Source organism: Salvelinus namaycush, unplaced genomic scaffold, assembly GCF_016432855.1.
Source record: "Salvelinus namaycush isolate Seneca unplaced genomic scaffold, SaNama_1.0 Scaffold8, whole genome shotgun sequence".
NCBI lineage: Eukaryota > Metazoa > Chordata > Actinopteri > Salmoniformes > Salmonidae > Salvelinus > Salvelinus namaycush.
In genome coordinates, this window is record NW_024061530.1 from 387,982 (window position 1) to 460,070 (window position 72,089).

At 40.6% G+C, this 72,089-nt stretch overlaps 1 protein-coding gene and 1 long non-coding RNA gene across 2 annotated transcripts; one reads left to right on the plus strand and one right to left on the minus strand.

The window, feature by feature from the left end:
• Positions 1-8,119: 8,119 nt before the first annotated feature.
• LOC120042907 (stonustoxin subunit beta-like) lies at positions 8,120-9,319 on the minus strand. The gene is made up of 2 exons (XM_038987673.1): positions 9,289-9,319; positions 8,120-8,837 (listed from the first exon to the last, which is right to left on the minus strand). The coding sequence occupies exons 1-2, from the start codon at positions 9,308-9,310 to the stop codon at positions 8,281-8,283; spliced, it is 579 nt and encodes a 192-aa protein (XP_038843601.1). The 5' UTR covers positions 9,311-9,319; the 3' UTR covers positions 8,120-8,280.
• A 21,810-nt stretch (positions 9,320-31,129) lies between these two features.
• LOC120042901 lies at positions 31,130-43,527 on the plus strand. The gene is made up of 3 exons (XR_005476256.1): positions 31,130-31,174; positions 40,443-40,559; positions 43,487-43,527. It is a non-coding gene; the product is annotated as an uncharacterized LOC120042901 (long non-coding RNA).
• The last annotated feature ends 28,562 nt before the right edge of the window (positions 43,528-72,089 follow it).

Genomic DNA, 72,089 nt, shown 5'->3' on the forward strand with positions numbered 1-72,089 from the left:
TGCTGATCAGTGAGATGAACTACTGGACTAAGGAGAGGAGGGGGAATGGCAGTGCAGGGTGCCGCCAAAAATCCACTCGCAGAACCTCATCATCATGCTGGTCGCCTAAGAGGTATGTTCACAGCAATATTTGAACTTAATAATTTCAAGACCTGACCCATACTTATCATAAATTATTAACTTGGAATTCATACCTTGTAGTTTTAAGTTCTGGTCAGAAATGTTGCCCCTGGGGGGGTGGGTCCAGGTGAAAGTAATTTTTAACTGGGTAAGCCATAAAGTAATCTATGAATAAATAGATCAGGTACATGCCTTTCAGAATTAGTCAAATTTGATGTCGTATAAACATAAAAATCTGACAAAAAATTGTGTCAGTTGGCTTTAGGCTTCTAGAACTACGATGGTATGAGAAGTAAACCATCATTGCTCTAATTTGGTTTTCAGGCTCACTAATGACTCAGATAAGATACCAGTTGGTCACATTTGCATGGCATAAGTGGTGATTGTGTGTTTATCTTCAAGGTCCCAGACCTCATTGCAGAGCTTGCCTGCAACTAGAGAGGCTCCCCTCATGGAGGAGCCTCTGAAGGCTCTTTTTGGGGTAACGGAAGAGAGCCTCCTGATATCCCTGGTTGAGGGTCACTCCAACCCCACCTCCTCCAGCTCCTCCGAGTTGAGAGAGGAGAGACAGGAGAGGAGAGACAGGTTAAAAAGGTCAGAGATGAGATCCTCCCCAGAGAGGAGAGACAGGTTAAAAAGGTCAGAGATGAGATCCTCCCCAGAAAGGAGAGACAGGTTAAAAAGGTCAGAGATGAGATCCTCCCCAGAAAGGAGAGACAGGTTAAAAAGGTCAGAGATGAGATCCTCCCCAGAAAGGAGAGACAGGTTAAAAAGGTCAGAGATGAGAACCTCCCCAGAAAGGAGAGACAGGTTAAAAAGGTCAGAGATGAGAACCTCCCCAGAGAGGAGAGACAGGTTCATCACCCCGGACATCAGCAGTGCCACTGCATTCCTACTGCAGTACTTGATGGACTCCAGCAAAGATGATGTCATGTGTTTGGTCACCATACTGGTGATACGGTTGCTATCGAAGATCAGACCCTCAGCCCTAGATGGACCCTCCCAACAGGCAGCAGACATGACAGAAACATCTCAGCAACTCATCAGACAAGTCCTGTCTGAGTTCTGTGCTGCATCCAGATTCTCCAGGACACAGGCATATTCCCAGAACCTGCACATCCACAGGGTGTTCAGAGGTGTACATAAAAACCTCCTGGAGGAGTTTGGCTCTTATAACACCCTGCAAGCAGCTATTTCCTCCCAGGACCCTGCATTTGACAGAGTCCTGGTAAAGTCCTTGACCCAGCAGCTGGTACAGGGATGCAAGGAGGCGTCAAGACCAGCTTCTACTGCAACAAACCCATCAGACCAGGCTGAGACAGAGAGGGGGGCTGAGCAGAAAGCAAGAAGGAGCTTCCTTTGCTTTTCAATGACCAAACTCAGGATCAACTTCAAGGTATAGCAGGGAGTTAGCATGTTGTTGTTGTTCCAGTTAGGTGCTGATGTTATTGATGTGGCTATGATAAGACAAATACATGCCATAAATATGTTTTATTCATCACTAAATTGTTGCCTTGGATTCAGAAGTGTTCCATTTATTTATTTATTCTCTGGACCATTTTCTTTCCCTTTCTCTGTTAGCGTTCCAAGAGAGGAAACAAAAAGGACTGCCATTCAGTCCAGGAACAGACTGAGATTCCGTACAGACTCAGTGAGCATAGCCTTGCTATTGAGAAAGGCCGCCGTAGGCAGACATGGCTCTCAAGAGAAGACAGGCTATGTGCTCACTGCCCACAAAATGAGGTGGAAACTGAGCTGCACTTCCTAACCTCCTGCCCAATGTATGACCATATTAGAGAGACATATTTCCCTCAGATTACACAGATCCACAAAGAATTCGAAAACAAATCCAATTTTGATAAACTCCCATATCTACTGGGTGAAATTCCACAGTGTGCCATCACAGCAGCAAGATTTGTGACCTGTTGCCACAAGAAAAGGGCAACCAGTGAAGAACAAACACCATTGTAAATACAACCCATATTTATGTTTATTTATTTTAACTTGTGTGCTTTAACCATTTGTACATTGTTACAACACTGCATATATATAATATGACATTTGTAATGTCTTTATTGTTTTGAAACTTCTGTATGTGTAATGTTTACTGTTCATTTTTATTGTTTATTTGACTTTTGTATATTATCTACCTCACTTGCTTTGGCAATGTTAACACATGTTTCCCATGCCAATAAAGCCCCTTGAATTGAATTGAATTGAATTGATTCCCTCTACTGATGGACATTGCATAGGTAAGGATGTTTTACAGCTCTGCTATAGCTTGTAGTTTTGTTTAGGTGTGTGTTAGAAACATAGAGTATGCCTACCAAACTCATAGCACTGTTATTTTTCGACGTTATTATACTGTATTTCTCTCTCTCTCTCTTTCTCTCTCTCTCTCTCTCGCTCTCGCTCAATTTCTCTTTCTCTCTTACCCCATCCATTTCTCTTGTGTTTCTAGCTCCAGTTGGAGAGGTTTCTCCCTCCATATCTCAGCCTATCAAAAAACGATCCTTGATTGTCAGGGTCTTTTCAGCAATGATGAAGCCATTCAGGTGCTTCACCCAGAAGAACCTGTAACTTGTTACGCTGCATGAACAACTACTTTTGGAACAGCAAGACTTTTGACAAGAGGAATTTCTGCATGTTTACCCTTTCAAAGTCTATTTGATCAAATAAATGCAAATTATTTTACAAGTGTTTTGGATGATTGGTAGCACTCAAAGCAGCTTTTCTCAGAGAAATGTGCTAGTTCCCCCTTGGTTACACATTTATTGTGCAGTTTTTGAGTTGGCAGGACTTGGGGTGGCAAGTAGCCTTGTGGTTAGAGCGTTGGGCCAGTAACCGAAAGGTTGCTAGATCAAATCCCTGAGCTGACAAGGTAAAAATCTGTCATTCTGCCCCTGAACAAGGCAGTTAACCTGCTGTCATTGTAAAGAAGAATTTGTTCTTAACTGACTTGTCTAGTAAAATATAATAACCAGAGCTTGTCTCTAATACAATAGTTGCTGCATAGACCGTCAGATAACCAGATGTTCTCTATTCATTTAGTTAGATTGATAAGAGCTTATTAGCAGCAAGGGGAAAACACATAGAGGAGAATTAGCTATCTGCAGCTAGATCAACCCTCTGAGATGTTATCTGTATGTTGAATATATAAGGTCCAGCAGTTGACAGTGTATGTCAGAGAAAAAATCAAGCCATGAGGTCGAAGGAATTGTCCGTAGAAACATGGTTGTGTCAAGGCACAGATCTGGTGAAGGGTACCAAAACATTTCTGCAATATTGAAGGTCCCCAAGAACACAGTAGCCTCCATCATTCTTAAACAGAAGAAGTTTGGAACCACCAAGACTCTTCCTAGAGCTGAACTGAGCAATCGTGGGAGAAGGGCTTTGGTCAATTCAAAAATGCTCTATTCTGAGAACTACTTTTAATCACAGAGTGGAAAACATAGAACCATACTGTGTGAATCACAATTATGGGTGTATTCTGGAATAAGACAAACCTATAAATAGAGTTGGAGTCTGAGTGTTTGTGCACACAGCCACCTCTTTAACCACTCTTCAAAATATTTGTCAGCCTTTGAGATGGAGAGGCAGGAGAATGAGTGACAGAACAAGAGTCTAATAAAAGCATGGCTTCTCTCCCACTCCTGCTCACAGCAGCAGTGCAGTGGAGTAGCTTCAACAGCCATAGGCCCAGGGATTTCACATCACATTCCATGATGCAATGCAGAATACGGCTTCACACAGAACAATCACCAAACCCATAAGATAACACTTCACACAGCACAGCCAAACATCATGTATCACATGAAGGGGCATGTGTGTTCTCCGGACGTGATACCTTGTCACGGACCTGCTGTTTCGATCTTCGCTCTCTCTCCCTCTCCCCCACCTCTTTCTCTCTCTCCCTCTCTCTCTCTAGAACACCTGCTGTCTCGACCTCTGAATGTTCGGCTATGAAAAGCCAACTGACATTTACTCCCGAGGTGCTGACCTGTTGCACCCTCTATAACCACATTATTTTTGACCCTGCTGGTCATCTATGAAGAACTTTGAACTACAGTACTTGAAGAACAATCTGGCCTTAATGGCCATGTACGCTTATAATCTCCACCGGCACAGCCAGAAGAGGACTAGCCACCCCTCAGAGCCTGGTTCCTCTCTAGGTTTTGTTAGGGTTGCGTCAATTCAATCCGGTATAAGGATAAGTATGACAATGAGTCACCGATTGTTTGCTATGTATTTTTTATTAACTAAGCAATAAATGGTAAATGCAATTTTCGTATATACGGGTTCAATGTATCATCACGCAGAATAAGACAGAGAACTGACTTGTTCCTGACAAAGACATTATAATATACTCTGACAGAGTTAGTTCCTGCTTCCGAGCCGGCCTGTCACAGAGTAGAGACTGGGCGTGGTTTAGACTCACCCAGTCTATCGCCGGCGCTCAGGCTAGTCCTAGCCTCTTGGCGCTCTTTGGTGTCCCAGCGCTGTTGCTGTGTAGATTACGCTCCCTCACTCCAGAGGCTGAGGTCAGACAGCTCTGCAACATTGTCTGAGCTATTTGGACCTTCATACAAAGCACACTGTTCTCGCTTAAGGCTAACCACAGCTTCCCAGCACACTTATCTGGGGCTAACTGTTACTTCCAGCACACACACACACAGACACCCAGGCGCCCAGGCCAACAGTTGCTAATATTCAATCACATGTGATATAGTATTGGGTTATAGTGCATAACTCAGAACCTCACAGCACACACATCCAAAAATGCTTGTCTATCACTCCAAAAATGTGAACAATAAACTTGGTATATTATGTAATCTGCTTTTAAATTTTATACAGGCTGAATCAAAATTCTATCTTAGATTCCACACAAAGGGGGCATCATTATGTCGTGTCTTTGGCTATGCCAGATTAATTGCTATGACATGCTATTCTATAAAATAATTTCTCCGTAATTAATATTACCTGATTGAACTAAACATGTAAATGTAATTAACTAGAGAGTCGGGCACCACGAAATAATATTTATAGAGCTGTTATCTTCCGAATAAACTCTTAAAGATTTAGTAATATTTTACATCAATAGCAGTCAATATTAATCGTCAGCTTATTCAGTCTCATCTGAAAGTTGTAAATCCTTGGTTACCTGCAAGAATCCTGGCTATCAAGTTGAATCAGCAATACAAAATTGGGTTTAATTATTTATTTACTAAATACCTAACTAATCACACAGAATCACACATACACAATTAAATCATAACTTGATTACAAATTGCAGTCATAAAGGAAAACGTCCCTAGCGGGCGGAACAGATATGACAGCTTGTTACACAAAGGAAAGGGCTGGATTTTAGTGAAAGAACGGGAGACTGGAACAGAGGCGAAGCTGTGCTATCGTAAATACAGTATCTTATGCATTCTAAATTACCGCCCATTTGGAAAAGGAAAATGCAATAAATATTTACTCTGAGCTGCGCTTCAGTAGGTTGGTGGTAGATGGAAGACCGTGTTGCCAAACCGAGTCCTCTGTCCTTTGAAGAATGTCTCTGGTGGTCACTGTCATAGTAACGTCGTTGTGTAGTAGACGGGATACTCTGACTGTCCTTCCTAACCTGCGCTTGTAGCAGCTGTTGCTAACTCAACGGCTAGGAGGTATCACTTCTGTAGTGAATACGAGTTCAAAGTTCATACCATTCACAACCAAAGTCCATGCTGATGTTGGCTTAGTTCTGTAGTTATTATCTGAACTATTCTGACATCGGATCGTCATCCTAATGTACCCGGAACAGAAGGTTATATTTTTGTCAATGGCTTTATATAGTGGAGGGAGAGGGGTGTGTCTGAAAAGTTTATTACCCATGTCTCTTCACATGGGCGGGCCACTGGTTGAGCAGAGGCCCAAACTTATGAAAACCCAAATCTCTCATTTGGAAGCTAAAATTACATTTAATCTCTTTACAAATAATTTAATATTCAAACATTTGAATTAAACAACAATTCCATGTGAATCCGATACCTCTGATGTTTAGACTTTCCACAGTAGAGTTTATGTCATTGTATCATTGATGAGAATGTGTCAGAGGGCAACCGAACTGACATAATATACCTTAAGTACCACCGCATATGTTCAGTTGGTCGGATTACCAGAATATAGTTCATTTCCCCCCAACTTCTGATGTTCCCAGAATCTCTATGTTAACCAAGGGGTTTTCTTATGTCACATCAGTAGGGAAGAGGAACGGGGGAGGGGGGAAAGAGGTATTTATGACTGTCATAAACCTACCCCCAGGCCAACGTCATGACACTGTACTGTCATATTGTGATCAGTAATAAAACATTTCCACCTCTCTTCTTCCATCTATTATTGTACTGTCATATTGTGATCAGTATTAAAACATTTCCACCTCTCTTCTTCCATCTATTACTGTACTGTCATATTCTGATCAATATTAAAACATTTCCACCTCTCTTCTTCCATCTATTACTGTACTGTCATATTGTGATCAATATTAAAACAATTCTACCTCTCTTCTTCCATCTATTACTGTACTGTCATATTGTGATCAATATTAAAACAATTCTACCTCTCTTCTTCCATCTATTACTGTACTGTCATATTGTGATCAATATTAAAACATTTCCACCTCTCTTCTTCCATCTATTACTGTACTGTCATATTGTGATCAATATTAAAACATTTCCACCTCTCTTCTTCATCTATTACTGTACTGCCATATTGTGATCAATATTAAAACATTTCCACCTCTCTTCTTCCATCTATTACTGTACTGCCATATTGTGATCAATATTAAAACATTTCCACCTCTCTTCTTCCATCTATTACTGTACTGTCATATTGTGATCAATATTAAAACATTTCCACCTCTCTTCTTCCATCTATTACTGTACTGTCATATTGTGATCAATATTAAAACATTTCCACCTCTCTTCTTCCATCTATTACTGTACTGTCATATTGTGATCAGTATTAAAACATTTCCACCTCTCTTCTTCCATCTATTACTGTACTGTCATATTGTGATCAATATTAAAACATTTCCACCTCTATTCTTCCATCTATTACTGTACTGTCATATTGTGATCAGTATTAAAACATTTCCACCTCTCTTCTTCCATCTGGTTGATGATCCTTTATTAGTCACATGTACATTTCATTCAGCTGAATTGAGTTTACACAGAAACAAGATTGTTGTGTCAAGAATTTGACAAATAAACATTCTACAATATTTACAAACACCAAGTAGCCCAATAACAACAAGATCAATGATTTCTAAATGAAACCAGTTTCTACAACACAGTGAGGTGATTCATTATATTAATGAAACCAGTTTCTACAACACAGTGTGGTGATTCATTATATTAATGAAACCAGTTTCTACAACACAGTGTGGTGATTCATTATATTAATGAAACCAGTTTCTACAACACAGTGAGGTGATTCATTATATTAATGAAACCAGTTTTAACAACACAGTGAGGTGATTCATTATATTAATGAAACCAGTTTCTACAACACAGTGTGGTGATTCATTATATTAATGAAACCAGTTTTAACAACACAGTGTGGTGATTCATTATATTAATGAAACCAGTTTCTACAACACAGTGAGGTGATTCATTATATTAATGAAACCAGTTTCTACAACACAGTGAGGTGATTCATTATATTAATGAAACCAGTTTCTACAACACAGTGTGGTGATTCATTATATTAATGAAACCAGTTTTAACAACACAGTGAGGTGATTCATTATATTAATGAAACCAGTTTCTACAACACAGTGTGGTGATTCATTATATTAATGAAACCAGTTTTAACAACACAGTGAGGTGATTCATTATATTAATGAAACCAGTTTCTACAACACAGTGAGGTGATTCATTATATTAATGAAACCAGTTTCTACAACACAGTGAGGTGATTCATTATATTAATGAAACCAGTTTTAACAACACAGTGTGGTGATTCATTATATTAATGACTATTAACTTAGGTGGTGTATAACCGTGAATATTTAGATATAATAATCACATAATAATCACATTTTAACTCATAACTAGAGAGATATTCTACATTGTTGCTCCAGTGTGTCTCACTGAACATGACCCTGATTAGAGTGAAACATCATGTTGTGTTTGACACAGGAACCACCTGACACAGGGACACTGAGACGCCAGAACCCCAAAGATGAAACCCTGGATAGAGGGGCTCAGTGAATGTGGAGGTGAATGTGATCAGGTGGGTCAGTGTGTCAGAGGAGGCTCTATAGAAGGACAGAGTGCCGGCTGGCCAGTCCAGAAACACTCCTACTCTGTGGGAGCTGGAGGGGCGGACGTCTATGGTAGTGGGAATCTTATTGTGCCAGGCTCTGTAGCGGTTGTCAGAGCAGCGCAGACTCCAGGATTTGTCATTCCATCCAAGCCAACAGTCATCACCCCCTTCTCTCCTGCTGATTCCTTTATATGTCACTCCTATATCAGCCTCTCCCCCACTCCACTCTGCCTCCCAGTAACAGCGCCCAGTCAGACTCTCTCTACACAGCACCTCCCCACAGTGCTCAAATCTCTCTGGGTGATCAGGATACGGATGGTACTTTCCCATATGTGTCACCGTTTTGTTACCATCAGACAGAAAGCTGTATCTGAATACTGTGTTTGGGTCCAGTGTGAGATCACAGGCATCTGATGGATGAAACCAGACACAATATTAGAAATCATCATCATTCACATTAGAATGTTAACTCACTTTTCACTAATTCATTTAATGTAGATGTTTCTAGGTATCAAAAGGAGAAGTTAAGGTAACTTGAGACTTGTTGAATGATCATATGTTAAACTGTATGGTAATATAAAACACACTTATTCCCATTAATCACACACACACACACACACACACACACACACACACACACACACACACACACACACACACACACACACACACACACACACACACACACACACACAGTCAAAGCAACTCTTTGAAAACTTTGGTGTCCCTGATTTCTGCTTCTGTAGAACTACAGCTGATATTTAATATGACCAAGTCAGTAATGATGGTGGTCTTTGACTTTGACTTAACTTGAATTAAGACTTATTCTTAGTCATATTCTTCACAGCAGTCAACACTCACATTTTCTAAGCCCAGGTTTCATTGTGTACTCTCCACCATGTTCCACACTGTAGCGGTAAGCAGAAGAACAGACAGTCATTGAGTGATACACCTGAACTAACACACACACACACAAACACACACCTTTGTCCAAGTGGTGGTCAGAATGTTTGTCTTAACTAGCCTGATAAGTCCAACATGTCTGATATGAACATGGACATAAACCCTCTACATACTTGAGTTTCTCCAGTCTGCATGTTTCATATTAGACGACAGAATGTCACCTTTGAGGGTATTCATACATATCATATCTGTTTAACCATTTAGAAATGAAAGCACTTTAAGTAGTTCTCCCATTTGAACGAGTCATAATTATTTGGACAAATTCACTTATATTGTATTAAAGTAGTCATAAGTTTAGTATTTGGTCCCATATTCCATTCCTGCAGTGATTACATCATGTTTCTGATACTACTAACTTGTTGAATGTATTTGCAGTTTTGTCTTGGTTGTGTTTTGGATGATGTTTTTCCTCATAGAAACTGAATGGTGAATAATGTCCTGTCATTTTGGAGTCACTTCACTTGTATTGTCAGTAAGAATAGAAGATGTTTCTGAACACTTCTACATTCATGTGGATGCTACCATGATTATGAATAATCATGAATGAATAGGGAATAATGATGAATGAGAAAGTTACAGAGGCACAAAGATCAGACCCCCTCTGTTATTGGTAATGGTGAGAGGTTAGCATGTTTTGTTGTAGCCTCTGTAACTTCCTCATTCATAACTCAGGGCTAGAGACTATAAGGAGTACCAGTACTGAGTCAATGTGCAGGGGTACCAGGTAGTTGAGGTAATTGAGGTAATATGTACATGTAGGTAGGGGTAAAAGTGACTAGACAATCAGGATAGAGATTACATCTCCTCATCCAGGGAGTGCACATACACAATGTTGGTAAATTAGCTTTTAATTCTGAAAGACATTATGAAAGAGATTGGTGTGTTTTTTCACTATCTAATCATGGGGTTCAATGAGAGACACTTGATGGTTTCATTTCAGAGAGACACAATCATGTTTTTTTTCTCCAAAATGCTGTATATCTGCCTCACTCTCAGAGAAATCAGTAGTACTGCTAGGTTTTACACAGTAATAATATATATCTGCCTCACTCTCAGAGAAATCAGTAGTACTGATAGGTTTTACACAGTAATAATATATATCTGCCTCACTCTCAGAGAAATCAGTAGTACTGCTAGGTTTTACACAGTAATAATATATATCTGCCTCACTCTCAGAGAAATCAGTAGTACTGCTAGGTTTTACACAGTAATAATATATATCTGCCTCACTCTCAGAGAAATCAGTAGTACTGATAGGTTTTACACAGTAATAATATATATCTGCCTCACTCTCAGAGAAATCAGTAGTACTGCTAGGTTTTACACAGTAATAATATATATCTGCCTCACTCTCAGAGAAATCAGTAGTACTGCTAGGTTTTACACAGTAATAATATATATCTGCCTCACTCTCAGAGAAATCAGTAGTACTGCTAGGTTTTACACAGTAATAATATATATCTGCCTCACTCTCAGAGAAATCAGTAGTACTGCTAGGTTTTATACAGTAATAATATATATCTGCCTCACTCTCAGAGAAATCAGTAGTACTGCTAGGTTTTACACAGTAATAATATATATCTGCCTCACTCTCAGAGAAATCAGTAGTACTGCTAGGTTTTACACAGTAATAATATATATCTGCCTCACTCTCAGAGAAATCAGTAGTACTGCTAGGTTTTATACAGTAATAATATATATCTGCCTCACTCTCAGAGAAATCAGTAGTACTGCTAGGTTTTATACAGTAATAATATATATCTGCCTCACTCTCAGAGAAATCAGTAGTATTGCTAGGTTTTACACAGTAATAATATATATCTGCCTCACTCTCAGAGAAATCAGTAGTACTGCTAGGTTTTACACAGTAATAATATATATCTGCCTCACTCTCAGAGAAATCAGTAGTACTGCTAGGTTTTATACAGTAATAATATATATCTGCCTCACTCTCAGAGAAATCAGTAGTACTGCTAGGTTTTATACAGTCAAATGTGACCGATGGGCTCGATTCGGTCTTATGTCGCAAAATATGTCGTAAAACGTCTGGTGAAGATGGTGGAGGAGCTTTTCAAATACAGTTGATGTCGGAAGTTTCATACACCTTGGCCAAATACACTTAAACTCAGTTTTTCAGAATTACGGACATTTAATCCTAGTAACAATTCCCTGTCTAAGGTCAGTAAGGATCACCACTTTATTTTAATAAAGTGAAATGTCAGAATAATAGTAGAGATAATGATTTATTTCAGATTTTCTTTCTTTCATCAAATTCCCAGTGGGTCATAAGTTTACATACACTCAATTAGTATTTGGTAGCATTGACTTTAAATTGTTTAACTTGGGTCAAACGTTTCGGGTAGCCTTCCACAAGCTTCCCACAATAAGTTGGGTGAATTTTGCCCATTCCTCCTGACAGAGCTGGTGTAACTGAGTCAGGTTCGTAGGCCTCCTTGCTAGCACACACTGTTTCAGTTCTGCTTGGATACGGCTGCGCTCAGCGTATCCTGCCTTGGCTAATCGCGCTGTTAAGACACTGATGCCCTTTGCAATCGCGTACCTATGACAGAGTGGATTCTTGGCCCTCACTAGCATGAAAACGAAATACAGGCAGAGACTATGTGTGGAAAATGATTTAAGACTGAGACTCTCTCCAATACAACACAACATTGCAGAGTTATGTGCATCATTTCAAGCACACCCTTCTCATTAACCTGTTGTGAGTTATTCAACATTTTTGATGAACAAATAAGGTTATATATGTAAGATGGGTAAATAAAGAGCACACTCATTGATTATTATTATATTATTATTTGTGCCCTGGTCCTATTTTTTTATTTTTTTATTTATTTATTTTTTACCTTTATTTTACTAGGCAAGTCAGTTAAGAACAAATTCTTATTTTCAATGACGGCCTAGGAACAGTGGGTTAACTGCCTGTTCAGGGGCAGAACGGGGCAGAACTATAAGAGCTCTTTGTCACTTCCCATGAGTCAGGTTGAGATAAAAACTCACACTCATTCTTATGTTTAATAAATGTATAGAATAGTGTGTTGTGGCAGGCTTACAATGATGGCAAAACACAACATTTGAGAGTGCGCTGACCCTGGTGCTAGAGGGGGTACAGCTGGAGTGTGCTGACCCTGGTGCTAGAGGGGGTACGCAGCTGGAGGTTGAATGTTTGAAGGGGTACGGGACTATAAAACATTTGGGAACCACTGCCATAGACAAAAACATTCATTTGGACTATTAAAAGGGCCAGGATGAACCATGTCCTAAGTAGTTAAGAGTTAACAGCAGGTGTCTTGATAATACTATAGAATAATGCAGGGAGTCAGTGGTTCCTGCGCCATGTAATTGCTTTGTAGTAGTTAAAATAATGTTTTACATTTCTATATGATCAATCCATAAATAATATAGACCTACATGCAACAGTATGTCTATTTTGACAATGATTTATGTATAATAATTATCTATAATAAGTATTGGTGATGCAATAGCCTAGTTCTATAGCCTAGTCTGGCAGTTACCCAGATCTCTCTTGTGATGCTGCTGCTGATGACAACGGCATGCAACATGTTATTCTACAACATAATAATGATGTCTACATGGCAAATTAACTCATGCTTATTTCTGAAGATTAACTGTGGCCGAAAGGTGGCTGGTTTGAATTCCTTGCCAGGCACAGGAAAAAATGGGCAGAATTGATATGACCACTGGAGGGCTGCTGGGTTCACATCTTCAAAACATTCACCTTTCGTTGGTCCCTTGAGCAAGGCCCTTAAACAACATTCTCTCCGTCCATGGGAGCTGCACTGCAGCTTGAATGACTCCATTTTGTTGCTCCCAGCCTACAGACAGAAACTAAAACAGGAAGCTCCCGCGCTCAGGTCTGTTCAACGCTGGTCCGACCAATCGGATTCCACCCTTCAAGATTGCTTCGATCACGTGGACTGGGATATGTTCCACATTGCGGCGAACAACAACATTGATGAATACGCTGATTCGTCTCAACTGTATGTGTGAGGTAGGCTGTTTGGGGGATTGAGAACGGAGCTGAAGACACATTGCTGTTGTTCGTTGTAACTAATTGTATTATACTGTAAAAAAGTCAGAGTTGACGTGTTCCATCATTCAAACAAAGAGATGCCTCCCTGGCCACCAGTGTGTTTGCATATAATGAAGATCAATTGTACCCCCCATTACATTTTGAATAGATAGTACTCAGACATCTGTTTACAGTAAAGACTATTACCCTGTGGGTAGATAGTACTCAGACATCTGTTTACAGTAAAGACTATTACCCTGTGGATAAATAGTACTCAGACATCTGTTTACAGTAAAGACTATTACCATGTGGATAGATAGTACTCAGACATCTGTTTACAGTAAAGACTATTACCCTGTGGGTACATAGTACTCAGACATCTATAGTGTTTACAGTAAAGACTATTACCCTGTGGATAGATAGTACTCAGACATCTGTTTACAGTAAAGACTATTACCCTGTGGGTAGATAGTACTCAGACATCTGTTTACAGTAAAGACTGTTACCCTGTGGATAAATAGTACTCAGACATCTGTTTACAGTAAAGACTATTACCCTGTGGATAGATAGTACTCAGACATCTGTTTACAGTAAAGACTATTACCCTGTGGATAGATAGTACTCAGACATCTATAGTGTTTACAGTAAAGACTATTACCCTGTGGGTACATAGTACTCAGACATCTGTTTACAGTAAAGACTATTACCCTGTGGGTAGATAGTACTCAGACATCTGTTTACAGTAAAGACTATTACCCTGTGGATAGATAGTACTCAGACATCTGTTTACAGTAAAGACTATTACCCTGTGGGTAGATAGTACTCAGACATCAATAGTGTTTACAGTAAAGACTATTACCCTGTGGGTACATAGTACTCAGACATCTACAGTGTTTACAGTAAAGACTATTACCCTGTGAATAGATAGTACTCAGACATCAATAGTGTTTACAGTAAAGACTATTACCCTGTGGGTACATAGTACTCAGACATCTACAGTGTTTACAGTAAAGACTATTACCCTGTGGGTAGATAGTACTCAGACATCAATAGTGTTTACAGTAAAGACTATTACCCTGTGGGTACATAGTACTCAGACATCTACAGTGTTTACAGTAAAGACTATTACCCTGTGGGTAGATAGTACTCAGACATCAATAGGGTTTACAGTAAAGACTATTACCCTGTGAATAGATAGTACTCAGACATCTACAGTGTTTACAGTAAAGACTATTACCATGTGGATAAATAGTACTCAGACATCTGTTTACAGTAAAGACTATTACCCTGTGGGTAGATAGTACTCAGACATCTGTTTACAGTAAAGACTATTACCCTGTGGGTAGATAGTACTCAGACATCTGTTTACAGTAAAGACTATTACCCTGTGGGTAGATAGTACTCAGACATCTGTTTACAGTAAAGACTATTACCCTGTGGGTAGATAGTACTCAGACATCTGTTTACAGTAAAGACTATTACCCTGTGGGTAGATAGTACTCAGACATCTGTTTACAGTAAAGACTATTACCCTGTGGGTAGATAGTACTCAGACATCTGTTTACAGTAAAGACTATTACCCTGTGGGTAGATAGTACTCAGACATCTGTTTACAGTAAAGACTATTACCCTGTGGGTAGATAGTACTCAGACATCTGTTTACAGTAAAGACTATTACCCTGTGGGTAGATAGTACTCAGACATCTGTTTACAGTAAAGACTATTACCCTGTGGGTAGATAGTACTCAGACATCTGTTTACAGTAAAGACTATTACCCTGTGGGTAGATAGTACTCAGACATCTGTTTACAGTAAAGACTATTACCCTGTGGATAAATAGTACTCAGACATCTGTTTACAGTAAAGACTATTACCCTGTGGATAGATAGTACTCAGACATCTGTTTACAGTAAAGACTATTACCATGTGGATAGATAGTACTCAGACATCTGTTTACAGTAAAGACTATTACCGATCATGACCTGTTTTAATCCCACCCCTCTGCTATTCTCAGCCCACCTATCTCCATAGACCATGATCTGTTTTAATCCCACCCCTCTGCTATTCTCAGCCCAGCCCACCTATCTCCGTAGACCATGATCTGTTTTAATCCCACCCCTCTGCTATTCCCAGCCCACCTATCTCCATAGACCATGATCTGTTTTAATCCCACCCCTCTGCTATTATCAGCCCAGCCCACCTATCTCCGTAGACCATGATCTGTTTTAATCCCACCCCTCTGCTATTCCCAGCCCACCTATCTCCATAGACCATGATCTGTTTTAATCCCACCCCTCTGCTATTCCCAGCCCACCTATCTCCATAGACCATGATCTGTTTTAATCCCACCCCTCTGCTATTCCCAGCCCACCTATCTCCGTAGACCATGATCTGTTTTAATCCCACCCCTCTGCTATTCTCAGCCCACCTATCTCCGTAGACCATCCTCTTTTTGTTTCCACATATATTTTTTAACTGTGATGTCTTACATTATTTTTTAAGCTTTCTAGTCTCATAGGATTGACTGACTATGGCTTTCCAAATCCCCCAGCAGTGCTATTTCTAAGAATAATTGTAAATTAATATTGTACATTTTCAACCATTCCTACTTTCCTATATATTATATTCTTAGCTAAAAATATTACTATTTAAAAGTAGTAGCCATAATTCTTAAATGGCACCATGCATGGTTCTATATGGAACCATTTTGGTTGGGGCAGCAGGTTGGTTAGAGCATTGGGCCAGTAACTGAAAGGTTGCTAGATCAAATCCCTGAGCTGACAATGGAAAAACCTGTTGTTCTGCCCCTGAGCAAGGCAGTTAACCCACTGTTCTCCGGTAGGCTGTCATTGAAAATAAGAATTTGTTCTTAACTGACTCGAAAAAATATGTGAAGAAGAACCTCTAGAGATCTGATCAACAGGGTTCTATATATATACAACTTTTAGTGGTTCCGTATATTAAGCAAAATAGAACCCGTTTTGGTTTAAACAGGAGTGAAGAATGTGTTGATATAACGCCAATATCAAAATTCAGCTTATAACAACGATTAGAATTAGTCAAAACAACAAGGTAATGCCAATATATTAGGCAATAATTAAGAGGAGGCAAAATGATTGTGTCATTCAAAACTTCTATAGATGTGTGTGTGTGTGTGTGTGTGTGTGTGTGTGTGTGTGTGTGTGTGTGTGTGTGTGTGTGTGTGTGTGTACAGTAAAGGTGTGTGTGTGTGTGTGTGTGTGTGTGTGTGTGTGTGTGTGTGTGTGTGTGTGTGTGTGTGTGTGTGTGTGTGTGTGTGTGTGTGTGTGTGTGTGTGTGTGTGTAATTCAAAAATGTATGAATTTAAATCTTAGAACAACAATATTTTACAGACACATGAAGGTTCCCATCAGCAATCATTTCTGATGAAAAATAACTAATGTGAAAAATGGTGGATATAACATTTTAGAAACAAACTTTATAAATTCTTAAACAATATTGTCAGCTCACCTCTTAGTTTTGGTGTCAAGTTCCCCAGAGAGACTCATTTTAGAGGCAGGGCCCCCCTCCTCTCTCTCCCCAGAGAGACTCATTTTAGAGGCAGGGCCCCCCTCCTCTCTCTCCCCAGAGAGATTCATTTTAGAGGCAGGGCCCCCCTCCTCTCTCTTCCCAGAGAGACTCATTTTCGAGCACTGACCCCTAAACAGAGATCCAACATGTTGGTTGTGGTTAATACAGTGACAACTAATTATTGAAGGTCAAATGTTCTATTAATTATCTCTTAGAAATAAAACATTTACTAACAGACTCATCCAAACAGTCAGGTGATTTAATGCATCACATCAACATGTAGTTGTGATTGATATTTTTCACCTTTTATCCATCGAGTGGAACTAATAATAATAATAATAACAATAATAATAATAATATAATATTAATAATACAACTATAATATATAGAATATAATATTCATAATAATAATGTCTCACTTTCTCTTTTAATAATGTCTCTCATTCTAGTGTGTTGCTTTGTTCAACAGGTCTGATATTATTCTGCTGTTACTGAATTCAGTTCATAATAACAATGTTAAGTATGTTCAGTGGTTTCATACCAAACTACACAGGAAGCAGGAGATCATTGTAATTTAGAAAACAACAAATGTTCTGATATTCTGAAAGATGATTTACAACTATGATACATTAACATTTTTAAAAATGGTAAAATAACCACGATATACAAATCGTATAATACGATATAGGAACAACATGTTATTGAAATTGACTTGCCTACGCCCAGTTAGCGCCATTTTGTATGATTGAACTGTCACGTAGCTGTCCCAGGTGAAATGGACTGTTAGATCCGAGTGTTTTCCTGTCATTCACTATACTAAAATAAAACCATACATTTAATGTCTCTACACACTTTACAATAATCCCTGGGAAGATTCTTACCTTGTAGCCTGAATTCACAACCAGAACATGTTAAGTCATTGAGATATTTTCCGTTGTGCTGAGAGAGCAGCTTCCTGATGACAAGTGTCTCTGTATCTGTGTTCTAGGTACAGTTGATCTTTGGATGCAATAATATCTGGTCAAAGTCTAGTGACACAACACCATAGTATATCATAAACATAACAGCAGTTTAACCTTTGGCCAGTAAAGGACATGGAATACTATAAAACAGGGTTCGTCAACTAGGTTGGGCTTCAGGACAATTTATTTTCTGAGTTAAAGTAGGCGGGCCAGAACATAATTAGCATATCATATTAGCACAAGTAATAGGCTACACTACAAAATGAACAACATGTTTCACACATTTGATTAGTACATAATACATTCAGTTACAATAAAATAATTTTGATCTTATTAAGTTCATGTTTGCATTGAAAATGTCACTGTTTGTAAATAATTCAATCTCAGACGGCATTATGAATCTAAGCATGGTACTTTCAAAGTGGCCTTCCCGCCCCAGACAGAGGCCTTCCCGCCCCAGACAGAGGCCTTCCCGCCCCAGACAGAGGCCTTCCCGCCCCAGACAGAGGCCAGATACAGAAAAATTGAAGCATTAACTACAAGCTACAAACACGGCAGTAGAATCCTCCTTCGTGGCCTGACCCAACAACAGAAGGTCACACGGCAGTAGAATCCTCCTTCGTGGCCTGACCCAACAACAGAAGGTCACACGGCAGTAGAATCCTCCTTCGTGGCCTGACCCAACAACAGAAGGTCACACGGCAGTAGAATCCTCCTTCGTGGCCTGACCCAACAACAGAAGGTCACACGGCAGTAGAATCCTCCTTCGTGGCCTGACCCAACAACAGAAGGTCACACGGCAGTAGAATCCTCCTTCGAGGCCTGACCCAACAACAGAAGGTCACACGGCAGTAGAATCCTCATTCGTGGCCTGACCCAACAACAGAAGGTCTAACGGCAGTAGAATCCTCCCTCGTGGCCTGACCCAACAACAGAAGGTCACACGGCAGCAGAATCCTCCTTCGTGGTCTGACCCAACAACAGAAGGTCACATGGCAGTAGAATCCTCCTTCGTGGCCTGACCCAACAACAGAAGGTCACACGGCAGTAGAATCCTCCTTCGTGGCCTGACCCAACAACAGAAGGTCACACGGCAGTAGAATCCTCCTTCGTGGCCTGACCCAACAACAGAAGGTCACACGGCAGTAGAATCCTCCTTCGTGGCCTGACCCAACAACAGAAGGTCACATGGCAGTAGAATCCTACTTCGTGGCCTGACCCAACAACAGAAGGTCACACGGCAGTAGAATCCTCCTTCGTGGCCTGACCCAACAACAGAAGGTCACACGGCAGTAGAATCCTCCTTCGTGGCCTGACCCAACAACAGAAGGTCACACGTCAGTAGAATCCTCCTTCGTGGCCTGACCCAACAACAGAAGGTCACACGGCAGTAGAATCCTCCTTCGTGGCCTGACCCAACAACAGAAGGTCACACGGCAGTAGAATCCTCCTTCGTGGCCTGACCCAACAACAGAAGGTCACACGGCAGTAGAATCCTCCTTCGTGGCCTGACCCAACAACAGAAGGTCACACGGCAGTAGAATCCTCCTTCGTGGCCTGACCCAACAACAGAAGGTCACACGGCAGTAGGATCCTCCTTCGTGGCCTGACCCAACAACAGAAGGTCACACGGCAGTAGAATCCTCCTTCGTGGCCTGACCCAACAACAGAAGGTCACAGGGCAGTAGAATCCTCCTTCGTGGCCTGACCCAACAACAGAAGGTCACACGGCAGTAGAATCCTCCTTCGTGGCCTGACCCAACAACAGAAGGTCACACGGCAGTAGAATCCTCCTTCGTGGCCTGACCCAACAACAGAAGGTCACAAGTGCCTTCCTAAAAGCATCCTGGGTTCTAACCAAACACAACATGCCCTTCACAGACGCAGAGCTGTTTAAAAAGTACATGGTGACAGTTTTGGAGGGATTGGCTACAGACAAGTCAATGGATAGCATCATTGTGTCTGTCAAACAGGTGCCCCTGTCTGCATCAACAGCCGGACACCGTGTCCGTGCTCTGGTGGATGACGTGCATAGGATTGTTCTGGAGGGGCTCAGTCAGGCTGAGCATTTTCCCTTGCTATTGATGAGAGAACTGTTGTTCCCCTGGCTATTGATGAGAGAACTGTTGTTCCCCTGGCTATTGATGAGAGAACTGTTGTTCCCCTGGCTATTGATGAGAGAACTGTTGTTCCCCTGGCTATTGATGAGATAACTGTTGTTCCCCTGGCTATTGATGAGAGAACTGTTGTTCCCCTGGCTATTGATGAGAGAACTGTTGTTCCCCTGGCTATTGATGAGAGAACTGTTGTTCCCCTGGCTATTGATGAGAGAACTGTTGTTCCCCTGGCTATTGATGAGAGAACTGACAACACCGATGTAGCACAGTTGTGTGTAGATGTCTGTTATTTTCATGGAAATGACTTTAAAGAAGAGCTTCTGGCACTGATTCCCCTGGAAGGACATACCACCGGGGACGTTCCCCTGGAAGGACACACCACCGGGGACGTTCCCCTGGAAGGACACACCACCGGGGACGTTCCCCTGGAAGGACACACCACCGGGGACGTTCCCCTGGAAGGACACACCACCGGGGACGTTCCCCTGGAAGGGCACACCACCGGGGACGTTCCCCTGGAAGGACACACCACCGGGGACGTTCCCCTGGAAGGACACACCACCGGGGACGTTCCCCTGGAAGGACACACCACCGGGGACGTTCCCCTGGAAGGACACACCACCGGGGACGTTCCCCTGGAAGGACACACCACCGGGGACGTTCCCCTGGAAGGACACACCACCGGGGACGTTCCCCTGGAAGGACACACCACCGGGGACGTTCCCCTGGAAGGACACACCACCGGGGACATCCTATTCACAAAGTTGGAAGAATTGTTTACGCAGCATGGCTTGTCATTCGAAAAGTCAACTCTGTGGTCTCCAACGGGGCTCCTGCTATGATAGGCAGACACAGGGGCCTGGTCAGCAGGTTGAAGGAGATCACCCCACAAATGAATGGCTGGCATCGTCTCATGCATCAGAGTGTGCTGTGTGCCAGACTAAACGCTACTGTGACAGATGTGATGGATAAAGTCATGCGCATAATAAGCTTTGTCAGGGAGACATCAAGCAACACAACACCGTCTTTTACGCAAGCTGGTGACAGAATCAGAGGAGGCCATCCAGGATGATCTCCTGCTTCACAACAACGTGCACTGGCTGAGTAAAGGAAAAGCAAGCTGGTGACAGAATCAGAGGAGACCATCCAGGATGATCTCCTGCTTCACAACAACGTGCGCTGGCTGAGTAAAGGAAAAGCTCCAGAGCCATTCTGTCAGCTGCATGACCAGGTTGTGGGTTTTGTCAGAAAAAGCTAAATGAGGGCAGCAGCTGACCACCTTCGTATTCTGGAAATGTAGGAATTCCTCTCTAATGTAGCTTTTTTGGCGACATTCTGTAACTTAAACAGGTTAAATCTGCAGTTACAAGGAAGAGTGAAAACAGTTGTTGACTTGAGGCTTTTACTAGGAAGCTTGAGTTGTTCAATATGGACTCTGGAAGGCTACTGCTCTTCAGCACACTGAAGAATGACAGGCAGAGGGACCAGACAACTTCTCCTCCAGATCTGAAGACTACAGCAGCCCAACGATATCATTTCATTGTAATGTGATATTCTCACAGTCCGCCCTGGTGGATAATTCTCCTCCCTCGCTAAGAAAACGGTACCCTCGCTGGATAAGGCCGCAACTGTTCTGTCGTTAAAGGATCAGGATATCAAGATCAGGTTATCAGGATCAGGTTATCAGGATCAGGTTATCAGGATCAGGTTATCAGGACCAGGTTATCAGGACCAGGTTATCAGGACCAGTTTATCAGGACCAGTCTATCAGGACCAGTCTATCGGGACCAGTCTATCGGGACCAGTCTATCGGGACCAGGTTATCGGGAGCAGGTTATCGGGAGCAGGCTATCGGGAGCAGGCTATCGGGAGCAGGCTATCGGGAGCAGGCTATCGGGAGCAGGCTATCGGGAGCAGGCTATCAGGATCAGGCTATCAGGATCAGGCTATCAGGCTATCAGGATCAGGTTATCAGGTTAAGGTTATCAGGATCAGGTTATCAGGATCAGGTTAAGGCTATCAGGATCAGGCTATCAGGATCAGGTTATCAGGATCAGGTTAAGGCTATCAGAATCAGGCTATCAGGATCAGGCTATCAGGACCAGGTTATCAGGACCAGGTTATCAGGATCAGGTTATCAGGACCAGGTTATTCCGATACAGACATCTCCTTTTATTCTTTCCATTATTGTTTAATGTAGGACGCTATGTACTGTACGTGCCTTCACCCCCACATAGCCTAGCTCATATTATTGTTTCATGTAGGACGCTACATTTCTGGCCAATTGTAAATAGGCCTAGAAAAAAAAATCCCTCTTCAATTCGGCCATTTTGCTTTCTTGTGGAAGATGCTGTTCAGCCACATAGCCTAGCTCAGCCAGTTAAGTTATTTTATACGGGCCTTCACTCTGAAGAAATAGACTCCAATTAAGCCCTCTTGTTATTTTAAAAATCACATTAAAATGAAGATTATTGTTGAAATGAATTACTCGACTGGTGTAGGTTTTCTCCATCTGTTGCCTAACAAGTTATCTATATTTTCAGCACCAGGCGCTGTTCACCTCCTATTGATTGTGCTGCAGTTGTCGCTTTATGTTTCAGCACCACAAAATGGTCCTCTACCTGCTTTATTAGTCTCCTGCATTCTCTCTCCTCATGAATGAAGTTAACATGTAACTTGTGCATTATTTAGGGAGGGTAACATTGTAGATACACTACACCACCATTTAGAATACAGTAGGAACTCTTTCCATTTGTCCTACTGAAACACACAGAAAACAATAGTATTTAGCCTAAAGCAGCATCTGATTTTACAGTAGACTATAGATGTAGGCTACTGTATAGTCACATGGCTCAGTGTTAAAATGTTAGAGCAGCACATTGGTCTGAACAACTTATATCCTCTTAGTGAATGTCTCTTAATGAGAAAGAATCATCAAAATGGATGAGAATATTGCATTTTGAAATGTAAATACTATTGAATCTGTAGACAAATTGAAATAGTGATTCCGACGTCAGTGGATCTGCGTGAGGGGTGAGTCAGAACTACAACTCCCTGTTTCACGTTGCATCACGTCCAGTGTTGAGGAACTGTAAGGGGGGAGTCAGAACTACAACTCCCTGTTTCACGTTGCATCACGTCCAGTGTTGAGGAACTGTAAGGGGGGAGTCAGAACTACAACTCCCTGTTTCACGTTGCATCACGTCCAGTGTTGAGGAACTGTAATGGTTTGAAAACACCTGCTCTTTAAGAAGAACTACAACTCCCTGTTTCACGTTGCATCACGTCCAGTGTTGAGGAACTGTAATGGTTTGAAAACACCTGCTCTTTAAGAAGAACTACAACTCCCTGTTTCACGTTGCATCACGTCCTGTGTTGAGGAACTGTAATGGTTTGACTACACCTGCTCTTTAAGAAGGACTACAACTCCCTGTTTCACGTTGCATCACGTCCAGTGTTGAGGAACTGTAATGGTTTGAAAACACCTGCTCTTTAAGAAGAACTACAACTCCCTGTTTCACGTTGCATCACGTCCAGTGTTGAGGAAGAACTACAATTCCGGCGGCGCCTCTAAGGAGACAGAGCTCTAAGGAGCTCTCTAAGGTCAGGGCGTGACAGATAGGACCACAGCTCTCTAAGGTCAGGGCGTGACAGATACGACCACAGCTCTCTAAGGTCAGGGCGTGACAGATAGGACCACAGGTCTCTAAGGTCAGGGCGTGACAGATAGGACCACAGCTCTCTAAGGTCAGGGCGTGACAGATAGGACCACAGCTCTCTAAGGTCAGGGCGTGACAGATACGACCACAGCCTCTCCATCTGCTCCCCATCTGCCAGTCCAGCACCTTCCACATATCGGGTGTTGAATTTCATCGAGAAATATAAAATCATGTCATACCATGGTAAAAGGGTTATTTGGTTAAACCTTATAAAATATGAAAAAATACCTACTGACAATATTAATGATCCTGTTCAAGTACCTGACATGGCAAGTCATGTCCATCAGCATGGAAAACTGGAACAACCAATTTGGTCCCATGCTTCAATTCAGGAAGGTTTCTCTAAAAAGTTATGGACAAAATGTTCATGTTAAAACTATTTTTGGAGAAAACTGCTTTTCAAATGTTAAAGTCAATAATATCGAATAAAAAAGGTTCATTACTTTCACATGTGGCTGCATCTGGCATCAATGTCCTCCATGAAGATGAGATTTATGTTCTGGCCTCTCATCCCCTCCTCCATCTCTCAGCAGGTTCACTGCATCTGGCATCAATGTCCTCCATGAAGATGAGATTGATGTTCTGGCCTCTCATCCCCTCCTCCATCTCCCAGCAGGTTCACTGCATCTGGCATCAATGTCCTCCATGACGATGAGATTGATGTTCTGGCCTCTCATCCCCTCCTCCATCTCACAGCAGGTTCACTGCATCTGGCATCAATGTCCTCCGTGACGATGAGATTGATGTTCTGGCCTCTCATCCCCTCCTCCATCTCTCAGCAGGTTCACTGCATTTGACAAACTAAAGAAGAGATACATCATTATTTACAAACTAAATTAATCAAACACTGAAAAAAAATATTCAAAATAAACTGAAAATACCTCCATATTACTGCATCCCACCTGTTACCCTTTTTCATGTTCAGGAAGTGAAGCTGGTGGTCACGCTGGCAGGAAACCCCCAACACACCTGTCACCCTTTTTCATGTTCAGGAAGTGAAGCTGGTGGTCACGCTGGCAGGAGACCCCCAACACACCTGTCACCCTTTGTCATGTTCAGGAAGTGAAGCTGGTGGTCACGCTGGCAGGAAACCCCCAACACACCTGTCATCCTTTGTCATGTTCAGGAAGTGAAGCTGGTGGTCACGATGGCAGGAAACCCCCAACCCACCTGTCACCCTTTTTCATGTTCAGGAAGTGAAGCTGGTGGTCACGCTGGCAGGAAACCCCCAACCCACCTGTCACCCTTTTTCATGTTCAGGAAGTGAAGCTGGTGGTCACGCTGGCAGGAAACCCCCAACACACCTGTCACCCTTTTTCATGTTCAGGAAGTGAAGCTGGTGGTCACGCTGGCAGGAAACCCCCAACACACCTGTCACCCTTTTTCATGTTCAGGAAGTGAAGCTGGTGGTCACGCTGGCAGGAAACCCCCAACACACCTGTCACCCTTTTTCATGTTCAGGAAGTGAAGCTGGTGGTCACGCTGGCAGGAAACCCCCAACACACCTGTCACCCTTTTTCATGTTCAGGAAGTGAAGCTGGTGGTCACGCTGGCAGGAAACCCCCAACACACCTGTCTCCTCCTATTTCCTTGTTTTGGGTTTGGACCTGATGGCGTTGCCTGCTTGAAATCCATATGAACCCTAAAAAAATGACAATATAATATCTAGTACAGTACAGGTATAACGTACTGAGCTGTTGAGGCTCACAAACGAGATGTCTAATATACCTGGATACAACTTTATAGTTGTTGGACCCCAGGAAGAGTAGCTGCTGTTACCATCACTGTCCCATTGTCCTGTAAAGAGATGTCTAATGTACCTGGATACAACTTTATAGTTGTTGGACCCCAGGAAGAGTAGCTGCTGTTACCACCACTGTCCCATTGTCCTGTAAAGAGATGTCTAATATACCTGGATATAACTTTATAGTTGTTGGACCCCAGGAAGAGTAGCTGCTGTTACCACCACTGTCCCATTGTCCTGTAAAGAGATGTCTAATATACCTGGATACAACTTTATAGTTGTTGGACCCCAGGAAGAGTAGCTGCTGTTACCACCACTGTCCCATTGTCCTGTAAAGAGATGTCTAATATACCTGGAAACAACTTTATAGTTGTTGGACCCCAGGAAGAGTAGCTGCTGTTACCAACACTGTCTCATTGTCCTGTAAAGAGATGTCTAATATACCTGGATACAACTTTATAGTTGTTGGACCCCAGGAAGAGTAGCTGCTGGTTTTAGTGTCAACTTGAATTAGAGTGTGGCTGTGGAAGACTGGTCCCTTGATGATGTCTGCAAGTGGCGGAGTACCAATGATCTCCATGATTCCATCCCATCATTCCAACGTTCACAATCTTTCTGAAGAATGCCAACTCTATTCAATAGTCCACTTTGCAACGAGCAAACTTTCTCTGTGTCCAGACGACTCACACATATTGTCCTCTATCACCAGCATGAACCACATGTTCTAATTACCTGTGGAGTTAATGGGGGAAAACAAATAGATGTTTCAGCATCTATCGGTCACACATCTACCAAAACCACAGAGAGCTTTTAAGAGACAACTTAGATGAGAATTGCCCTCATGATGAATTTGAGACTGGCACTGATCCCATTGAAGATGACATGAGAGATGTAGAGAGTCTGCCAGAGGCTGAATATGTTCAAAGCCACAGAGATCAACACTGAGCAGCTAATTGAAGGTCTCTAAAACAATATCTGTCTTTTTATTTAGTAAATCAGGAAAGAACACTGCATCCCAGCTACGGAACAGAATAACATTGTTGAGGACCTCAGAACCATTGTTGATGCATTATGACACTACAGTGTTCCCCTCAGGTTTCATCTGACAAATAAACTAATACATGTGGTTGAACAGGACGATCTCAGGGACTTGCTTAACAACTCTGCAGTATTTGAGGAATGCATTAGATGCATAATCTCTGAGTGGATGCTGGAGCATTACTGTGTGAAAGAACTGGGCGTGGTCAGGACAATTGAAGTACCACTGAGCAACAAAGAAGGTTATAAAACAAGGTCATTTCAATACAGCTACATTTCCCCCAGGCTACATGAATATAAAGAGACATGAGACAAAACAATCATAATGAATCAGATTACATGGCCCCCAGGCTACATGAATATAAAGAGACATGAGACAAAACAATCACAATGAATCAGATTACATGGCCCCCAGGCTACATGAATATAAAGAGACATGAGACAAAACAATCATAATGAATCAGATTACATGGCCTCCAGGCTACATGAATATAAAGAGACATGAGACAAAACAATCATAATGAATCAGATTACATGGAGAGGGGGACCTGATCCTAGATCATAATGAATCAGATTACATGGAGAGGGGGACCTGATCCTAGATCATAATGAATCAGATTACATGGAGAGGGGGGGGCTGATCCTAGATCATAATGAATCAGATTACATGGAGAGGAGGGACCTGATCCTAGATCATAATGAATCAGATTACATGGAGAGGGAGGACCTGATCCTAGATCATAATGAATCAGATTACATGGAGAGGAGGGACCTGATCCTAGATCATAATGAATCAGATTACATGGAGAGGGGGACCTGATCCTAGATCATAATGAATCAGATTACATGGAGAGGGAGGACCTGATCCTAGATCATAATGAATCAGATTACATGGAGAGGGGGGGGCTGATCCTAGATCATAATGAATCAGATTACATGGAGAGGGGGGGGCTGATCCTAGATCATAATGAATCAGATTACATGGAGAGAGGGGACCTGATCCTAGATCATAATGAGTCAGATTACATGGAGAGGGGGACCTGATCCTAGATCATAATGAATCAGATTACATGGAGAGGGGGGGACCTGATCCTAGATCATAATGAATCAGATTACATGGAGAGGGGGGACCTGATCCTAGATCATAATGAATCAGTTTACATGGAGGGGGGACCTGATCCTAGATCATAATGAATCAGTTTACATGGAGGGGGGGACCTGATCCTAGGTCAGCACCCTCCTCTGGGACACTGCCTGTATGAAACAGAACACATAGTTGTAAAGTCTAGTTACAGCAGGTGTTTACTGCCATCTAGTGGAAGATACCAATAAAACACGTATTATCAAGATGGGGAGACGGCTGAGCTGAAACAGAAAGTAAAGTTGTTCTTTTGTTCAGGATCCATTTTGAGACGACAGAGCAGAAAACACTATATGGAGATTATTGAAAAATAAAGTAAGTATTTCTGAAAAATAATTTATTCTAAAGGACAGAGTAAGAGAATGAATATCTGTAATGAGATATTACTAGTTAGTAGAACTGCTACTGGAGCTGAGTTGCTGACAGACAGCAGTTTTCAAAGTGTAAACTAATCAGTAGGCCGACATGTTATCAGTAAAACGTCTGGTAAAGATGGTAGAGGAGCTTTTCAAATATATGGTTTTATGTTAATCTCAGGGTTTCTCAATACTTTTGTTCTTACCAGCACTTACACACCTGATTCAACTTATCATCAAATATTTTAAGACAGTTTAATATTTGAGGCATACAAATTAACATTCTCAAATTAAAACCTTTTGGGTTTGTAGGACTGCTTACAATTATTAAAGTCCGACACTAACTCACATTTTGCAGGAAAAAAACACAACTAAACTTGGTTTCGAGTAAATTAAATGTTTATCAAAAATAATGTAAGAGAGATGTCTTGAAGAAACGCGTCTGGGTTTAGAACTCTGTGCCTCAGTGCGCTGCGACTGTGGGAAGTTCGTTTTGCATGGCCCGGTGCTACAGGTGGGTGGACATTTACTTTAAGGACCAATGGATTGGTATAAAATGCGCAAACTCTGCTCACCCGGGGAGCCGGGCAATGCAAAACAAATTCCCCCAGTGACCGTTACTTTATTTCCTGATATGAAATTGAAAGTAACTTTGTAGCCGACCCAGTTCCAAAATGTCTGAAACTGTGGCTCATATGGAACGTTAGAACAGTGGTGGAAACAGAACTCAGTTCTCAACTCAATTGTCATACATGACTAAAAGTAAAGATACCTTAATAGAAATTATTAAATTAAAAATGAAAGTCACCCAGTAAAATTCTACTTCAGTAAAAGTCTAAAAGTATTTGGTTTTAAATATTATTAAGTATCAAAAGTACATTTAATTGCTAAAATATACTTAATTATCAAAGTAAAAGTAAAGTAGTAATAATTTCAATTCCTTTTATTAATCAAACCAGACGGCACAACTTTCTTGTTATTTTAATTTCCGGATAGCCAGGGTCACACTCCAACACTAGGGGGCACGAACCATGAAAAACAGCCTCAGACCATTATTCCTCCTCCACCAAACTTTGCAGTTGTCACTATGCATTCGGGCAGGTAGCGTTTTCCTGGCATCCGCCAAACCCAGATTCGTCCGTCGGACTGCCAGATGGTGAAGCGTGATTCATAATTCACTCAAGCAGATGCTTGGCATTGCGCATGATGATCTTGTGTGCGGCTGCTCGACCATGGAAACTAATTTCTAACTAATGAAGCTCCCGACGAACAGTTATTTTGCTGACGTTGCAGTTTGGAACTTGGTAGTGAGTGTTGCAACCGAGGACAGACCATTTTTATGCTCTTCTGCACTCGGTTGGCCCGTTCTGTGAGCTTGTGTGGCCTACCACTTCACAGTTGAGCCGTTGTTGCTCCTAGACGTTTCCACTTCACAATAACAGCACTTACAGTTGACCGGGGCAGCTCTAGCAGGGCAGGAATTTGACAAACTGACTTGTTGGTAAGGTGGCATCCTATGACATTTGTCTATGGAGATTGCATGGCGGTCTGCTCGATTCTATACATCTGTCAGCAGCGGGTGTGGCTGAAATAGCTGAATTTTCTCATTTGAAGGGGTGTCCACATACTTTTGTATATATAGTGTACATGCTCTGTCCTGCTACTGGTAGGACTATAACATTATGTGAACTGACCTGAACAGGTTTAGGCTGGTCATCTATGATATGTAGGCTATAGCTGAGGTATAGACCTTGATCTGCATATCACTAAAAAACTGCTATTATACATTATAACCTAGTCTACTTTACATAATATAATATCTCTTACTTGATGCAAAAAACCTTTCTGAATGGATCAATGATTTCCCCTCAGATCAATCATGTCCATTTCAGCCCTTCTGTCTACATTCTCAGATACGTTTAGAAAATAACAGATTGAAAGACAATGAACAATAAATATCCTGTTAGTGAATACAAATAATTGTGAGACATGGCCTTGTGTTGCTGTACTGTCTATAACTACCTTAACAAACAGTGACTTATTATTATTATTATTATTATTATTATTGTTGTTGCTGTACTGTCTATAACTACCTTAACAAACAGTGACTTATTATTATTATTATTGTTGTTGTACTGTCTATAACTACCTTAACAAACAGTGACTTATTATTATTATTATTATTATTGTTGTTGCTGTACTGTCTAGAACTACCTTAACAAACAGTGACTTATTATTATTATTATTGTTGCTGTACTGTTTATAACTACCTTAACAAACAGTGACTTATTATTATTATTATTATTATTGTTGTTGCTGTACTGTCTAGAACTACCTTAACAAACAGTGACTCATTATTACTATTATTATAATTATTATTGTTGTTGCTGTACTGTCTATAACTACCTTAACAAACAGTGACTTATTATTATTATTATTGTTGCTGTACTGTCTATAACTACCTTAACAAACAGTGACTTATTATTATTATTATTATTGTTGTTGCTGTACTGTCTATAACTACCTTAACAAACAGTGACTTATTATTATTATTATTATTATTATTGTTGTTGCTGTACTGTCTATAACTACCTTAACAAACAGTGACTTATTATTATTATTATTATTATTATTATTATTATTATTGTTGTTGCTGTACTGTCTATAACTACCTTAACAAACAGTGACTTATTATTATTATTATTATTATTGTTTCTGTACTGTCTAGAACTACCTTAACAGTGACTTATTATTATTATTATTATTATTGTTGTTGAACTGTCTATAACTACCTTAACAAACAGTGACTCATTATTATTATTGATAGTTACCATGGAGATGAAATGTCACAACTACATGTTCATGTGATGCATTAAATCACCTGACTGTTTCTATGTCTGTTAGTAAATGTTTTATTTCTCAAAGAAATAATGAATAAATGAAAACCATTGGAAATCAATTATTAGTTGTCACTGTGTTAACCACAACCAACATGCTGGATCTCTGTTTAGGGGTCAGTGCTCTAAAATGAGTCTCTCTGGGGAGAGAGAGGAGGGGGGCCCTGCCTCTAAAATGCATCTCTCTGGGGGACATGACACCAAAGCTAAGAGGTAAGATGACAATTTTATGAAGATTTGATTAAGTTTATTTCCAAAATAAATATCTATTTTAAGATGAATGGACTTCCTGTAAATCACTCTGGATAAGAGCATCTGCTAAATCAGGGGTTCTCAATCCGGGGTCTGTGGAGGTACTGCAGGGGTTCTCAATCCGGGGTCTGTGGAGGTACTGCAGGGGTTCTCAATCCGGGGTCTGTGGAGGTACTGCAGGGGTTCTCAATCCGGGGTCTGTGGAGGTACTGCAGGGGTTCTCAATCCGGGGTCTGTGGAGGTACTGCAGGGGTTCTCAATCCGGGTTCTGTGGAGGTACTGCAGGGGTTCTCAATCCGGGGTCTGTGGAGGTACTGCAGGGGTTCTCAATCCGGGGTCTGTGGAGGTACTGCAGGGGTTCTCAATCCGGGGTCTGTGGAGGTACTGCAGGGGTTCTCAATCCGGGGTCTGTGGAGGTACTGCAGGGGTTCCATGGCACCCTGACTGTACTCGTTGCAATGTTAGACATTTGATAGAATTTTCACGACACGACCACTTTGCCTGCTCTTAATTATTGCCTAATATAATTTAACCAATTCTGATCGTTGTTACAAGCAGAATTTTGACAATATTACTGTTATATCAACACACTCTTCACACCCGTTTAACAACTATAAATATCTTTGGCATAGTAGGCATCAAGTTCCTTGCCAATAATGTTGCCTACGACGTTGCAACAATGTTCATTTTCATCAAACACATATTACGCCCCAGATACCTTCAATTGCCCAATTTATAGCCATGCCCAATTTAGGATTATTATTTAACAATGTGATGTTGCGCTCCAAAGGGAGAACTTGAAATAACATGATGTAGATAAATAAATAATCAAAAGAAAAACGTGTTTATTTTACACTCTTAGAAAAGAAGGTTCCTTATAGAACCAAAAAGGCTTCTATCACTTCCTTAATATATGGAACCACTAAAAGTGATATATATTTTTGGGTTCAGTGAAGAAGAACCTCTAGAGTTCTGATCAACGAAAGGTTCATGTTTTGAGGATGTGAACCCAGCAGCCCTCCAGTGGTCAGATCAATTCCACCTGTTTTTTCCAGCGCCGGCCAGGGATTCGAACCAGCCACCTTTCGGCCACAGCTCCAACTCCAACTTGAGTTTCTCTTCAGAAATAAACATGAGTTAATCTGCCAAAATGAAGACAAAATGCTATGCAGACATACATGGTATCACTTGTTATACATAATTATTATACATAAATCATTGCCAAAAGCACAAGACATACTGTTGCATGTAGGTCTATATTATTTATGGATTGATCATATAGAAATATAAAACATACATTTTTAACTACTACAAAGCAATTACATGTGGCGCAGAAACCACTGACTCACTGCATTATTCTATAGTATTATCAAGACACCTGCTGTTAACTCTTAACTACTTAGGACAGCTCACGAGGTGTCCTGAATATCTGCTGACTAGGTGGGACTAGAGACTTCATGCATAGCTTTAATTTATACCCATAAGTGTAAAATGTCTTTATTCTCAGCACTTATAAAACCATTTTTCTACTCTGAGACACTTTGACGATATGGACCCAGATGTCAAAATATTGTTATAAAAAAACTTAGAATGTTTGTTTAACATAATAATAAAAAATGAATATTACTAATGTAACCCGCTGTAAAGACTGGGTTTAGTTGATTGTGTTGCACTGCTCATGTCCGCGTTCTGGAACTGTCTGCGTCCCCGTACAGAACTGTCCGCGTCCCCGTACAGATCTGTCCGCGTCCCCGTATAGAACTGTCCGCGTCCCCGTACAGAACTGTCCGCGTCCCCGTACAGAACTGGTCCGCGTCCCCGTACAGAACTGTCCGCGTCCCCGTACAGAACTGTCCGCGTCCCCGTACAGAACTGTCTGCGTCCCCGTACAGAACTGTCCTCGTCCCCGTACAGAACTGTCCGCGTCCACGTACGGTGTGGCGCCAAGCATATTGTCCGGTTACGCGCAGAGTGGGCTGAGGTGATCTTGGAGAATAACGATGGAGATCACTACAGTGTTGAGACACCAAAGTTCAGTGTTCAATTAGCGACATAAAGACATGCTGAGCAGACCGGAAGCGTCGCAAAATACATTTAGAAATCCATGTTATTCAATTATTGCACCCACACTGCTCGCGCGCCAACGAGCCTCTGCGTTGCCAAGGGCTAAAATAGAACTCCTTTCTATTTGTGACGCAGATCCTCATTGGTTTATAGAAGCAGGTACCCACGTGCCATCTCCTCATTGGTTATACCCACGTGGGTGATTGAAAGACGAAATGTTTTGCCAGTTGTCGTGGTAAAAGTGTAGATGCCAATCATCATATAAGTTCAAAGATGAAAAGGCCTGGAAGGAGGAGAGATGACTAGAAATGATTCGGTTGTCAGTTTTATGTGTGGATTAATTGTCGGCGTAGAGGACCAGAGACAAACAAGGATTAGAGATCCTTGTCCATTTCAGGTAAAATAACAACTCAATGTTTATATCCCAGCAAGTGCAAGCTAACTAGCTAAATTGCCATAGATGTTTAATGCTTTTCGACCTGTCCCCAAATTAATGTCATTGGTTCAGAGTTTGGTTTGATATTTTAACCTGCGTGTCGTGATCGCGTTTGGTGTGGGGGGGCAAAATACATTTATGCACGATGGCGCACGCGCGCAGCCGGTTTGGGTTCCGTGTCAGACAACAACACAGCATGGCAGCAACACATGACAACAACATAGCATGGCAGCAACACATGACAACACAGCATGACAACAACATAGCATGGCAGCAACACATGACAACACAGCATGACAACAACATAGCATGGCAGCAACACATGACAACACAGCATGACAACAACATGTTAGCATCACAACATGGTAGCAGAACAAAACATGGTACACACATTATTGGGCACAGACAACAATACAAAGGGCAAGAAGGTAGAGACAACAATACAAAGGGCAAGAAGGTAGAGACAACAATACAAAGGACAAGAAGGTAGAGACAACAATACAAAGGGCAAGAAGGTAGAGACAACAATACAAAGGGCAAGAAGGTAGAGACAACAATACAAAGGGCAAGAAGGTAGAGACAACAATACAAAGGGCTAGAAGGTAGAGACAACAATACAAAGGGCAAGAAGGTAGAGACAACAATACAAAGGGCTAGAAGGTAGAGACAACAATACAAAGGGCTAGAAGGTAGAGACAACAATACAAAGGGCAAGAAGGTAGAGACAACAATACAAAGGGCAAGAAGGTAGAGACAACAATACAAAGGGCTAGAAGGTAGAGACAACAATACAAAGGGCAAGAAGGTAGAGACAACAATACAAAGGGCAAGAAGGTAGAGACAACAATACAAAGGGCTAGAAGGTAGAGACGACAATACAAAGGGCAAGAAGGTAGAGACAACAATACAAAGGGCAAGAAGGTAGAGACAACAATACAAAGGGCAAGAAGGTAGAGACAACAATACAAAGGGCAAGAAGGTAGAGACAACAATACAAAGGGCAAGAAGGTAGAGACAACAATACAAAGGGCAAGAAGGTAGAGACAACAGCACAAAGGGCAAGAAGGTAGAGACAACAATACAAAGGGCAAGAAGGTAGAGACAACAATACAAAGGACAAGAAGGTAGAGACAACAATACAAAGGGCAAGAAGGTAGAGACAACAGCACAAAGGGCTAGAAGGTAGAGACAACAATACAAAGGGCAAGAAGGTAGAGACAACAATACAAAGGGCTAGAAGGTAGAGACAACAATACAAAGGGCAAGAAGGTAGAGACAACAATACAAAGGGCAAGAAGGTAGAGACAACAATACAAAGGGCAAGAAGGTAGAGACAACAATACAAAGGGCAAGAAGGTAGAGACAACAATACAAAGGGCAAGAAGGTAGAGACAACAATACAAAGGGCAAGAAGGTAGAGACAACAATACAAAGGGCAAGAAGGTAGAGACAACAATACAAAGGGCAAGAAGGTAGAGACAACAATACAAAGGGCAAGAAGATAGAGACAACAATACAAAGGGATAGAAGGTAGAGACAACAATACAAAGGGCAAGAAGGTAGAGACAACAATACAAAGGGCAAGAAGGTAGAGACAACAATACAAAGGGCAAGAAGGTAGAGACAACAATACAAAGGGCAAGAAGGTAGAGACAACAGCACAAAGGGCAAGAAGGTAGAGACAACAATACAAAGGGCAAGAAGGTAGAGACAACAATACAAAGGGCAAGAAGGTAGAGACAACAATACAAAGGGCAAGAAGGTAGAGACGACAATACAAAGGGCAAGAAGGTAGAGACAACAATACAAAGGGCTAGAAGGTAGAGACAACAATACAAAGGGCAAGAAGGTAGAGACAACAATACAAAGGGCAAGAAGGTAGAGACAACAATACAAAGGGCAAGAAGGTAGAGACAACAATACAAAGGGCAAGAAGGTAGAGACAACAATACAAAGGGCTAGAAGGTAGAGACAACAATACAAAGGGCAAGAAGGTAGAGACAACAATACAAAGGACAAGAAGGTAGAGACAACAATACAAAGGGCAAGAAGGTAGAGACAACAATACAAAGGGCAAGAAGGTAGAGACAACAATACAAAGGGCAAGAAGGTAGAGACAACAATACAAAGGACAAGAAGGTAGAGACAACAATACAAAGGGCAAGAAGGTAGAGACAACAATACAAAGGGCTAGAAGGTAGAGACAACAATACAAAGGGCAAGAAGGTAGAGACAACAATACAAAGGACAAGAAGGTAGAGACAACAATACAAAGGGCAAGAAGGTAGAGACAACAATACAAAGGGATAGAAGGTAGAGACAACAATACAAAGGGCAAGAAGGTAGAGACAACAATACAAAGGACAAGAAGGTAGAGACAACAATACAAAGGGCAAGAAGGTAGAGACAACAGCACAAAGGGCTAGAAGGTAGAGACAACAATACAAAGGGCAAGAAGGTAGAGACAACAATACAAAGGGCTAGAAGGTAGAGACAACAATACAAAGGGCAAGAAGGTAGAGACAACAATACAAAGGGCAAGAAGGTAGAGACAACAATACAAAGGGCAAGAAGGTAGAGACAACAATACAAAGGGCAAGAAGGTAGAGACAACAATACAAAGGGCTAGAAGGTAGAGACAACAATACAAAGGGCAAGAAGGTAGAGACAACAATACAAAGGGCAAGAAGGTAGAGACGACAATACAAAGGGCAAGAAGGTAGAGACAACAATACAAAGGACAAGAAGGTAGAGACAACAATACAAAGGGCTAGAAGGTAGAGACAACAATACAAAGGGCAAGAAGGTAGAGACAACAATACAAAGGGCAAGAAGGTAGAGACAACAATACAAAGGGCAAGAAGGTAGAGACAACAATACAAAGGGCAAGAAGGTAGAGACAACAATACAAAGGGCAAGAAGGTAGAGACAACAATACACAGGGCAAGAAGGTAGAGACAACAATACAAAGGGCAAGAAGGTAGAGACAACAGCACAAAGGGCAAGAAGGTAGAGACAACAATACAAAGGGCAAGAAGGTAGAGACAACAATACAAAGGGCAAGAAGGTAGAGACAACAATACAAAGGGCAAGAAGGTAGAGACAACAATACAAAGGGCAAGAAGGTAGAGACAACAATACAAAGGGCAAGAAGGTAGAGACAACAACTGTCAGAAAGATTTTCCATGTTTGAGTGTTTGAATGAAGAGATAAAACTGTCCAGTTTGAGTGTTTGAATGAAGAGATAAAACTGTCCAGTTTGAGTGTTTGAATGAAGAGATAAAACTGTCCAGTTTGAGTGTTTGTTGCAGCTCGTTCCAGTCGCTAGCTGCAGAGAACTGAAAAGACGAGTGACCCAGGGATGTGTGTGCTTTGGGGACCTTTAACAGAATGTGACTGGCAGAACGTGTGTTGTATGTGGAGGATGAGGGCTGCAGTAGATATCTCAGATAGGGGGGAGTGAGGCCTAAGAGGGTGGATATCTCAGATAGGGGGGAGTGAGGCCGAAGAGGGTGGATATCTCAGATAGGGGGGAGTGAGGCCTAAGAGGGTTTTATAAATGAGTATCAACCAGTGTTTGTTGCAGCTGCATTCATTTCTACTTTACTCTACTCTCAGTAATAATGCATTCATTTAATTCTACTCTCAGTAATAATGCATTCATTTCATTATACTCTCAGTAATGCTGCATTCATTTCATTATACTCTCAGTAATGCTGCATTCATTTCATTCTGCTCTCAGTAATGATGCATTAATTTCATTATACTCTCAGTAATGCTGCATTCATTTCATTCTACTCTCAGTAATAATGCATTCATTTCATTCTACTCTCAGTAATGCTGCATTCATTTCATTCTTACTCAGTAATGCTGCATTCATTTCATTCTGCTCTCAGTAATGATGCATTCATTTCATTATACTCTCAGTAATGCTGCATTCATTTCATTCTACTGTCAGTAATAATGCATTCATTTCATTCTACTCTCAGTAATGCTGCATTCATTTCATTCTTACTCAGTAATAATGCATTCATTTCATTCGGCTCTCAGTAATGCTGCATTCATTTCATTCATACTCAGTAATGCTGCATTCATTTAATTCTTACTCAGTAATAATGCATTCATTTCATTCTACTCTCAGTAATAATGCATTCATTTCATTCTACTCTCAGTAATAATGCATTCATTTCATTCTACTCTCAGTAATAATGCATTCATTTCATTATACTCTCAGTAATGCTGCATTCATTTCATTCTACTCTCAGTAATAATGCATTCATTTCATTCTACTCTCAGTAATGCTGCATTCATTTCATTCTTACTCAGTAATGCTGCATTCATTTAATTCTTACTCAGTAATAATGCATTCATTTCATTCGGCTCTCAGTAATGCTGCATTCATTTCATTCATACTCAGTAATGCTGCATTCATTTAATTCTTACTCAGTAATAATGCATTCATTTCATTCTACTGTCAGTAATAATGCATTCATTTCATTCTACTCTCAGTAATGCTGCATTCATTTCATTCTTACTCAGTAATGCTGCATTCATTTAATTCTTACTCAGTAATAATGCATTCATTTCATTCTACTCTCAGTAATAATGCATTCATTTCATTCTTACTCAGTAATAATGCATTCATTTCATTCTTACTCAGTAATGATGCATTCATTTCATTCTTACTCAGTAATGATGCATTCATTTCATTATACTCTCAGTAATGCTGCATTCATTTCATTATACTCTCAGTAATGCTGCATTCATTTCATTCTTACTCAGTAATAATGCATTCATTTCATTCTTACTCAGTAATGATGCATTCATTTCATTATACTCTCAGTAATGCTGCATTCATTTCATTCTACTCTCAGTAATGCTGCATTCATTTCATTCTACTCTCAGTAATGCTGCATTAATTTCATTCTGCTCTCAGTAATGCTGCATTCATTTAATTATGCTCTCAGTAATAATGCATTCATTTCATTCTACTCTCAGTAATGCTGCATTCATTTCATTCTACTCTCAGTAATGCTGCATTCATTTCATTCTACTATCAATATTAATGCATTCATTTCATTCTGCTCTCAGTAATGCTGCATTCATTTCATTCTACTCTCAGTAATGCTGCATTCATTTCATTCTACTCTCAGTAATGCTGCATTAATTTCATTCTACTCTCAGTAATGCTGCATTCATTTCATTCTACTCTCAGTAATAATGCATTCATTTCATGATACTCTCAGTAATGCTGCATTCATTTCATTCTAATTTCAGTAATGCTGCATTCATTTCATTCTACTCTCAGTAATAATGCATTCATTTCATTATACTCTCAGTAATGCTGCATTCATTTCATTCTACTGTCAGTAATAATGCATTCATTTCATTCTACTCTCAGTAATGCTGCATTCATTTCATTCTTACTCAGTAATGCTGCATTCATTTAATTCTTACTCAGTAATAATGCATTCATTTCATTCGGCTCTCAGTAATGCTGCATTCATTTCATTCATACTCAGTAATGCTGCATTCATTTAATTCTTACTCAGTAATAATGCATTCATTTCATTCTACTGTCAGTAATAATGCATTCATTTCATTCTACTCTCAGTAATGCTGCATTCATTTCATTCTTACTCAGTAATGCTGCATTCATTTAATTCTTACTCAGTAATAATGCATTCATTTCATTCTACTCTCAGTAATAATGCATTCATTTCATTCTTACTCAGTAATAATGCATTCATTTCATTCTTACTCAGTAATGATGCATTCATTTCATTCTTACTCAGTAATGATGCATTCATTTCATTATACTCTCAGTAATGCTGCATTCATTTCATTATACTCTCAGTAATGCTGCATTCATTTCATTCTTACTCAGTAATAATGCATTCATTTCATTCTTACTCAGTAATGATGCATTCATTTCATTATACTCTCAGTAATGCTGCATTCATTTCATTCTACTCTCAGTAATGCTGCATTCATTTCATTCTACTCTCAGTAATGCTGCATTCATTTCATTCTGCTCTCAGTAATGCTGCATTCATTTCATTCTGCTCTCAGTAATACTGCATTCATTTCATTCTACTCTCAGTAATGCTGCATTCATTTCATTCTACTCTCAGTAATGCTGCATTCATTTCATTCTACTATCAATATTAATGCATTCATTTCATTCTGCTCTCAGTAATGCTGCATTCATTTCATTCTACTCTCAGTAATGCTGCATTCATTTCATTCTACTCTCAGTAATGCTGCATTAATTTCATTCTACTCTCAGTAATGCTGCATTCATTTCATTCTACTCTCAGTAATGATTCATTCATTTCACGATACTCTCAGTAATGCTGCATTCATTCTACTCTCAGTAATGCTGCATTCATTTCATTCTACTCTCAGTAATAATGCATTCATTTCATTCTACTCTCAGTAATGAGGCATTCATTTCATTCTACTCTCAGTAATGAGGCATTCATTTCATTCTACTCTCAGTAATGCTGCATTCATTTCATTCTACTCTCAGTAATGCTGCATTCATTTAATTCATTAATTTCATTAATTAAACCTCATTGGTTTATAGAAGCAGGTACCCATGTGCCATCTCCTCATTTAGCAAAAAAACATGAACATAACTTATTTTGTAATTAAACTGTTCTTATGTTTCCCCATCTGAGCTCAGAGTAGATGAGAGATGTAATGTTTGTCTCTGTTGTGTTGAAGACCAATCAAGAGGAAGAGACCAGCCTCCCCTGTACCCAGCTGTGTGTCCATGAAGAGTGACCAGTCTATGGATCAACCTATGAAGTTTAGAAAGGTAGAATTTTCTACTGAACAAAGGTAAGAAGAACTCATGGGTCATGGTCAGTGAGTTAAACAACACTGTCTCTAGTCATTTCTCCTCTCCCATTTTCCCGTTTCTTTTGTTGTTTTCATAATCCATAGGCTAATCCTTTTGTCCATTTTCATAGTCCTGTGTGTGTGTGTGTGTGTGTGTGTGTGTGTGTGTGTGTGTGTGTGTGTGTGTGTGTGTGTGTGTGTGTGTGTGTGTGTGTGTGTGTGTGTGTGTGTGCTGTCGTGTCTTTGACTATGTCAGATTAATTGCTATGACATGCTATTCTATAAAATAATAGCCTCATTATTACCTCAACTACCTGGTACCCTGCACATTGACTCAGTACTGGTACTCCTTATAGTCTCATTATTACCTCAACTACCTGGTACCCTGCACATTGACTCAGTACTGGTACTCCTTATAGTCTCATTATTACCTCAACTACCTGGTACCCTGCACATTGACTCAGTACTGGTACTCCTTATAGCCTCATTATTACCTCAACTACCTGGTACCCCTGCACATTGACTCAGTACTGGTACTCCTTATAGTCTCATTATTACCTCAACTACCTGGTACCCCTGCACAATGACTCAGTACTGGTACTCCTTATAGTCTCATTATTACCTCAACTACCTGGTACCCCTGCACATTGACTCAGTACTGGTACTCCTTATAGTCTTATTATTACCTCAACTACCTGGTACCCCTGCACATTGACTCAGTACTGGTACTCCTTATAGTCTCATTATTACCTCAACTACCTGGTACCCCTGCACATTGACTCAGTACTGGTACTCCTTATAGCCTCATTATTGTTATTTTATTGTGTTCTATTTCCTCTTTTTTTAGCAAATGTTTTGTACTTTTAGCTGCATTGTTGGGAAAGAGCTCATCAGTAAGCATTTCACAGTAAAGTGTACACCTGTTGAACTCGGCGCATGTGAGAAATACAATTTGATCTGATTTGAAGCTCATTGGCAGAAACACGTCGTTGGGTGTAACGGTCGTCTCGTGCTGAAGAGATCATGTTAGGATGTTGAAGCACGGTGGCTAGAAAAACTCCCTAGAAAGGCACGAACCTAGGAAGAAACCTAGAGAGGAACCAGGCTCTGAGGGGTGACCAGTCCTCTTCTGTCTGTGCTGGGGAGAGATTATAAGAGAACATGGCCATTAAGTTCAAATCATTCTTCAAGATGTTCAAATGTTCATACATGACTAGCAGTGTCAAACAATAATCACAGTGGTTATAGAGGGTGCAATTGGTCAGTACCTCAGGAGTAAATGTCAGTTGGCTTTTCATAGCCGAGCATCCAGAGGTGATGTCACGACTTCCGCCGAAGTCGGTCCCTCTCCTTGTTCGGGCAGGGTTCGGCGGTCGACGTCACCGGTCTTTTAGCCATCGCCGATCCACTTTTCATTTTCCATTTGTTCTGTCTTGTCTTCCCACACACCTGGTTTCAATTCCCTCATTACATATTGTGTATTTAACCCTCTGTTCCCCCCATGTCCTTGTCCGGAATTGTTTATTGTAGTGCTTGTGCACATGATGATGCTGGTGTGTAACGGGTTTTGTTTACCCATTCATTTATTGTTCTGTTTACGGTGGTTTTATTTATTGATCTATGTCGTTGTAAATCAGTTTTTGCTCTCCTGCGCCTGACTTCTCTGCCGCCATTACGAGAGAGAGAGAGAGAGAGAGAGAGAGAGAGAGAGAGAGAGAGAGAGAGAGAGAGAGAGAGAGAGAGAGAGAGAGAGAGAGAGAGAGCATTCTTGCTACATCTGTCGGTACAAACTTTGAAGAAATTTTGACGTAATTTACATATTTTCTTGCGCTCCCTCACCTAAAAAAAAATACATCACTGCTTATCAAGCCGACCGACCTGATGGCCTTGGCTACATTCTCTGTCCTGCTACTGGTAGGACTATAACATTATGTGAACTGACCTGCTCAGGTTTAGACTGGTCATCTATGATATGTAGGTTATATACAGTACATTCTCTGTCCTGCTACTGGTAGGACTATAACATTATGTGAACTGATCTGAACAGGTTTAGACTGGTCATCTATGATATGTAGGTTATATACAGTACATTCTCTGTCCTGCTACTGGTAGGTCTATAACATTATGTGAACTGATCTGAACAGGTTTAGACTGGTCATCTATGATATGTAGGCTTTAACCTAGCCTACTTTACATAATATAACATCTACATATCACAAACAACCCACTACTATACATTATAACCTAGTCTACTTTACATAATATAACATCTACATATCACTAACAACCCACTATTATACATTATAACCTAGTCTACTTTACATAATATAACATCTACATATCACTAACAACCCACTATTATACATTATAACCTAGTCTACTTTACATAATATAACATCTACATATCACTAACAACCCACTATTATACATTATAACCTAGCCTACTTTACATAATATAACATCTCTTACTTGTTGCAAATAAACTTTCTGAATGGATCAATGATTTCCCCCTCAGATCAATCATGTCCGTTTTAGCCTTTCTGCCTACATTCTCAGATACGTTTAGAAAATAACAGATTGTAAGACGATAAAAAGCCTACTGTTAATTAATAAAAACAAGTGTGAGACATGGCCTTGTGTTGCTGTACTGTCTATAACTACCTTAACAAACAGTGACTTATTATTATTGTTGTTGCTGTACTGTCTATAACTACCTTAACAAACAGTGACTTATTATTATTATTGACAGTTACCATGGAGATGAAATGTCAACTCCATGTTCATGTGATGCATTAAATCACCTGACTGTTTCGATATGTCTGTTAGTAAATGTTTTATAAGCGATCATTAATAAATGAGAACAATTGACATTCAAGAATTAGTTGTCAATGTGTTAACCACAATCAACATGCTGGATCTCTGTTTAGGGGACAGTGCTCTAAAATGAGTCTCTCTGGGGAGAGAGAGGAGGGGGGCCCTGCCTCTAAAATGAGACTCTCTGGGGAACATGACACCAAGGCTAAGAGGTAAGATGACAATTTTATGAACAATTTATTAAGTTAATATCCAAAATAATTACCTACCTTAAGATGAATGCACTTACTGTAAATCTCTCTGGATCAGAGCATCTGCTAAATCAAGGGTTCTCAATCCGGGGTCTGTGGAGGTACTGCAGGGGTTCTCAATCCGGGGTCTGTGGAGGTACTGCATGGGGTTCTCAATCCGGGGTCTGTGGAGGTACTGCAGGGGTTCTCAATCCGGGGTCTGTGGAGGTACTGCAGGGGTTCTCAATCCGGGGTCTGTGGAGGTACTGCAGGGGTTCTCAATCCGGGGTCTGTGGAGGTACTGCAGGGGTTCTCAATCCGGGGTCTGTGGAGGTACTGCAGGGGTTCTCAATCCGGGGTCTGTGGAGGTACTGCAGGGGTTCCACGGCACCCTGACTGTACTCGTTGCAATGTGAGACATTTGATAGAATTTTCACACGACACGACCACTTTGCCTGCTATTATTGACTAATATAATGGACTGCATATTTTTTTTACCAATTGTGATCGTTGTTACAAGCAGAATTTTAACAATATTACCGTTATATCAACACACTCTTCACACCCGTTTAACAACTATAAATATCTTTGGCATAGTAGACATCGAGTCCCTTGCCAATAATGTTGCCTACAACGTTGCATACAATGTTCATTTTCATCTAACACATATTACTCCCTAGATGCCTTCAATCTCCCAATTTATAGCCATGCCCAATTTAGGATTATTATTTAACAATGTGATGTTGCGCTCCAAAGGGACAACTTGAAATAACATGATGTAGATAATTAAATAATCAAAAGAAAAACGTGTTTATTATACACTCTTAGAAAAGAAGGTTCCTTATAGAACCAAAAAGGCTTCTATCACTTCCTTAATATATGGAATCACTAAAAGTTATATATATATTTTTGGGTTCAGTGAAGAAGAACCTCTAGAGTTCTGATCAACGAAAGTTGAATGTTTTGAGGATGTGAACCCAGCAGCCCTCCAGTGGTCAGATCAAGTCCGCCCGTTTTTTCCAGTGCCCAGCCCGGGATTCAAACCAGCCACCTTTCAGCCACAGGTCCAACTCCTTATCCGCTGGATGAAAACCTGAGTTAATCTTCAGAAATAAGCATGAGTTAATCTGTCAAAATGAAGACAAAATGCTATGCAGTTATACATGGTATATACATAATACATAATATAATATATATATTATACATAATTATTATACATAAATCATTTCCAAAAGCACAAGCACAACTGTTGCATGTAGGTCTATATTATTTATAGATTGATCATATAGAAATATAAAACATTATTTTTAACTACTACGAAGCAATTACATGTGGTGCAGGAACCACTGACTCACTGCATGATTCTATAGTATTATCAAGACACCTGCTGTTAACTCTTAACTACTTAGGACAGCTCACGAGGTGTCCTAAATATCTGCTGACTCGGTGGGACTAGAGACTTCATGCATAGCTTTAATTTATACCCATAAGTGTAAAATGTCTTTATTCTCAGCACTTATACAACCAATGTTCTACTCTGAGACACATTGGCGATATGGGCCAAGATCTCAAAACATTGTTATAAAAAAACATAGAATGTTTGTTTAACATAATAATAAAAAATGAATATTACTAATGTAACCCACTGTAAAGACTGGGTTTATTTTATTTTGTGGCACAGCTCATGTCCGCGTTCTGGAACTGTCCGCATCCCCGTACAGAACTGTCCGCGTCCCCGTACAGAACTGTCCGCGTCCCCGTACAGAACTGTCCGCGTCCCCGTACAGAACTGGTCGGTACAGCTCGGTAAGCTAGCTAGCTACTATACCAGCAGCATCCTAGTTAACTTAGCTAACAATACATCATTCTCTCGTTGACGGATGCTGGCTACCTCTGTCCGGTTCTCCTCTCTTCACTAGATGGACGGTAACTTTAGTGTTTAACCCCTCTGTGTCCAAGGACCAATCTTTTGAATATTATTTTCAGGGCGCCTCAATAGCAGGTATTGAACACCGGGTAAATAATCATTAGTCAGAACCTCAACCTCAGTAAACATTCATTATTAAAATCATCTTAATATCTGATATTGCGAGTAAACAACCTCGGAATAGAAAAGACAAGAGTGCGTCTTCCAGCCCACCAATAAATTACATAATTCAACCCTCCCGGTTAGTAAATTTACCTCAACAAGCCCCCGGAGAAGGCAGAGTAACGACACCAGCCTTTTAGCGGGGCTGACTACAACGCTCGCGTCGCTAAATTAATTTCGTTATTAAAAATGACACACTGCTCGCGCACGCTAACAAGCGTCTAGAAGTCAGTTCTATTTGTGACGCAGTTCGCACTGCATCTCCTCATTGGTTTATAGAAGCAGGTACCCACGTGCCATCTCCTCATTGGTTTATAGCTGTAACGGATGTGAAATGGCGGGTACGCGCTAATAGCATTTCAATCGGTTACGTCACTTGCTCTGAGACCTGAAGTAGGGTTTCCCCTTGCTCTGCGAGGGGCGTGGCCTTTGTGGTAACGATGTGGGTGTCAGTTGTTTATGTTTATGTTTATGCAGAGGGTCCCTGGTTCGCGCCCGTGTCGGGGCGAGGGGACGCTGTAAAGTTATACTGTTACACAGGTACCCACGTGCCATCTCCTCATTGGCTTATAGAAGCAGGTACCCACGTGCCATCTCCTCATTGGTTTATAGAAGCAGGTACCCACGTGCCATCTCCTCATTTAGCAAAAAAAACATAACTTAACATAAACATAACTTCTTTAAAGAATAAAAGCTAATTTACGAACATTTCTGAAAATGGATATATAGCTTTTAGGAATGAAACTCTTATGTTTCCCCATCTGAGCTCAGAGTAGATGAGAGATGTAATGTTTGTCTCTGTTGTGTTGAAGTCCAATCAAGCAGGAGAGACCAGCCTCCCCTGTACCCAGCTGTGTGTCCATGAAGAGTGACCAGTCTATGAATCAACCTCTATCCTTTAGAGAGGGAGACTTTTCTACTGAACAAAGGTAAGAAGAACTCATGAGTCATGGTCAGTGAGTTAAACAACACTGTATCTAGTCATTTCTCTCCCTATTTCCAATTTATTTGTGTTGTTGTCATAATCCATAGGCTAATCCTTCTTTCCATTTTCATAGTCCTAAAACAATTTTAAACAAACACAACATTCCCTCCCTGTGTGTGTGTGTGTGTGTGTGTGTGTGTGTGTGTGTGTGTGTGTGTGTGTGTGTGTGTGTGTGTGTGTGTGTGTGTGTGTGTGTGTGTGTGTGTGTGTGTGTGTGTGTGTGTGTGTGTGTGTGTGTGTACTCCCTGGATGAGGAGATGTAATATCATGTTTTGTCCACAGAAACCAACAGGAGAGATCAGAGTCAGAGATTCTCAGTGGTCAGTCTTCCCAGAGTCATCAAACAGACCTGGCCTCCATATTCAGTGTATGTGGTCCTGTTATGTACATTTGTTTTTGTTTACCTCAAGTAAAGTTGATCTGTCAATCATTCATGAATGTGTTAATGAGAAAGCATTTATTCTCTTGCTTAACTTATTTACTTGATATTTTTCAGCTGCTTGAAGAGAATATTATGACATTTGTGAAGAACGAGCTGAAGATGTTCAAGAGGATTCTTAGTCCAGAACTCCCAGAAGGCTTTGAGAGTCAGAAGCAGGATAAGGAAGTGGTGGATGCTGAAGATGAGAAGCAGGAGAGCAGTGCCAGAGAGGGGGCTCTGAAGATCACACTGCACATCCTGAGGAAAATGAACCAGAAGGAGCTTGCTGACTCACTGGAGAAATGTAAGAGCTGTCTGCCTCATGTTGAATGCTGTTTTATAACATTTAAAAGCTGTAGCTAAAGTACAGCTAAAGTAGATGTGTAACTCAATGATATTGTAGCAGCCTTAACACAACACCTAGTGACCTCATCAAGTAGCAGCAGGGATGTGTTGTGGTGATTAACTTAGAGAGATTTATACAGTCAGTTAAGAGAATAAATAATTATAATTTAAAACTTTATAACAGTCCTACAATACTGTAGGCATTAAAACAGACGTAATATTAATATCCTCTGTGTTATTTCTAGATTCAGATGAGCTTGCTGTGATTTGCCAACGTGAACTCAAATCTAATCTGAAGAAGAAGTTTCAATGTGTATTTGAGGGGATCGCTAAACAAGGAAACCCAACACTTCTCAATAAGATCTACACAGAGCTCTACATCACAGAGGGTGGAACAGGAGAGGTCAATAATGAACATGAGCTGAGACAGATTGAGACAACATCCAGGAAACAAGCAAGACCAGAGACTGCAATCAAATGTAACGACATCTTCAAACCCTTAACTGGACATGACAAACATATCAGAACTGTGCTGACAAAGGGAGTCGCTGGCATTGGAAAAACAGTCTCTGTGCAGAAGTTCATTCTGGACTGGGCTGAAGGAAAAGCAAATCAGGATGTCCAATTTGTATTTTCATTCCCTTTTCGGGAGCTGAATTTGATGAAAGGGGACAAACACACTTTCATTGAACTTCTCAATCACTTCTCAATGGAAACCAAAGAATTAAGAATCTCCAACGATGACAAGTACAAAGTTCTGTTCATCTTTGATGGTCTGGATGAGTGCCGACTGCCCCTAGACTTCCAGAAGAACAAGATCTGTTGTGACGTCACAGAGTCAACAAGAGTGGATGTTCTGCTGACAAATCTCATCAAGGGAAATCTGCTTCCCTCTGCTCTCCTCTGGATAACTACCCGACCTGCAGCAGCCAATAAGATACCTTCAGGGTGTGTTGACCAGGTGACAGAGGTACGAGGGTTTAATGACCCACAGAAGGATGAGTACTTCAGGAAGAGAATCAGTGACGAGGACCTGGCCAGCAGAATCATCTCACACATAAAGACATCAAGGAGCCTCCACATCATGTGCCACATTCCAGTCTTCTGTTGGATTTCCGCAACAGTCCTTGAACCCATGCTGAAACATAAGAGAGAAGAGATGCCCAAGACTCTGACTGAGATGTACACACACCTTGTGGTGTTTCATACCAAACAGAAGAATGAAAAGTATCTTGGGAAAGAAGAGACAGGTCCACACTGGAATGAAGAGAGCATTCTGTCACTGGGAAAACTGGCTTTTCAACAGCTTGTGAAAGGCAATCAGATTTTCTATGAAGAAGACCTGAAAGAGGCTGGCATTGATGTCAATGAAGCCTCAGTGTACTCAGGATTGTGCACACAGCTCTTTAAAGAGGAATGTGGGCTGTACCAGAACAAGGTGTACTGCTTTGTTCATCTGAGCATTCAGGAGTTTCTGGCTGCTGTATATGTGTTCCTCTCATTCATCAACAACAATGATAATCTAATGGACAAACTGCAAAAAAAGTCCAGTAACTTTTCTGTGCTGTTCAGAGACAAGCCTAAAGTTACTGTCTACAAGAGTGCTGTGGATGAAGCCTTAAAAAGTGAGATGGGAAACCTGGACCTTTTCCTCCGTTTCCTTCTGGGCCTCTCACTGGAGTCCAATCAGAAGCATTTACGAGGTCTACTGACAAAGACAAGAAGCAGCTCACAGAGCCATGAAGAAACAGTGAAGTACATCAAGGAGAAGATCAGGGAGAATCCCTCTCCAGAGAGGATCATCAATCTGTTCCACTGTCTGAATGAACTGAATGACCATTCTCTAGTGGAGGAGATCCAAAGCTACCTGAGACCAGGAAGTCTTTCAAAACCCAACCTGTCACCTGCACAGTGGTCAGCTCTGGTCTTTGTGTTGCTGACTTCAGAAAAGGAGCTGGATGTGTTTGACCTGAAGAAATACTCCAGATCAGAGGAAGGTCTTCTGAGGCTGCTGCCAGTGGTCAAAGCCTCCAGAGCTGCTCTGTGAGTAAATAAAATGACTTTTATGAACTAATCATCAGGAAGAAATATTAAGTTTAGAGAAAAGTAACATATTGAATAAATGCATTGATTTTCACATTATTATAACAATATAATTCTAGGAGAAGGAAGATGAATCTATATGTTGTTTGAGAGAATAAACTAAATGCATCTGCCATTGTCCTTCTACACTACTGGTGTTAAATTAACAGTGTGTTTGTGAAGTCATGATGATCTCTTTGTCAGGCTGTCAGGCTGTGGAGTCACAGAGGAAGGCTGTGCTTCTCTGGTCTCAGCTCTGGAGTCAAACTCCTCACACCTGAGAGAGCTGGACCTGAGTAACAATGACCTGAAGGATTCAGGAGTGAAGCTGCTCTCTGCTGGACTGGGGAATCCCCACTGTAAACTGGAGACTCTGAGGTCAGTATTCCTGTAGTTGGTCAACAAGTGATAACTGTTCACCAGATCCACATGTGTTTACCAGACACACATAGTCCACAACATATGTGTTTGGACAGTGAAGCTTACAGTTTTACATTTGGTGCTATGCTCCAGCATTTTGGATTTGAGATATAATGTTTCATATTAGGTGACAGTACAGAATGTCACCTTTTATTTGAGGTTATTCATACATATCTGTTTTATCATTTGGAAATGAAAGCACCTTTTATTTGACTAGTTCTACCATTTGAATAAGTCTTAATTATTTGGACAAATTCAATTATATTGTATTAAAGAAGTTTAGTATTTGGTTGAATATCCCACGCCTGCAGTGATTACATCAAGCTTGTGATTCTTCTAACTTGTTGAATTAATTTGCAGTTTGTCTTGGTAGTGTTTTGGATGTTTTTCCTAATAGAAACGGAATGGTGAATAATGTCCTGTCATTTTGGAGTCACTTCACTTGTATTGTCAGTAAGAATTGAAGATGTTTCTGAACACTTCTACATTCATGTGGATGCTGCCATGATTATGAATAATCATGAATGAATTGTGAATGATCATGATTGAGAAAGTTACAGAGGTACAACGATCATTAGCATGTTTTGTTGTAGCCTCTGTTATTGGTAATGGTGAGAGTTTAGCATGTTTTGTTGTAGTCTCTGTTATTGGTAATGGTGAGAGGTTAGTATGTTTTGTTGTATCCTCTGTTATTGGTAATGGTGAGAGGTTAGCATGTTTTGTTGTAGCCTCTGTTATTGGTAATGGTGAGAGGTTAGCATGTTTTGTTGTAGCCTCTGTTATCTGTAATGGTGAGAGGTTAGCATGTTTTGTTGTTAGCCTCTGTAACTTTCTCAATCATTATTATTCATGATTTTTCTTAATCAAGGCATCATCAGGATTAATTTATTTGTGTTTAGAAACATGTTATGTACTCACTTAGACATAAAATTATTCCATTCATCATCCACCATTCAGTTACTATTGGGCAAAACACAACCCAAAACAAACTGCAAATGCAACCAACGAGTTTACGACCAAATACTCAACTTTTGAATACTTTAATACACCGTTTGTCAGGATACTCATGAATTCTCTAAATAGGGGGACTAGATACATGAAGTGCTTGCATTTCTAAATGGTGAAACAGATATGTATTAAAATACCCTCAAATAAAAGGTGACATTATATACTGTCACTTCATATGAAACATTTGATCTGAAATCCAAAATGTTGGAGTATAGAACCACATTTACAATGTTAGCTTCACTGTCAAAATAGATATGGTGTGGACTGTATACTCAATACAATCTAAATCTGATACCTCACTGTCATTATAGATATGGTGTGGACTGTATACTCAATACAATCTAAATCTGATACCTCACTGTCATTATAGATATGGTGTGGACTGTATACTCAATACAATCTAAATCTGATACCTCACTGTCTGTCCTTTTGACTGATACTGCTTTTAAACTGGTCTGGTCAGTCTACTCAAATATTTGTACATTTTTCTCTCTCCAAGCAACACTTTGATAATTTGTCATTTCACATAATGAAACATCCATTTATGAATAGATATGGCAGATTTCAGGACACTGATGTATCTGAAAATGTATTAAAAGTTATACCGCCACTATTTTCACCACCAAAGAATATCAGTGTGGTTTTAATATGATTTGACTCTTTGCAGGCTGTCAGGCTGTCTAGTCACAGAGGAAGGCTGTGCTTCTCTGGTCTCAGCTCTGAGGTCAAACCCCTCACACCTGAGAGAGCTGGACCTGAGCTACAATCACCCAGGAGACTCAGGAGTCAGACTGCTCTCTGCTGGACTGGAGGATCCACACTGCAGACTGGAGAAACTCAAGTATGTAGAGGGTTTATGTCAATGTTCATATCAGACATGTTTGACTTATCAGGCTAGTTAAGACAAACATTCTGACCACCACTTGGACAAAGGTGTGTGTGTCCAGTGTGTGTGTGTATCACTCAATGACTGTCTGTTCTTCTGCTTACCGCTACAGTGTGGAACATGGTGGAGAGAACACAATGAAACCTGGGCTTAGAAAATGTGAGTGTTGACTGCTGTGAAGAATATGACTAAGAATAAGTCTTAATTCAAGTTAAGTCAAAGTCAAAGACCACCATCATTACTTACTTGGTCATATTAAATATCAGCTATAGTTCTACAGAAGCAGAAATCAGGGACACCAAAGTTTACAAAGAGTTGATTTGACAATGTGTGTGTGTGTGTGTGTGTGTGTGTGTGTGTGTGTGTGTGTGTGTGTGTGTGTGTGTGTGTGTGTGTGTGTGTGTGTGTGTGTGTGTGTGTGTGTGTGTAATTAATAGGAATAAGTTCATTCATTACCAAGCAGTATAACATATGATCATTCAACAAGTCTCAAGTTACCTTAACTTCTCCTTTTGATACCTAGAAACATCTACATTAAATGAATTAGTGAAAAGTGAGTTAACGTTCTAATGTGAATGATGATGATTTCTAATATTGTGTCTGGTTTCATCCATCAGATGTCTGTGATCTCACACTGGACCCAAACACAGTATACAGACTCCTCTCTCTGTCTGTGGAGAACAGAAAGGTGACATGTAGGACAGAGGAGCAGCCGTATCCTGATCACCCAGAGAGATTTGAGGTCTGGGAACAGGTGCTGTGTAGAGAGGGTCTGACTGGGCGCTGTTACTGGGAGGTAGAGTGGAGTGGGAGAAGGGCTGTTATAGGAGTGACATATAAAGGAATCAAAAGGAGAGGAGGGGGTAAGGACTGTTGGCTTGGATACAATGACAAGTCCTGGAGTCTGTGCTGCTCTGACAACAGCTACATTGCCAGTCACAATAATAATTCCACTATCATAGACGTCCCCTCCTCCAGCTCCCACAGAGTAGGAGTGTATATGGACTGGCCAGCCGGCACTCTGTCCTTCTATAGAGCCTCCTCTGACACACTGACCCACCTGATCACATTCACCTCCACATTCACTGAGCCCCTCTATCCAGGGTTTAGGGTTTTCAATGACTCCTCAGTGTCCCTGGAAATAGGAGTCTGACACACACACACACAGGACACACACACTGGACACACACACACACACACACACACTGGACGGAACACACACACACACACACACACACACACACAAACGCACACACACTGGACACACACACTGAACACACACACACACACACACACTGGACACACACACACACACACACTGGACACACACACACACACACTGGACACACACACACACTCACACACACACACACTGGACACACACACACACAAACACACACTCACACACTGCTAATATGATGTACAAATATCAATGATGTGTCTATATGAACCAAGTTGTTTGGGTGAATACAATAGCCTAATATATTCAATATGCCATAAACTATTGTTTTTTTAACAGTTTCACTAATTCATTCTAATTAACTAAATAATTATGACACACCCCTCAATATCGGGGTGGCAGTTCTCAATTTTTGCTGGTTCCAAAACGAACCCCTCTTTTGAAAAGGGTTCTTCAAAGCATCCCTTAAGGTCGGCAGGTAGCTGGTTAGAACATTGGAATTGTAACCGAAAGGAATCCCCGAACTGACAAGGTAAAAATCTGTCGTTCTACCCCGGAACAGTTCATAGGCCGTCATTGAAAATAAGAATTTGTTCTTAACTGACTTGCCTAGTTAAATAAAGATACAATTAAAAAAATACATATATTGTTTTTTTTAACAGTTTCATTAATTCATTCTAATTAACTTAATAATTATGACACACTAATTGTCATTGGTTGCACTAATTACACTGTTTGTCTACATAACTTGGTTCAAGTATTCATGACATCACCCTGAAGAAGACACAGTGATGCTGAAACGTTGGTAAAAACACAATAAATTACTGGGAGTTTATATATGGAGTTTATATATGGAGTTAATATATGGAGTTTATATAAGGAGTTTATATATGGAGTTTATATATGGAGTTTATATATGGAGTTTATACATGGAGTTTATACATGGAGTTTATACATGGAGTTTATACATGGAGTTTATACATGGAGTTTATACATGGAGTTTATATATGGAGTTTATATATGGAGTTTATACATGGAGTTTATATATGGAGTTTATATATGGAGTTTATATATGGAGTTTATATATGGAGTTTATATATGGAGTTTATATATGGAGTTTATACATGGAGTTTATATATGGAGTTTATATATGGAGTTTATATATGGAGTTTATATATGGAGTTTATATATGGAGTTTATATATGGAGTTAATATATGGAGTTTATACATGGAGTTTATACATGGAGTTTATACATGGAGTTATATATGGAGTTTATATATGGAGTTTATACATGGAGTTTATACATGGAGTTTATACATGGAGTTTATACATGGAGTTAATATATGGAGTTTATACATGGAGTTTATACATGGAGTTTATACATGGAGTTTATATATGGAGTTTATATATGGAGTTTATATATGGAGTTTATATTTGGAGTTTATACATGGAGTTTATATATGGAGTTTATACATGGAGTGTGGGACTTTCTTTATTGTGATAGTTGAGGGTCACTATAGCAACAGAGTATTGTCATGCAGGGTCACTATAGCAACAGAGTGTTGTAATGCAGGGTCACTATAGCAACATAGTGTTGTGATGCTGGGTCACTATAGCAACAGTGTGTGAATCTCTCCAGACCAGAGGACTGTCTTCTAGGAGAGGAACCCTGTGATGTCATCATCAGAGAGGGAGATTCTAGACACACATTCTCTGCTCTATTATTCTCTATCTTAACAGGGGTGCAGTTTGGACATTCACCACTTGATGGCAGTGTTAAACCAGAAGTGATGAAAACAACATCACTGCAGAGAGAGAGAGAGTCTAATATACTGATATACAGTGCATTCAGAAAGTATTCAGACCCCTTGACTTTTTCCACATTTTGTCACGTTACAGCCTCATTCTAAAATTGATTAAATCGTTTTTTTCCCTCATCAATCTACACACAATAACCCATAATTATAAAGCAAAAACTGTTTATTTTATGTGTGCACATTTTTACAAAAAAAAAACTTAGATATCACATTTACATAAGTATTCAGACCCTTTACTCAGTACTTTGTTGAAGCACCTTTGGCAGCGATTACAACCTTGAGTCTTCTTGGGTTTGATGCTACAAACCTGGCACACCTGTATTTGGGGAGTTTCTCACATTCTTCTCTGTAGATCCTCTCAAGCTCTGTCAGGTTGGATGGGGAGCGTCGCTGCACAGCTATTTTCAGGTCTCTCCAGAGATGTTCGATCGGGTTCAAGTCCGGGCTTAGGATCATTGTCCTGTTGTCCAGTCTGGTCTGTGTATACTAAACTGGGAGGGTAGAGAGTCAGAACAGAGGGAAAGAGAGAGAGAGGGAGGGTAGAGAGTCAGAACAGAGGGAAAGAGAGAGAGAGGGGGTAGAGAGTCAGAACAGAGGGAAAGAGAGAGAGAGGGAGGGTAGAGAGTCAGAACAGAGGGAGAGAGAGAGGGAGGGATGGTAGAGAGTCAGAACAGAGGGAAAGAGAGAGAGAGGGAGGGTAGAGAGTCAGAACAGAGGGAAAGAGAGAGAGGGAGGGTAGAGAGTCAGAACAGAGGGAAAGAGAGAGAGGGAGGGTAGAGAGTCAGAACAGAGGGAAAGAGAGAGAGGGATGGTAGAGAGTCAGAACAGAGGGAAAGAGAGAGAGAAGGGGGAGAGAGAGAGAACAGAGAGAGAGAGAGAGAGAGGGGGGGAGAGAGTCAGAACAGAGGGAAAGAGAGAGAGAGGGAGGGTAGAGAGTCAGAACAGAGGGAAAGAGAGAGAGAGGGAGTGGAGACAGAGGATGTGTGGAAGTTGCTTTATATTTGGTAATTGGGGCCTTTGAGCCCTGATGGGCTGGGTGACATCAGTGACACTCAGAGATATGAGTTGCTGTGGAGGGAGAGGAAGAGAGAGAGGGAGGGAGAGAGAGAGGGAGAGAGAAATAGAGAGGGAGAGAGAAGGGGAGAGAGGGAGAGCAAGAGAGAGAGGGAGAGAGAGCAATAGGGAGAGAAAACCTTAGTCCAAGGTTGCATTGCAGTTCAGACGTCTTTTTCTGTTCCGTATTGTTTGTGTCCTGTATATATATTTACACCTCTCTTCACTTATCTTTTATTTATTTTATTATCCAAGAACTCAACTACAAAAGCTTTCCTGCAAAAGCTTTCCTGCAACCCGCTTCACCAATTACTAAAAAGTAATATTTACCTCAAACTGAAAATCCATCGTGGAAGCCAGCCAGGGGCTAATTCAGAAGCTAGCCTGAAAGCTAACCAGTAGCTACTCCGTTAGCTAGCCAGAAGCTAATCTGTAGCTGCCCCGAAATTAGCCGGTTTGCTGGCTAGCGTTGGTTTTCAGCTGCCCTCGTGTTGTGGTCATCAGCTATTCCTCTAGCTCGATAATCTACCGGCACTTTTGTGCAACGCGACTCGGACCGGAGCATTCCGGGACTTTTCTTCTCTCTCAGTTTCCCCGGATTCCAGCCGCAGGCTCTGGTCACTTGCACCTTGACTTCGCAGCTAGCTAGCTGCAAACCGTGTGACGATTGGCTTACGTCGACCCCGGAGCAAACTCAAATCATCCTGGAGCTAGCCAGCTGAGGAGTTCCATCACCATCCGGACCCGTTTCTTTTGTTGCTGCTGCAGATACGGAACCCCACCGGGCCTTCACGTCTGACTGCCGACGTTATCTGCCCGAGGGATTTATCCAACTGGCACCTCCGTCCCGACGTTACCTGAACGCTCACCTGAGGCCCGCTAATCGTTAGCTGTCTTATCGGCTGCTACCTGAATAAGCATACCGGACAACTATTATTTTTTTTTATTTTTATTTTTTTTTCTCCTTGGGTCACTATATCTATTCTGCCAATTTGGATTGATCCCCTCTTCCACACGGAACCCCACTACACGGAACCCCACTAACTTACCGACGGAAACGCACGAGGTATCTACAAACAGACCTCCATCCTATGCTGCTACCGACAGCCACATACCCGGCCAGCTGTCTGGATCGCCACGACCCCAACCAACCTCTACTCACTGGACCCTTATTGATCACCCGATTAAGCATGCCTCTCCTTAATGTAAATATGCCTTGTCCATTGCTGTTCTGGTTAATGTTTATTGGCTTATTTCACTGTAGAGATTCTAGCCCTGTTCACTATACCATATCCAACCTCTCAGTTCCACCACCCACATATGCGATGACATCACCTGGTTTCAATGATGTTTCTAGAGACAATATCTCTCTCATCATCACTCAATACCTAGGTCTACCTCCACTGTATTCACATCCTACCATACCTTTGTCTGTACATTATTCCTTTAAACTATTTTATCGCCCCCAGAAACCTCCTCTTACTCTCTGCTCTAGCAGCTCTAGGCGACCAATTCTCATAGCTTTTAGCCGCACCCTTATCCTACTCCTCCTCTGTTCCTCTGGTGATGTAGAGGTGAATCCAGGCCCTGCAGTACCTGGCTCCACTCCTATTCCCCAGGCGCTCTCTTTTGATGACTTCTGTAACCGTAATAGCCTTGGCTTCATGCATGTTAACATTAGAAGCCTCCTCCCTAAGTTTGTTTTGTTCACTGCTTTAGCACACTCTGCCAACCCGGATGTTTTAGCCGTGTCTGAATCCTGGCTTAGAAAGACCACCAAAAACTCAGATATTTTCATCCCCAATTACAAGATTTTCAGACAAGATAGAACGGCCAAAGGGGGCGGTGTTGCAATCTACTGCAAAGACTGCCTGCAGAGTTCTGTCTTACTATCCAGGTCTGTTCCCAAACAATTTGAACTTCTACTTTTAAAAATCCACCTCTCTAAAAACAAGTCTCTCACCGTTGCCGCCTGCTATAGACCACCCTCTGCCCCCAGCTGTGCTCTGGACACTATATGTGAACTGATTGCCCCCCATCTATCTTCAGAGTTCGTGCTGCTAGGCGACCTAAATTTGAACATGCTCAAAACCCCAGCCACCCTACAATCTAAGCTTGATGCCCTCAATCTCACACAAATTATCAATGAACCTACCAGGTACCACCCCAATTCCGTAAACTCGGGTACCCTCATAGATATCATCCTAACAAACTTGCCCTCCAAATACACCTCTGCTGTTTTCAACCAAGATCTCAGCGATCACTGCCTCATTGCCTGTATCCGTAATGGGTCAGCGGTCAAACGACCTCCACTCATCACTGTCAAACGCTCCCTGAAACACTTCAGCGAGCAGGCCTTTCTAATCGACCTGGCCGGGGTATCCTGGAAGGATATCGATCTCATCCCGTCAGTAGAGGATGCCTGGTCATTTTTTAAAAATGCCTTCCTCACCATCTTGAATAAGCATGCCCCATTCAAGAAATTTAGAACCAGGAACAGATATAGCCCTTGGTTCTCTCCTGACCTGACTGCCCTTAACCAACAGAAAAACATCCTATGGCGTTCTGCATTAGCATCGAACAGCCCCCGTGATATGCAACTTTTCAGGGAAGCCAGAAACCAATATACACAGGCAGTTAGAACAGCCAAGGCTAGCTTTTTCAAGCAGAAATTTGCTTCCTGCAACACAAATTCAAAAAAGTTCTGGGACACCGTAAAGTCCATGGAGAATAAGAACACCTCCTCCCAGCTTCCAACCGCTCTGAAGATAGGAAACACTGTCACCACCGACAAATCCACTATAATTGAGAATTTCAATAAGCATTTTTCCACGGCTGGCCATGCTTTCCATCTGGCTGCCCCTACCCCGGACAACAGCACTGCCCTCCCCTCTGCTACTCGCCCAAGCTTCCCCCATTTCTCTTTCTCCCAAATACAGTCAGCTGATGTCCTAAATGAGCTGCAAAATCTGGACCCTTACAAATCAGCCGGGCTAGATAATCTGGACCCTTTCTTTCTAAAACTATCTGCTGAAATTGTTGCCACCCCTATTACTAGCCTCTTCAACCTCTCTTTCGTGTCGTCCGAGATCCCCAAAGATTGGAAAGCAGCTGCGGTTATCCCCCTCTTCAAAGGGGGGGACACCCTTGACCCTAACTGCTACAGACCTATATCTATCCTACCCTGCCTTTCTAAGGTCTTCGAAAGCCAAGTCAACAAACAGATTACCGACCATTTCGAATCCCACCACACCTTCTCCGCTATGCAATCTGGTTTCAGAGCTGGTCATGGGTGCACCTCAGCCACGCTCAAGGTCATAAACGACATCGTAACCGCCATCGATAGGAAACAATACTGTGCAGCCGTATTCATTGACCTGGCCAAGGCTTTTGACTCTGTCAATCACCACATCCTCATTGGCAGACTCGACAGCCTTGGTTTCTCTAATGATTGCCTCGCCTGGTTCACCAACTACTTCTCTGATCGAGTTCAGTGTGTCAAATCGGAGGGTCTGTTGTCCGGGCCTCTGGCAGTCTCTATGGGGGTGCCACAGGGTTCAATTCTTGGACCGACTCTCTTCTCTGTATACATCAATGATGTCGCTCTTGCTGCTGGTGATTCTCTGATCCACCTCTACGCAGACGACACTATTCTGTATACTTCTGGCCCTTCTTTTGACACTGTGTTAACAACTCTCCAGGCGAGCTTCAATGCCATACAACTCTCCTTCCGTGGCCTCCAACTGCTCTTAAATACAAGTAAAACCAAATGCATGCTCTTCAACCGATCGCTGCCTGCCCCTGCCCGCCTGTCCAACATCACTACTTTGGACGGTTCTGACTTAGAATATGTGGACAACTACAAATACCTAGGTGTCTGGTTAGACTGTAAACTCTCCTTCCAGACTCACATCAAACATCTCCAATCCAAAGTCAAATCTAGAATTGGCTTCCTATTCCGCAACAAAGCATCCTTTACTCATGCTGCCAAACATACCCTTGTAAAACTGACCATCCTACCAATCCTCGACTTCGGTGATGTCATTTACAAAATAGCCTCCAAAACCCTACTCAATAAATTGGATGCAGTCTATCACAGTGCCATCCGTTTTGTCACCAAAGCCCCATATACTACCCACCACTGCGACCTGTACACTCTCGTTGGCTGGCCCTCGCTTCATACTCGTCGCCAAACCCACTGGTTCCAGGTCATATACAAGACCCTGCTAGGTAAAGTCCCCCCTTATCTCTGCTCGCTGGTCACCATAGCAGCACCTATCTGTAGCACGCGCTCCAGCAGGTATATCTCTCTAGTCACCCCCAAAACCAATTCTTCCTTTGGACGCCTCTCCTTCCAGTTCTCTGCTGCCAATGACTGGAACGAACTACAAAAATCTCTGAAATTGGAAACACCTATCTCCCTCACTAGCTTTAAGCACCAGCTGTCAGAGCAGCTCATAGATTACTGCACCTGTACATAACCCATCTACAATTTAGCCCAAACAACTACCTCTTTACCTACTGTATTTATTTATTAATTTATTTTGCTCCTTTGCACCCCATTATTTTCTGTCTCTACTTTGCACTTTCTTCCGCTGCAAACCAACCATTCCAGGTTTTTTTTTTAGTTTTATTTTACTTGCTGTGTTGTATTCACTTCACCTCCATGGCCTTTTATATTTTTATTTATTTATTTTATTTATTTATACATATATTTGTTTGCCTTCACCTCCCTTATCTCACCTCACTTGCTCACATTGTATATAGACTTATTTTTTTTCACTGTATTATTGACTATATGTTTGTTTTACTCCATGTGTAACTATGTGTTGTTGTATGTGTCGAACTGCTTTGCTTTATCTTGGCCAGGTCGCAATTGTAAATGAGAACGTGTTCTCAATTTGCCTACCTGGTTAAATAAAGGTTAAATAAAAAAATAAAAAAAATAAATAAAATAAATAAATAGAGGGAGAGATAGAGGGAGAGATTAGTCAGCAGAAATTATTCAAGACGGCGGTCGTCTGTAAATGAACTTCTTTATTTCTCTCTTTCCCCACTGAGGAAGTTAAAGGACGGACACACACACACACACACACACACACACACACACACACACACACACACACACACACACTGGACAGATACACTCACACACACTTGACACGCACACACACCCTGGACACACACACACAGACACACACAAACACTTACACACACACAGTGTGATTATATGATATATTTTACTGTTTGTGTTCGTACCACAGGAGGCTGGTGGGACCTTAATTGGGGAGGACAGGCTTGTAATGTCTGGAGGGGAATAAGTGGAATGGTATCAAACACGTGGTTTCCATGTGTTCCATTTCATTCACTCTGTTCCAGACATTATTATGAGCCGTCCTCCCCTCAGCAGCCTCCTCTGGTATGTACTGTCCTATATGTGAGAGAGATCCAACAAGGACTTACAATGTATGTATTACTTTTAATACCTGCAAATGGCAAATAAACTACTTGAACTCCTTATGATTGTCTGCAGCCAACTAGTCTGTTGGCGTCTGACAAGAGGAGAAAATATTACAGGAATATTCTGCAAATGTTGATGAAGACGTCACTCAATCCACCCAAAACAACATGCAGTCTTTCCACAAGACTCCCATGAAGTTATAGTGTGACGTTATGAGTTGACGTTAAAGTAACATTCTCAGAACATACTGCACTTGTTTTATACTGTTTTAGATGGATCCTCTGTTTATCATCTTGTTTTATACTGTTTTAGATGGATCCTCTGTTTATCATCTTGTTTTATACTGTTTTAGATGGATCCTCTGTTTATCATCTTGTTTTATACTGTTTTAGATGGATCCTCTGTTTATCATCTTGTTTTATACTGTTTTAGATGGATCCTCTGTTTATCATCTTGTTTTATACTGTTTTAGATGGATCCTCTGTTTATCATCTTGTTTTATACTGTTTTAGATGGATCCTCTGTTTATCATCTTGTTTTATACTGTTTTAGATGGATCCTCTGTTTATCATCTTGTTTTATACTGTTTTAGATGGATCCTCTGTTTATCATCTTGTTTTATACTGTTTTAGATGGATCCTCTGTTTATCATCTTGTTTTATACTGTTTTAGATGGATCCTCTGTTTATCATCTTGTTTTATACTGTTTTAGATGCATCCTCTGTTTATCATCTTGTTTTATACTGTTTTAGATGGATCCTCTGTTTATCATCTTGTTTTATACTGTTTTAGATGAATCCTCTGTTTATCATCTTGTTTTATACTATTTAGATGGATCCTCTGTTTATCATCTTGTTTTATACTGTTTTAGATGGATCCTCTGTTTATCATCTTGTTTTATACTGTTTTAGATGTATCCTCTGTTTATCATCTTGTTTTATACTGTTTTAGATGGATCCTCTGTTTATCATCTTGTTTTATACTGTTTTAGATGGATCCTCTGTTTATCATCTTGTTTTATACTGTTTTAGATGGATCCTCTGTTTATCATCTTGTTTTATACTGTTTTAGATGGATCCTCTGTTTATCATCTTGTTTTATACTGTTTTATATGGATCCTCTGTTTATCATCTTGTTTTAGATGGATCCTCTGTTTATCATCTTGTTTTATACTGTTTTAGATGGATCCTCTGTTTATCATCTTGTTTTAGATGGATCCTCTGTTTATCATCTTGTTTTATACTGTTTTAGATGGATCCTCTGTTTATCATCTTGTTTTATACTGTTTTAGATGGATCCTCTGTTTATCATCTTGTTTTATACTGTTTTAGATGGATCCTCTGTTTATCATCTTGTTTTATACTGTTTTAGATGGATCCTCTGTTTATCATCTTGTTTTATACTGTTTTAGATGGATCCTCTGTTTATCATCTTGTTTTATACTGTTTTAGATGGATCCTCTGTTTATCATCTTGTTTTATACTGTTTTAGATGGATTCTCTGTTTATCATCTTGTTTTATACTGTTTTAGATGGATCCTCTGTTTATCATCTTGTTTTATACTGTTTTAGATGGATCCTCTGTTTATCATCTTGTTTTATACTGTTTTAGATGGATCCTCTGTTTATCATCTTGTTTTATACTGTTTTAGATGGATCCTCTGTTTATCATCTTGTTTTATACTGTTTTAGATGGATCCTCTGTTTATCATCTTGTTTTATACTGTTTTAGATGGATCCTCTGTTTATCATCTTGTTTTATACTGTTTTAGATGGATTCTCTGTTTATCATCTTGTTTTATACTGTTTTAGATGGATCCTCTGTTTATCATCTTGTTTTATACTGTTTTAGATGGATCCTCTGTTTATCATCTTGTTTTATACTGTTTTAGATGAATCCTCTGTTTATCATCTTGTTTTATACTATTTAGATGGATCCTCTGTTTATCATCTTGTTTTATACTGTTTTAGATGGATCCTCTGTTTATCATCTTGTTCTATACTGTTTTAGATGGATCCTCTGTTTATCATCTTGTTTTATACTGTTTTAGATGGATCCTCTGTTTATCATCTTGTTTTATACTGTTTTAGATGGATCCTCTGTTTATCATCTTGTTTTATACTGTTTTAGATGAATCCTCTGTTTATCATCTTGTTTTATACTGTTTTAGATGGATCCTCTGTTTATCATCTTGTTTTATACTGTTTTAGATGGATCCTCTGTTTATCATCTTGTTTTATACTGTTTTAGATGGATCCTCTGTTTATCATCTTGTTTTATACTGTTTTAGATGGATCCTCTGTTTATCATCTTGTTTTATACTGTTTTAGATGGATCCTCTGTTTATCATCTTGTTTTATACTGTTTTAGATGGATCCTCTGTTTATCATCTTGTTTTATACTGTTTTAGATGTATCCTCTGTTTATTATCTTGTTTTAGATGGATCCTCTGTTTATCATCTTGTTTTAGATGGATCCTCTGTTTATCATCTTGTTTTATACTGTTTTAGATGGATCCTCTGTTTATCATCTTGTTTTATACTGTTTTAGATGGATCCTCTGTTTATTATCTTGTTTTAGATGGATCCTCTGTTTATCATCTTGTTTTATACTGTTTTAGATGGATCCTCTGTTTATCATCTTGTTTTATACTGTTTTAGATGGATCCTCTGTTTATCATCTTGTTTTATTCTGTTTTAGATGGATCCTCTGTTTATCATCTTGTTTTATACTGTTTTAGATGGATCCTCTGTTTATCATCTTGTTTTAGATGGATCCTCTGTTTATCATCTTGTTTTATACTGTTTTAGATGGATCCTCTGTTTATCATCTTGTTTTATACTGTTTTAGATGGATCCTCTGTTTATCATCTTGTTTTATACTGTTTTAGATGGATCCTCTGTTTATCATCTTGTTTTATACTGTTTTAGATGGATCCTCTGTTTAAACATTTAAACTCTTACAACAAATTAACACATTGGTATTTTAATAGTGTTATTTTATGTATTTTATGTTGGAAAAAAAATTGTACCATTATATATGGACATGTGCTCCATAGTTGTACAAGGATATATTGTACTTTTAAAACTAAAACATTCTTGAAACAAGAAAAAGCATGTGAATTGTGAAAACTATTTCATTATTGATTTTACATTGCCTCTCCCAGTCGCAGGTTGATGTTTGTCATGAATCTTGACCTGGAGGCAGAACTGTGAAATTTCCTCCAGATATGCCAGCTGCAAAGTCAGAATTGGCTGTATCGTTTGTGACATTTGTGGGAAATGATTTTTGTTGGTCTTCATTTAAAGGAAGGAAGCAGTGTGGTTAGGGTTAAGGTGTCAGGCTGAGTGTAACTGGTGCATGGAATCAGGCGCAGGGGAGCAGAGATCAGTGTACAAGGTATTTATTCCACGAAGAGCACCAGTATAAAACAAATTGTAGAAGGCCGGTGACGTTGACCGCTCGAACAAGGAGAGGGACCGACTTCTGCAGAAGTCATGACATAAGGTTAGGATTAAAATCAGATGTTATTACTTTGTGCCTGTTCCAGCTAGTGACCACTTTGCTGAACTGCCTCCAGAACAAGATTCATGACAATAAATGCCAACCTGCCTCCCAGTCATCCCCTCCTTATCTTTACAAGGCTGCAGAACATACAAGCTAGTGATGTGGGGGTTCTCTCATAACCCTCAGTCCCCAGGTGGGTAGATGGCAGGTTGTATAAAGAGAAGCTAGTGATGTGGGGGTTCTCTCATAACCCTCAGTCCCCAGGTGGGTAGATGGCAGGTTGTATAAAGAGAAGCTAGTGATGTGGGGGTTCTCTCATAACCCTCAGTCCCCAGGTGGGTAGATGGCAGGTTGTATAAAGAGAAGCTAGTGATGTGGGTTTCTCTCATAACCCTCAGTCCCCAGGTGGGTAGATGGCAGGTTGTATAAAGAGAAGCTAGTGATGTGGGGGTTCTCTCATAACCCTCAGTCCCCAGGTGGGTATATGGCAGGTTGTATAAAGAGAAGCTAGTGATGTGGGGGTTCTCTCATAACCCTCAGTCCCCAGGTGGGTAGATGGCAGGTTGTATAAAGAGAAGCTAGTGATGTGGGGGTTCTCTCATAACCCTCAGTCCCCAGGTGGGTAGATGGCAGGTTGATTAAAAAGAAGCTAGTGATGTGGGGGTTCTCTCATAACCCTCAGTCCCCAGGTGGGTAGATGGCAGGTTGAATAAAGAGAAAATAATAGGCTATATAACAAAATACATAAATGTATAATTATTGTGCAATTTACACAAAACATTATGAACACCTGCTCTTTCCATGACAAACTGACCAGGTGAATCCAGGTGAAAGATATGATCCCGTATTGATGTCACTTGCAGATGAAGGGGGCGGGACAGATTAAAGAAGGATTTTTAAAGACAATTGAGACATGGATTGTGTCTGTGTGTCATGCAGAGGGTGAATGAGCAAGACAAAAGATTTAAGTGCCTTTGAACGAGGTATGGTAGTAGGTGCCAGGCGCACCGGTTTGTGTCATGAACTGCAATGTTGCTGGGTTTTTCACGCTCATGTTCCACCACCCAAAGGACATCCAGCCAACTGGACACCACTGTGGGGAAGCATTGGAGTCAACATGGTCCACCATCCATGTGGAACACTTTCAACACCTTGTAGAATCCATGACCTGATGAATTGAGGCGGTTCTGAGGACAAATGGAGATATTAGGAAGTGAGGGGGAGGGGGGGCATAACTCAATGTTAGGAAGGCGTTCTTAATATCTAGTCCACTCAGTGTATAACCTGTAGGCTACACTGCTCAGTTAGAGTAATATCTAGTCCACTCAGTGTATAACCTATAGACTACACTGCTCAGTTAGAGTAATATCTAGTCCACTCAGTGTATAACCTATAGGCTACACTGCTCAGTTAGAGTAATATCTAGTCCACTCAGTGTATAACCTGTAGGCTACACTGCTCAGTTAGAGTAATATCTAGTCCACTCAGTGTATAACCTGTAGGCTACACTGCTCAGTTAGAGTAATATCTAGTACACTCAGTGTATAACCTGTAGACTACACTGCTCAGCTAGAGTAATATCTAGTCCACTCAGTGTATAACCTGTAGACTACACTGCTCAGTTAGAGTAATATCTAGTCCAGTCAGTGTATAACCTGTAGACTACACTGCTCAGTTAGAGTAATATCTAGTCCACTCAGTGTATAACCTGTAGGCTACACTGCTCAGTTAGAGTAATATCTAGTCCACTCAGTGTATAACCTGTAGGCTACACTGCTCAGTTAGAGTAATATCTAGTCCACTCAGTGTATAACCTGTAGGCTACACTGCTCAGTTAGAGTAATATCTAGTCCACTCAGTGTATAACCTGTAGACTACACTGCTCAGTTAGAGTAATATCTAGTCCACTCAGTGTATAACCTGTAGACTACACTGCTCAGTTAGAGTAATATCTAGTCCACTCAGTGTATAACCTGTAGACTACACTGCTCAGTTAGAGTAATATCTAGTCCACTCAGTGTATAACCTGTAGGCTACACTGCTCAGTTAGATTAATATCTAGTCCACTCAGTGTATAACCTGTAGGCTACACTGCTCAGTTAGAGTAATATCTAGTCCACTCAGTGTATAACCTGTAGACTACACTGCTCAGTTAGAGTAATATCTAGTCCACTCAGTGTATAACCTGTAGACTACACTGCTCAGTTAGAGTAATATCTAGTCCACTCAGTGTATAACCTGTAGACTACACTGCTCAGTTAGAGTAATATGTAGTCCACTCAGTGTATAACCTGTAGACTACACTGCTCAGTTAGAGTAATATCTAGTCCACTCAGTGTATAACCTGTAGGCTACACTGCTCAGTTAGAGTAAAATCTAGTCCAGTCAGTGTATAACCTATAGACTACACTGCTCAGTTAGAGTAATATTTAGTCCACTCAGTGTATAACCTGTCGGCTACACTGCTCAGTTAGAGTAAAATCTAGTCCACTCAGTGTATAACCTGTAGACTACACTGCTCAGTTAGAGTAATATCTAGTCCACACAGTGTATAACCTATAGACCACACTGCTCAGTTAGAGTAACACCTGGTCCACTCAGTGTATAACCTGTAGGCTACACTGCTCAGTTACAGTAATATCTAGTCCACTCAGTGTATAATCTGTAGACTACACTGCTCAGTTAGAGTAATATCTAGTCCACTCAGTGTATAACCTATAGGCTACACTGCTCAGTTAGAGTAACACCTGGTCCACTCAGTGTATAACCTGTAGACTACACTGCTCAGTTAGAGTAATATCTAGTCAACTCAGTGTATAACATGTAGGTTACACTGCTCAGAGTAATATCTAGTCCACTCAGTGTATAACCTGTAGACTACACTGCTCAGTTAGAGCAATATCTAGTACACTCAGTGTATAACCTATAGACTACACTGCTCAGTTATAGTAATATCTAGTCCACTCAGTGTATAACCTATAGACTACACTGCTCAGTTAGAGTAATATCTAGTCCACTCAGTGTATAACCTGTAGGCTACACTGCTCAGTTAGAGTAATATCTAGTCCACTCAGTGTATAACCTATAGACTACACTGTTCAGTTAGAGTAATATCTAGTCCAATCAGTGTATAACCTGTAGACTACACTGCTCAGTTAGAGTAATATCTAATCCACTCAGTGTATAACCTGTAGGCTACACTGCTCAGTTAGAGTAATATCTAATCCACTCAGTGTATAACCTGTAGGCTACACTGCTCAGTTAGAGTAATATCTAGTCCACTCAGTGTATAACCTGTAGGCTACACTGCTCAGTTAGAGTAATATCTAGTCCACTCAGTGTATAACCTGTAGACTACACTGCTCAGTTAGAGTAATATCTAGTCCATCCAGTGTATAACCTGTAGGCTACACTGCTCAGTTAGAGTAATATCTAGTCCACTCAGTGTATAACCTGTAGGCTACACTGCTCAGTTAGAGTAATATCTAGTCCACTCAGTGTATAACCTGTAGACTACACTGCTCAGTTTGAGTAATATCTAGTCCACTCAGTGTATAACCTGTAGGCTACACTGCTCAGTTAGAGTAATATCTAGTCCACTCAGTGTATAACCTGTAGACTACACTGCTCAGTTAGAGTAATATCTAGTCCATTCAGTGTATAACCTGTAGGCTACACTGCTCAGTTAGAGTAATATCTAGTCCACTCCGTGTATAACCTGTAGGCTACACTGCTCAGTTAGAGTAATATCTAGTCCACTCAGTGTATAACCTATAGACTACACTGCTCAGTTCGAGTAATATCTAGTCCACTCAGTGTATAACCTGTAGACTACACTGCTCAGTTAGAGTAATATCTAGTCCACTCAGTGTATAACCTGTAGGCTACACTGCTCAGTTAGAGTAATATCTAGTCCACTCAGTGTATAACCTGTAGGCTACACTGCTCAGTTAGAGTAATATCTAGTCCACTCAGTGTATAACCTGTAGACTACACTGCTCAGTTAGAGTAATATCTAGTCCACTCAGTGTATAACCTGTAGGCTACACTGCTCAGTTAGAGTAATATCTAGTCCACTCAGTGTATAACCTATAGACTACACTGTTCAGTTAGAGTAATATCTAGTCCAATCAGTGTATAACCTGTAGACTACACTGCTCAGTTAGAGTAATATCTAATCCACTCAGTGTATAACCTGTAGGCTACACTGCTCAGTTAGAGTAATATCTAATCCACTCAGTGTATAACCTGTAGGCTACACTGCTCAGTTAGAGTAATATCTAGTCCACTCAGTGTATAACCTGTAGGCTACACTGCTCAGTTAGAGTAATATCTAGTCCACTCAGTGTATAACCTGTAGACTACACTGCTCAGTTAGAGTAATATCTAGTCCATCCAGTGTATAACCTGTAGGCTACACTGCTCAGTTAGAGTAATATCTAGTCCACTCAGTGTATAACCTGTAGGCTACACTGCTCAGTTAGAGTAATATCTAGTCCACTCAGTGTATAACCTGTAGACTACACTGCTCAGTTAGAGTAATATCTAGTCCACTCAGTGTATAACCTGTAGACTACACTGCTCAGTTAGAGTAATATCTAGTACACTCAGTGTATAACCTGTAGACTACACTGCTCAGTTAGAGTAATATCTAGTCCATCCAGTGTATAACCTGTAGGCTACACTGCTCAGTTAGAGTAATATCTAGTCCACTCAGTGTATAACCTGTAGGCTACACTGCTCAGTTAGAGTAATATCTAGTCCACTCAGTGTATAACCTATAGACTACACTGCTCAGTTTGTAATATCTAGTCCACTCAGTGTATAACCTGTAGACTACACTGCTCAGTTAGAGTAATATCTAGTCCACTCAGTGTATAACCTGTAGGCTACACTGCTCAGTTAGAGTAATATCTAGTCCACTCAGTGTATAACCTGTAGGCTACACTGCTCAGTTAGAGTAATATCTAGTCCACTCAGTGTATAACCTGTAGACTACACTGCTCAGTTTGAGTAATATCTAGTCCACTCAGTGTATAACCTGTAGACTACACTGCTCAGTTAGAGTAATATCTAGTCCACTCAGTGTATAACCTGTAGACTACACTGCTCAGTTAGAGTAATATCTAGTCCATTCAGTGTCTAACCTGTAGGCTACACTGTGCAGTTAATGGCCGTCTGTTAAGGTGCCTCTTTATCAGCATCATAAAAGCTGATAGTATTTCAACCACATCAAATATACATCCAAGTCAAACTGAAATCTGATCAGAAACATGTTGGGTCTTTTACAATGAAGATTGGCCACTAGATTATTACCAGTTTATATTTATTATTATTTATATTATCTAAAACTTCACCTACATTTTAATATTCTGTCATAAAAACACATTCAAATTAATAACTAAAATAAAATAACGGTTTTCCTATCTCAAAAGGTTAAATGAAAAAATGACTGTGATAAGTGCCTATTAACCTCTAACGAGCCTCTACCCCGGGTCCGGGAGCACCCCCCATCCCCCCACACACTGATTAGCATAGCTAGCATAGCTTCACAAGTAGATAGTAGCATCTAAATATCATTAAATCACAAGTCCAAGACACCAGATGAAAGATACAGATCTTGTGAATAAAGCCACCATTTCAGATTTTTAAAATGTTTTACAGGGAAGACAAAATATGTAAATCTATTAGCTAAACACGTTAGCAAAATACACCACTATTCTAACTCCATCAGTTTCTTACTCCTTCAGGTGCTATCACCAATTCGGCTCAACTAAGATATTGATATCCACTAACCAAGAAAAAACCTCTTCAGATGACAGTCTGATAACATATTCATGGTATAGGATAGTTTTTGTTAGAAAAAAGTGCATATTTCAGGTAGAAATCACAGTTTACAATTGCACCCACCATCACAAATCGACTAGAATTACTAGATAGAGCAACGTGTATGACCAATTTACTCATCATAAAACATTTCATAAAAATAGACAAAGCATAGCAATGGAAAGACCCAGTTCTTGTGATTTCAGACCATATTTCAGATTTTCTAAGCGTTTTTCAGCGAAAACACAATAAATCGATAAGTTAGCATACCACATGTGCAAACGTTACCAGAGCATCGATTCCAGCCAAAGAGCGCTATAACGTAATCACCGCCAAAATATATTAATTTTTTCACTAACCTTCTCAGAATTCTTCCGATGACACTCCTGTAACATCATTTTACAATATACATATACAGTTTGTTCGAAAAGGTGCATATTTAGCCATACAAAACCGTGGTTACACAATAAAAATACTAGGAAATCAAGCCTCAATATGTCTGACGTCATCTATCAGAGTGATCTAGTTTAATTGAAAGCTAATCATATACTTGACAAAAAAATACAGGGTTGACAGCAATCGAAAGACAAATTAGTTCTTAATGCAACCGCTGATTTACATTTTAAAAATTATCCTTACTTTTCAATACAGGGTTGGCCAAGTGAAGCTATACCAAACAAAATGGCGAAATATGCGTTTAAAATATTTCGACAGAAACACGATTTATCATATTAAATATTGCTTACTTTGAGCTGTTCTTCCATCAGATTCTTGGGCAATGTATCCTTTCTATGTTATAAACGTCTTTTGGTCGATAGATGTCCTCTGTCCTTCGAAATATCCACTAACGATCGAACGGGACCCCAAAACGTGTCCAAACTTTCAGAGTGCACAACAAAGAAATTCCTCAAAATCGCACTAAACGGATATAAATTGCTATAAAACGGTTCAAATTAACTACATTATGATGTTTTTAACAACTATAACGACTGAAAACATGACCGGAGAAATATTGCTGGTTAGAAAACGATTTGGAACGAGGCAAGTCCGATGGCCTTCACGCTTCAGGCGCACGACGAGAAAGGGCGGTCCCTAAACATTTTGTGGTTTTATAATGGCTGTGAATGTCCCATCGATTTCATTCAAAACGTGATGACGTACAGACACCCAGAGGAAGACGTAGGCAGTGTCGGTTTCTTCATAGCATTCACTGTCGCCTTAAAAACAGACCCCAGATCAGGGGTAAACATTTCTGAAATCTGAACCCTGTCATGAAAAGTGCTGTAGAAATTGTTCTGTACCACTCAGAGACAAAATTCCAACTTCTATAGAAACTAGAAGGTGTTTTCTATCCAATAATAACAATAATATGCATATTGTACGATCAAGAATTTAGCACGAGGCA

Excerpts from the sequence above, each read along its gene's own strand:
- LOC120042907 (XM_038987673.1), bottom strand. The coding sequence starts at position 9,310 with ATGAAACCTGGGCTTAGAAAAT. Across the intron at positions 8,838-9,288 it reads GAAACCTGGGCTTAGAAAAT|ATGCCTGTGATCTCACACTG; the intron begins GTGAGTGTTGAC and ends TTCATCCATCAG.